The 72089-nt window shown below is 33.2% G+C and overlaps 1 protein-coding gene across 1 annotated transcript; it reads left to right on the top strand.

Moving 5' to 3' along the window:
- The first annotated feature begins 40678 nt into the window (after nucleotides 1-40678).
- Nucleotides 40679-41125, top strand: LOC149549178 (uncharacterized). Its single transcript, XM_089794281.1, has one exon. The coding sequence runs from the start codon at nucleotides 40679-40681 to the stop codon at nucleotides 41123-41125; it is 447 nt and encodes a 148-aa protein (XP_089650407.1).
- The last annotated feature ends 30964 nt before the right edge of the window (nucleotides 41126-72089 follow it).

The raw sequence follows: 72089 nt of genomic DNA, 5'->3' as shown, positions 1-72089 counted from the left end.
TAGATAGTTCAAGAGTTTGTGAATCTTGAGAATTATACCCTTACAACAATCTTGAGACAAATTTTTGGAACAATGAATATAGATCAACATGAGTGGTTCTTTAATAATTTTAAAGATTTAAAATTTGGAAGTTTGGAGATGTGGAATCCAAGAACTTAGAATCCAACTTGGGACCTATCAGCTTTGCGATGGTCACAATGTAGCTTGATGGAAATCCATTTGGTCTGAGAATTGTTTCAAAAGATAAGTTTTTAACCAACATATAGTTCTGATTGGTTCTAGTAAAATAATGAGGAGAATATTGCATTGCTACATTTTAAAATGGTATAGATCTATTCAAGAAGTCCTAGAAGTCCTCTAAATTTGGTCAAAAAGAGTTGAAGAAAAAGCTTACTCCCTTGTTAATATAATAGGATTTAAATTTCTAGACATCCTCTAAATCTTAGAAATAATTAGAAGAAATAAAAAATTCCCTCATTGATAAGATATAAGTTTCCAATTATACACACAAAATCTCTCAATTTTTGAAGACTGAATGCATTGATAATGGATGAACTGGGCAGTCTACCAAGGGCTCAGACATTATCACAGAGTGGGATCGAAACAATTCCCCTCCAAACCACACAACACCCAGATTCCAATCATTGATTTGCATGACTTGAGCTCTCCACATCTTCAACAAGAGACCATTGCAACTATTTTTAGAGCTGAACAAAATTGGGGTTTCTTTCAAATCATCAATCATGAAATCCCACACTCTAACTTCTCAAATGCAAGAAGTGGGCAAATCTTTTTTTTCAATCTTTCCATGGAAGAAAAGGAATTGTATAGAAATGAACAAGCTGGGAGCCCTATTGGCCATGGAAGAAAATTAGGATACACCTAAGATGCTAAATTAGGCTGGGGAGATTATTATTAGAAAGGATTGAAATTGGGTTGATGTTCAAAGTATCTCAGGTGCCCTCACTATTAACAAAGCTTATATTAATTAGTATCATTTATTAAGTTTAAATAGATTCAAAATTTAGACTTCTTAGATAAGAAACTCACAACTTTGTACACAACTTATCATTGTTGAAAGTGTATTTTATAAGCAATTCATAGGATATTGGCTTATGTTGAAGATATTGAATCATACCAATATAGAATGGTTATTTTGGTTGAAAGAACATGTAATAAGCAATGGGATATGTGTAAAAGCTTATACATCACTATAACCTTCAATGACTATTGTTTCAATTCATAATAATCTCACCAAGATAAGTTTATCAATATTGATCTGTTGTGACTAATGTTGTTGAGATATAATTAGTTGAATGGTTGTATAATTATTTTTCTCTGCACTTAAAATGATTTGTGTACTTTTCTAAGTATTGGAATGAATTCAATAAATAAGGTAATGTGAAGCCACATCTCACATAGAGACATGTCTCTACGTCAGACATGCCATTTATGAACTTATCATTTGTTACCACTATTTGATTACCCTTACTCAACGATATCATTATCACAATCATGATTGATTATATATGCTTCAATACACTATAATATATCAATATTAATTATCAATGCACTTGAGCAATAATATGATTATTATTTATTTCAATATAATCATTCATGTATATGTATTTAATAATATGACTGTTATTAAATACATATACACAATTGGTGATTATTAATTCACTGATTACTAATCATATATATCATAGAGATTAATTATAATAAGGTAAAGGATAGATATCAAATGTTCAAGGCCAACATGCCACTTATACATTTGATTGCATTGGTTAGAGTAATCTGACTAAAGCTACAAATCTCTAACATATTTAATAACCCACCTCCTTCTTTAATATCATAATTACCGTGTAATTGAGTCACCTATCTTCACCTGCATCCTCCAGGATCTTAAGTCACCATACACCTTAACATCTCATTATCTAACCTTATACAAGGTTTATTGGCCAACTAACAAGTGTAGCCCTTCCCAATATTCTAAATTCAAAAGTTGCACTAAGAGGCCTAAAAGGGGCTCATTCTTAGTAGCCTTGTTTTTGCCAAATTTACTCTAAAATTCAAAAAATTCCACACAACCACAAAAAATATTTACAAAATCTCTTAGTAGGTGTAAAACCATATCTAAATCTCTAATATTAGTTTAAGATCACAAGTTTTTAGCTTTTTTCTACCGAGCCCTAGTTCCTGTGCCTTTTAGGCTTAAAAATGTTGTTTGGCCTTATAAGCTCATTCCCACGAAACCCATGCAGTAAATTCTTCCACAAAAATCATTGGCATGGTATCTCCATCCTTCCCATTGAAGCTTTTTCCTTCACCAGTCCTAGAACACCTTCTGTGCTGTGATTCTTAGCAATCAACACATTAAACTTGTAGTCATAGTGATGAAATTTAGTGTTGCATCTCCATCTGATGAAAACTCCCAATATCCTCACCTTGCATACTATCTCCACCTTCCAATACAACTATCCACTAGGTACCAAGAAGTTTGTGTTGCAAGAATGAAAGAAAACAAAAATTTACCTTTATACCCTCAATCTAGACTTAGGGTAAACAAAATAAACAAATCTTAAACTAAAAAAGGAATGTTCCTTATTCAAACCAACATCATATTCCCTCTTACAATATATATTTATATATATATAAATATATACTGATTGTGCACAGAGTTGAGCTGTAAAAAACAATCCATTTTCCATTCCCAAATTCATACAAGGTGTCATTAATGTTTTAAGGTGGGAGATAAAAATATATTTAAATGCTTGCCCTCTCTTTTCAACTTTAGTGATCACAAATCTCATCAAATAAAGCTCTGACTATTGAGCTTCCATATTTTGCAAGAAAAGTTGCAAAAAAGTTGCATGACAACTTTTTTTTACAATTTTTGCAAATTTACATTTTTTCCAAAAACATAACACAAGAACTTTACCAAGGTCATCTAACTATACCCAAAATATGAAAAAAAGTTTATGCAACATAAAATTGATGAGTTTTAGTCAACTCCCATGTTTGACAACCTGTTGACCATCCCTTGACTTTGCTATAAACCTTAGAAATCATGCAATCCAGATGTCAAAAATACACAAAAAGAAAATCTAAACTAACTTGTGTCAACATGGACACTTATAGACCTTCACACTCTTCTCCTTAGTGCTTAACTACCTTAATCAAGACCTAGGGCCCCTACAAAATACTCCCCTCATTTGAGAAACTCGAGTCCCTTGAGTTGCTAATTATTGAAAGTTTGTGCCATGCTTGATGATGTCTTCTTCAGTCATCCATGTTGCTTATACCTCAGGCAAACCTTGCCATTTCACCAAATACTCTTTGTATGTCTTGTTCCTAGTCTTCTTTATTGTCTTGGTATCTAAAATGCATTCCAACTTTAATGGTTTGTTCGATGGAGGATCCTTTATCCAATCTACCTTAGTATCTGCCTTGCTGTTGTCACAAGAATCTATGATGTTGTTGTCCGCTTTGTATTATTTCAAATTAGCAACATTTAAAATGGGTGATATGCCAATCCCTTGTGGTGGATCATTAGATAAAGATTAGCAAAGCAACACGTGATGTGTTGTCTTTATTTGAATCACATATTTTCTAAACACAGATCACTTTATACAAACAACTATTGTCTGAGGAATAGAAGGTAAATCACTCTTCTAAGAATTACAACAAGGAAAGAACCCTTTAGGGTAATTAGACCTAACTTCACTTTTGAACCATGTCTTGTTAATATATCAAATTTTGAAACATGTACTGGATTACAAGGAGTTGGGGGAAGATCAACAAAATTAAGATGCTTTTATCAATAAGGATCTCATTATGGACAATTCATATTTCAAACCGGTTGCATTATCTTTTGTATGATTGGAAATCTAGTCTATTTGTTGTTATAAATTTGTGTTGTTCTTGAATAATAGTGGGCAGACAGAGGAAGAATCATAATAATTGTCCATTGGAATTTCTTGCTGAAAACATAGAAAAGGCTAACAATGTAGGTACGACCAATATAAATAGGTGGTGCAAAAGCACCTAGGTAGGCTAGTATGAAACCTAGGGCTTCCTTGTTTTTTGGCTTGTACTGATGATTGGCCTCATCACTAGTCTAATAAGAGGTCCTATTTGGTGATTAGGTGTGTTTATGAGAGTTGGCAAGACCCAAAATGGCCAAGTTGCTAGAAAGTGTAAAATGTTGTCAACTAGGTGACTTAGGTTCTAGAAAGGGTAAAATGGTACTAAGGTTCCCATGGCCTTGGATATGTTATTTGAGGTCATTTAATACATATTATATGCCCACTTGGTCTTTGGAACAAGTTTGGAGGTCTAACTCCAATTTGGGAAAAAGTTGCTAAAATGTTGTCATGTTGTCATGACAACATTTTCTTACCGAGAGTAACTCTTTTGCAAGATTTTGCAAATTCGTGTTTGCAATGCTCTAACTATTTGGAATAGTTATGAAATTGATAGGGGAACCTTTAAAATAATGAGGAAAACCTTTTCAATGGGTTGGAATAATTGGAGAAAGTATTGTACAGACTGTGCACAACGTTTTGGTTGCCAGTCTTGGTTGCTCGAAAAACTTCTTGACCTTTGGGGTGTTCGACAAAATTCTTAGAGAGCATGTTAATTTTAGTAAGTTTGCGAGTTGGCACTTGTCATCATCCTTTTACTTTAATCACATCATGGTGATTAATTTTGGATCTTGAAGGCTCGATGTTGCTTTTTGCAACTCAAATGGAGTATTTAAATTATGCTTAAACTTTCATCTAAGTTGCCAATTTGGGTTCCAGTTTTGGTACATGGATATGGTGGCTCATTGGGGGACAATAGCAATAGTAATAATAACAATAATAGTGCTGGCAATAGTGGCCAAGGGAACCAATTCACTAAATAACAACACTGCAAATCAACATGGTAGAATAACTAATAGTAGACCTCTCATGCCTATATTTCTCCTAGAGTCCAAGCACAAGCTGAAAATGAACCTACATAAAATGGTTTACAAGATCACTTTATGCAAGACTGAAACAAAATAGTCAAGTGTAGGTCCAACCTGAGACATCTTTAAGAGATTATAAGGACATCTGACTTATTTATAGAGTTGAAGACCATATGAAAATGACTTGTAGAAAAAATGTTGGCAAATTGATCCTCTTCTACTATGATGTGTCTAGCAAGATAGTGACAAGAACATGGGTTCTAAAAATATATATGTATTTCTGGTTTATCCCCATGCTAGAAGATGAGGCTAGTTAAATATGTTGCTATTCAGTTGGTTGTTATTGCTCATGATTGGTGGCACCACAAAATGATCATAATGGGACATGATCAGAGTACCTCTTATGAAGAGTTCACTAAGAGGCTTATTGACAAATTTTACCCTAAACACCATTTTAAGAAGTTGGCTTAGTTTGAACAATGTTGTTCAGTGGGCAACTACATTATTGATTTTCAAAGTTATCAATATTGGTCACTGATATAACATAGAGGAGGTTGATGGTGCTATTTATGGACGGATAAAAGCTCTTAGTCCAAGAATAAACTTTAGTCCAAAAGATCTATGTTACAAACTAAATCATGTAGAGGGAAAGGGTTAAATTTTAATGTGAGAACCAATCTATTAAAACATATAATAGAAAGTTTACAATTTATGGACATGTATGAATAAACTAGGACTTTCATTGAACAATTCAACTCTTGATGACACCAAATTTTTCTTTCAAAACTATATGTGTAGATATAAACATTAAGTACAAAATGTCCATTTTTTTTGCAGATATACACATTAGTTACACCAAATTTTTCTTTCAAAACCATGTGCAGATATAAACATTAAGTAGAAAATGTCCAATATTTTTACAGATATACACATTAGTTACATCAAATTTTTCTTTCAAAACCATATGTGCAAATATAAACATTATGTACAACATGTCCAATTTTTTTGTAGATATATTTTCCTGTGAAGAAAGACCATGCTTGACAATATGAACCCATAATAAATAATAAGAAAATGGCTACATTGTGGTCTCAGTTCTGAAGAAAAGTTGATAAATGTAATTGTCCTTGCAAAAAGTGTAAGGGCTTAAAGAATTGAAAAATTCTAATCACAACAACCTAGAGTCATTGTAGGAAACATGGTCATGTTTAAGGGGGCCACAATTTTTGTCCATTGCTGAATGTGGATTTCCTACTAGAGGAATATGGAGGTATGAATATCCAATCTAAGGATAACACTCCCATGGAAGAAGATGATAATGTGCTAAAGAACATGATTGAAGAAGATGGTATTGGAACAGGTAATGAAGATGCTCACAATGATGGTACTAGTGCATCTGATAATGATGATGAAGATGGTCTTGATATACCTTTACTTGAGAAGGCACACGAGCCCCTATATGAAGGCTCCTAAATAACTCTTCTCTTTTCTATAGTGTTGTTGGTGAACTTAAAGGTTATGAATGGTTTATCCAATGTAGCAATGTCACATATGCTAAGGTATGCCATTTTTGTCATCTTCAATGTTAGCATACCATTACTATTCATTATATTAACAATGCATATTTATTTTTGTAGATTGATAAGTGAGTTTTTGTTGCCACCATCAAACATTCTACCTCATTCTTATCGAGAATTATCTACCATTATGAATCAGATTGGAATGCAGTATCAGAAAATACATGCATGTCCCAATGATCACATTCTATATCATAAACAACATGAATTTGCAATAGAATGCCTTGATTGTCATATTACTAGATACTAGTAAGATCAAATAACAAAAAAGGTGCTTTACAAGGTTATTCGATACATTCTTATTATTCCACGTCTTCAATGATTATTTAGGTACACTAGCTTGGCACATTTTATGGATTACCACGCATGCAATAGAAGTCAAGATGACATTATGTGAATGCCTATGGATGGTTCTTCATTTAAAGAGATAGAAGAAACATGGTCACACTTTAAAAAATAACCTCGTAATCTTAAGTTATCATTGGCAGCAGACGGTGTCAATCCATTTGGAGATATGAAATTTGTTTACTTAGTGTGGCCTATTTTTGTTATTAACAATAACATTCCTCCTTGGATGTCCATAAAGAGGGAGCACATAATGTTGTCAATGATTGTGCTAGGTATTTTTTTATTTAATAGTTATTTAAATTAATTTATAAATAGTGCATGAAAATGTTCATAATAAATATGTAATATTTATGTTCATTCAATTACTAGGTAAGTACCAAGTTATGAATGTCTATATTGAGCCCCTAATTGATGAGTTGTTAAAGTTATGGAATGACATCTCTAGACCAATAGGACAAAGACAATTTCAATTCCATGCAATGTTTGTATAGACAATACATGATGCCTCTAGGCTAACTCATTTTTGTGGTATGTTTTATTATTAAGATCACATATTTTTGGTTTGTTATAGTGCTTACACATTATTGTTGTATGCTTAAGTTACACATGATAATTGTACATGATCTTTTAGGTCTTTAAACAAAGGAAAAATTCACATGTCTAGTTTGTGGTTTGAAGATCAAATATCATCATTCAAGAAGTTTAGAAAAGTATGTGTTTGATGAGTTTAAGCACTTTCTCCATAATAATCATAAGTATCGAATTACTGAAAAACATCTTTTTAATGGGAAAGAAGAGACAATATCAAGGTCACAAAGAATGACACCTCATCTATGGAAGTTGGAACACAATCAACTAAATTATCGAGGTAATGTCTAGTTTGTGGTCCAAAGTTTGAAATTTATATTTTTATATTGTATTATATTTACTAATGATATAATTGATGCTCACGAAGGTTGTCAAGGAATCAATGACCAACTTTCTAGAGGAATGAAAAGTTATCCTACTCAATTTAGTAGGTTACCATACTACAAAGATCTCTCAATCATGCATTTGTTTGATGCTATGCATATTGGAAAGAACATAATAGAGACACTATGGAAAATATTAGATGGAAGGCATGATAGAGAAAAAATTGCCAAAATTTGTACTGACATTCATGAATCCAATCATGCACTAAAAGATTTCATCGAATCAAATAGCAATGGAGACTGCATAAATATGAGTGCCCTTCCTTGGTTATTAACGAAGCAACAAAGTGATGCATTAAAAGAAGTCATAAAAAACAAAATTTTCCATAGGATTCGCTGCAAATATAAGCACTCTTGTATCAAAAAAAGTTGATTTTGGGCCAGGGTTGAAAATACATGATTGGCATACCTTCATCAAGGTAAGTTATGTTCTCTATTTACAATATATTTGTAAAATTGAATGTACTACCTATTGCATTATTTAATAATATATTAAAATGATCATTTTTTAATGATTGCAATATGTCCTACCTCTATCCCTCCCACAACGGTTTGACAATAGTATTAAAAAAGTTATATATGATCTTAGAAAATACATGAGGTTAGAAGTGTTTTTTCTTATATTTGTATAATTTTATCTAAAATCTTTTTTATATGTTCTTGCATGCTGAATCTCTTTTAGGTGGTTATCATCTAAAGAAACTGATTAAAAAGATATAAAATATTAGAAGAGAAAAATTCCATAGCTTATGTGTGAAATGCAAAAGTGTCTATTGTCAACCTTTTTCAATGCTCAAAAATACTACCTCATACATCAAGTTGAGGAGATTGAATTGTGTGGATTTGTACAAACTAGGTCAATGTGGATGGTTGAGAGGCACTTGAAATTTATGAAGGTGCTTGGTTTGACAAAGAGAAAGTCCTGAGGGTTCTATAGTAGAGGGATATATGGTGTACCAAACCATGGTGTACACTAGTGAATATCTTCCAAAGTTTGCAACAAATATCCATGTAGATCACATTTGAGATCCCAACTCTATTGACAAATTTGAAGGGGAGTACCTCACTGGGAAAGATAGATTGAGGAGAGTGAGAGGTAATTATAAGTTATTTTTTTTAGTTAATTAATTCTTATCCATCATCAAAATAAGTTATTTCTAACTGGTCTAATTGTTTTCTTTATAGTTGGTCGTGAGTGGTGATGAGCTTATAAAATGTCATATCTATATCCATTTGTTATAACACTTTACCCCATGGTTTTAATATATTTCCAAGCCATTTCCATACATTAACTTGGTTTATGAAGCATTAACTATGATTAATGATTTATTGATTAACAATTGCATGTGTAGCTAGTTGGTGCTAGATTATGATGATTTATTGTGATAAATGGTTAACACTGAATAATAATATTCTTGAGGTGGTTAATATGTTTTTTTTGAGTTATTTGAGTCGTTCATGCAGCTAGAAAGAAGGAGAAGCAAGTTGACACTTGTCAATATTCAGCAAGTGCATGAAATGAAGATAAAGTTAAAAGTCAGTTTCAGAAAAATAATCATATCTCACTCAATTCTTAATGAAATTAAGAATGGCTTATGGTTTTGGAAATCTGAAAACAAGGAGCATAAACCCTTTTGAGTGTTTGAGTTGGTTCGAAATAGTTAATGAGCACCGTAGATTAGAAGTTGGTTGAGGAAAAAGTGGCATGTTTTCAGGCAGCATAAAACCACTTTCAACAAAACAACCATAACTTTCACATTTATTAATGAAATTTAGATTTTCAAAATGATCTAGAAAGGTGAAAAGGATAATAATAACATGGTAGAGTGGTTTGATCTAATTTGAAATAATGAAGGAGAGCCATGCATTTGAGTGGACTACTGAAAATGTGGAACTGAAATTCAGCACACTTTGTCATTACTTTTGTAATAAGATTCTTCCTTGTTTAAAAGAATGATGGAAAACTTGTTAGATTTTTTTTAGGGAATCAGTAATCTTATATATTTTTAATCAAGTATTTGGTAGAGCTAGAGAGGTAGAGAGATGCAGACATACATAGAGACATTGACAGATTAGATAATATATAGTTCCTGCAGCAACTATTGTGCAGTTTCTTGCAGCCATTACTGTGTATTTAGATTTATTTTCAGCATTGTTATTTTGTGACGATAGAATAGCTTAGAGATTTTCATGGTGCATATACTTTGTAGACTTGTTTCAAGTATACGTCCTCGAGTTGACAATTTAAATGAACCTTCTCTATTAGAAATATAACTGCACATTTTGGATGTCTAATCCGTGAGTTGTGTTTGTAAACCAAGTTATTGATCTAATTTGGAGGCTAACATTTTTGGCATTGTTGTCGGGGACAAATCAAGCTATGAGAGTCTCTAAGTTTTTAGCTGCTCATTGTAGTTTTTCTAGAATCTTAGTTTCTTTTCAAAGCACTTAGGATCATAGAAGTTTTCATGTAACACAATATGGATTTTAGATCCATGGAGAATGAAGATCCAATATCATTTTCAGCAAGTTTAAAAATCAATGAAGACGTGTTCTCTAACATAGTAAAGGAATTTTGTTCACATATTGATGAAAAATTGCTGATTTGTGAGGAGGAAAATGAATACAACCTTATTTTTTCAAAATGAAGAAATCACCATACACAAGGTTGTTGTTCAAGATGAATGTGATGTCAAATCAGAACTCCTACTTCAAGAAGAGAGTTGCAATAAAGTGAAAATTAGTCCTCTCATGCATAAAAGTAAATAAGATATTGAAGAAGATCAGTTGTGGGATGATTTAGAGGAGTTTTTCTCAACATTAGATGTTAAACCAACATCTTTTGTAGAGAGAAACTTTGAGCCTTATGAAGATGGTGTTGAAATTTCAGTGCTTTTATCAAATCAGCCACACAAATTGGTTTTTAAAAATCAAGAAGAGGATGGAGAAGTAACTCATCTACACAAATCCAACAAAAAGGGTTCAAAATTTGTTCTTTCACAAGGGTGTCCTATTAGACATCTCATTCATATGGAGGAAAAGATGTTATCAAAAGCTATGGTTGCAGTAAAAGAAGAACTTGCAGTTGAAGACAAAGTGACACATGCAGCTGCACCTAAAGGGGACACATTTCAACTTACTTATATACTTTAGTACAAAAATATATATTGTCAACATGAAGTTATAAGTGATTTTGTTAATGTCTTTTCAAAAGTCTTATTGTTTGTTAAGTTTCTACTAATGCTGCAGCTATTTCTCATTGTGCATAAGCATGTAAAGCATTGGAAGATTTTGAGAAAAGGAAGATACTTCAAAGAACCAGTGAATGGTTTTGTTTGAGTGGGTCATGTAATTTGGTTAGTGTAGGATATGATAGGTTAGGGTAGGTTTCTCAATCAATAAGTGTTCTTACACAGTGTCTTAGAGTTACTAGTTGTCTAGTTTAGTTTGTTTCCTAATTTTTCTTGTCTTAATGACTATTTTGGAGCTCATAGTTGGTTGGTTGCTCATATTTCAAATCATTTTTTCAAGGGTGTGAGTGAGTCAAGTTTCAACTTGTGGAAGAGAGTCTTTGCATATATTTCCAAACATTCCATTAAGTAGTTGAGTCTTCATGATGTCAAGAATGTTTTATTCAATGATGGTGTCTAGTTGGTCTTGTCTATAGGTTTCATGTTGTAAGAGTCAGTCCTGCAGCAACTACTATTTGGTTTTAACAATCAGTCCTATAGCCGCTGCTCTTTGATTCAATAGACACTCATGCAAAAACTACTATGTGATCCAAAAGACAACTTTCAGAAAGTATGAAGACAATACTCATATTAAATATGCAACACTCTTGGAGGGACCTAAATATTCATCAATAAAGGGACCTGTACTTTTAGCTATTTGCAAAGTTTGAAGTTTCTCACAACAACACAAATGGTACTGTGATTTTCATTTATTCATAATAATTATCATTTTTAGTAATTGATTATCTATGCATTGCATTTTGATTTTCAATTATTATTATTGTAATTATATGCTCCATAAGCAATTTGATGTTACCCTCATCCATACATTCTCATTTGAGGACAAACAACCTTTTAGCTAGGGGGAAGCACATGTATACTTGATTTTATTGACATAGACCATAGCAGGATGATCTTTCATGTATATCTTTTATACCACCTTTGAAATTCTTGATGATTGATTAAAGTTGTCACAAGATTCCATGCTGAGAGTTTTCATGACTAACTAATGCCTATCCCTTGCTTGAGGACAAGCAAAATTTCAGCTGGGGGGAAATGATGAGCCTATAAAATGTCATATATATATCCATTTTTTATAAAACTTTACCCCATGGTTTTAATATATTTTCAAGCCATTTTCATACATTAACTTAGTTTATGAAGCATTAACTATGATTAATGATTTATTGATTAACAATTGCATGTGTAGCTAGTTGATGCTAGATTATGATGATTTATTGTGATAAATGGTTAATATTAAATAATAATATTTTTGAGGTGGTTAATATGTTGTTTGTGAGTTATTTGAGTCATTCATGTAGCTAGAAAGAAGGAGAAGCAAGTTGACACTTGTCAATATTCAACAAGTGCAGGAAATGAAGATAAAGTTAAAAGTCAATTTCAGAAAAATAATCATATCTCACTCAATTCTTAATGAAATTAAGAATGGTTTATGGTTTTGGAAAGATGAAAAAAAGGAGAATAAACCCTTTTGAGAATTTGAGTTGGTTCGAAACAGTTAATGAGCACCATCGATCAGAAGTTGGTTGAGGAAAAAGTGGCACATTTTCAGGCAGCATAAAACCACTTTCAGAAAAATGACCATAACTTTCACATTTTTTAATGAAATTTAGATTTTAAAAATGATCAAGAAAGGTGAAAAGGAGGAGCATAACATAGTAACTTGGTTTGATCTAATTTGCAATAATGAAGGAGAGACATGCATTTGAGTGGATTGCTGAAAATGTGGAACTGAAATTCAGCACACTTTGTCATTACTTTTGTAATAAGATTCTTCCTTATTTTAAGAAATGATGGAAAACTTGTTAGATTTTTGTTAGGGAGTCTGTAATCTTATATATTCAAAATTTTAATCAAGTATTTGGTAAAGGTAGAGAGGTAGAGAGATGCAGACATACATAGAGATATAGATAGATTATATAATATATAGTTCGTGCAACAACTACTGTGCAGTTTCTTGTAGCCATTACTGTGTATTTAGATTTATTTCCAACATTGTTATTTTGCAATGATAGAATAGCTTAGAGATTTTTATGGTGCATATACTTTGCAAAATTGTTTCAAGTATACATCCTCGGGTTGACAATTTAAATGAACCTTCTCTATTAGAAAGATAATTGCTCATTTTGGATTTCCAATCCATGAGTTGTGTTTTTAAAACCAAGTTATTGATCTAATTGGGGAGCCAACAAGTGGGATGCACTATATTTGTATATTGCAATCAATCTTGATTGGATGATGGTATGGATTGAATAGTCTTAAGAAAATGGTCGCTCATTAACATGGGATAGTGTTGCATTTTTGGTTAAAGAAGCTCATCGTAATGGAGATCCCAATGTTACACCAATGGTACTTGATCTAGCATTTGGTTTAAGCGATACAAAGATTACTAATCATGAGCCATAATTTTAATATCAACTCATAGATTGATGCAAATAATCTTGACATGTTTAAATAATTGCAGGTCAACCACCACAAAGCTATATACTACCATGGCCATAAATTTCATATAAAAAAGTAAGATGAAATGAAGAAAACTTGTGATTTTGGGATAAGTGCAGTCCTCGTGGTCACCAAAATTTTGTCTAGAACTAACCTAAATCCTCAACAATCTAAAAATTGATACTATGTCATTTTGGATGATATACTTGAGTGCAACTTTAATTCATCCAAATTAGTTCTAATTGTCATAAAAGGGTATAAGCTATGGCTAAATAAAAATGATCTTGATAGGACTATTATTGAACATGATAGTGGATTTACAATAATTAATACAAGGTCATTTGAGCCAGTTGGAGATGAGCCCTATGTTCTTCCAAGCCAATGTGAGCAAGTGTTTTACTTTGGCATTCCACACAAACCAAGTTGGTCATTTGTTGTTAGACATGATCCAAAAGGAAGGCTGATAAAGTATAATGTGATGGAAGAAGAATATATTGAAGAATCAAAAGATGAAGTAAATTATGATCACGAATGAATATTACCCAATGATAAAAGAGAAAAAGATGATGATTCTAGTCATGCTGACGATAATGGTGGTGATGATGATGATGACGATGATCATGATCAAGATGATGAAGACGGTAATGATCATGGTGATGATGGTCATGATGATGATGGTTATGATAATGGTGATGAAGATGATGTTGATGGTGATGAAGATGGTGGTGGTGACAATGATGATCAAAGTGACAAGTGTGATGATGGTGATGATGAAGACATGGATGAAGATGATGATCAATGACATGATTAATGAAATGTCTATCGAGGTACGATCAATGTCAAGTATGATGGGTCATGATTTTTATTTTTAGAAATTTGTTTGATTTTGATGAATGTATCATTTAATTTTTGTCTTCTACATAATTTTTAGTTTATAGAGCATTGTAAGCGAACAACTTTTCATTCATTATAATATGGGTGAATTTGATAAGCAAGGTGACCAACTTTTTCTTTCAAAACCATATGTGCAGATATAAACATTAAGTACAACATGTCCAATATTTTGTTAGATATACACATTAATTAGACCAAATTTTTGGCTAATTTAAGATAAATGATTTACATATGCAGGCTATTCAATGCCTTTGACTAGGATCTTGCACAGTCACATGGATCAACAGGTATATGTCAATAGACCCTATAGATACAATTTTTTATTTGCATATCTTCTCTTTACCATCAACATCAACTTTTGTCCTAGTGTGTCTCTCATTTTATGGATTGCAGGTATCACCAAATAGGTATTTGTCTGATCTGTCTTCCTTGAGTGAGAAAAATGCAGTAATAGAAGACAAAAGTGAGACATCTAGTAGGTCTAAAATAGGGAGATGAACTAGAGGTCAAAATACTAGATGAAAATTCAACAAACGAATGCAATTTTTTCTTGCTAGGGGGGGTGATGTTCTTATGATAATGAGAGCAAAGGCGATAGAGAGGTTCCCTTAAGGTACACACATCTTCAGAAAGAATGGGTACCCAAGGAACTACCTCTAGTTAACACTGATTTTTCTATTAATAAAAGGATATATTGCATAGCTTAATCTTCATTACGTGGTTTTGGCCAAGTTTCCATGGATGGCATAAAGGTTTGTTACAATAAAGTTGTTAAATTGATTGAGTATATATGACCTTGTTACAATTACAATATTTGGATGTCGATTGTCCAATATAAAAAAATTTATGCATATGTATGCATTGTCACCAAATTATATACAATGCAAAGAAAATGATCAAAGTAAAATGTTTGCTATGTATATTGATGGAAGGCCAAAAGCAACAGGGAATATTACAAGATTTATAAATAGTTCTCAACCTATGTCAACTAATATGTTAGTGAATTGTATATTCAAGGCATGCGAGGGAAATCATATTTTTGTATGTGTGATAAAATCAGTAAGTGCAAGAGAAGAGCTTCTGATAGATTACAATTTGAATCGTATAGATACAAAAAAAATTCCCTATCATGAGACTGGTAAGTATAAAATTTAAACCAATTGCATCCAATTAATATTGACTCCAATATACAATCTAATTTTTTATTAATATTTGTTTGGTTAGTCTATTACTTTCATTTTACTGTAGATTGCTAATAATTACTAATCTTTTTCACAAGGCAACATGGATAGACCACCACGCACAGGCGAGGATGCACCATCTCACACACCTTCAACAAAGGTAAACCTGTATTATTGTAATTATTCAAATTATATAGAAACAAATGTTGTATTATCATGTTCTTTTCTCTATGGATTTGGAGTTATTTTGATGGAATTTTACTGATATTGAATTTTGCAGATATACACATTAATTACACCAAATTTTTATTTGAAAATCATATGTGCAGATATAAACATTAAGTACTGCAACATGTCAAATACTTTCATTTCATTGCTGATTGCTAAGAATTACTAATCTTTTTCATAGGGCAACATGAATAGACCACCACGTCACACAGGTGGGGATGCACCATCTCACACACCTTCTCCAGTGGAGGTAAACCTTAATTATTGTAATTGTTCAAATTATATATAAATAAATGTTGTATTATTATGTACTTGTCTTTATGGCTTTGGAGTTATTTTGATGGAATTTTATTGATATTGACTTTTGCAGATATACACATTAGTTACACCAAATTTTACTTTGAAAACCACATGTGTAGATATAAACCTTAAGTAAAACATGTCAAATACTTTCATTTTGCTACTAATCTCTAAGAATTACTAATCTTTTTCATAGGGCGACATGGGTAGACCACCATGCACAAGCAGGGATGCACCATCTCACACACCTTCTTCAATAGAGGAAAACATTAATTATTGTAATTGTTCAAATTATATAGAAACAAATTTTGTATTATTATGTTCTTTTCTTTATGGCTTTGGAGTTATTTTGATGGAAATTTATTGATATTGATGTCACAAATGATAGGAAAAAGCTAGAATGACAATAGATCATGATATCTAAAATACGAGCATCATTTCTACATGACATCGCCCTTAGTGTTGACCCTATGTTCATGGCCCAATAGCTCAAACAAAGATACAGTGATAAAATTATTAACATTATCATTGAGTGTGACACAAGCAAGGAGAAAGAGGCACTAAAAAAAGAATTGGGTTGAAGGGTTGATTCTTTGAAGGTAAGTAGTAATTAATCTAAAGCAATAATAGAAGTTCAATAGATGTTTATATTTTATAGTATCCTATGGATCATGATCTAAAATGCTATGTTCTTCTATAGAAATATGTGACAGCTATGACACTGCGTGGTGAACATGGTGAGGGTTGTAGCGCACAACCTTCGTGTAAGTAACACTTTCTTTTTACAAAATTGCTTATAATTACAATATTATTACACCATTGAGTTTATTTAAGGCAATTACTAAGTGTTGAAATATGACATCTAATGTTGAAAGTGAAACTGGTGCGACATTGTTTGTTTTCATCAACATTATAACACTTAACTTTTATTTTTGGACACTTCTAGCTAGTATCCCATTTGATTTTTATCCATTGCAAATGTCTTTACTAACAATATTGTACTCTTCAGCTCATGATGAAGTGCAGACACATCCTTTGGTTGGTGGTCTGATATTGCCGAGTACATTGTCAACAACAAGGAACATGTAAACACCTTCATCTATGCCAACTACAACTGGTAAAACCTTGTTTTTCTATATTTTGTAATGTGCTAATCATGCATTATTTTTTTTGTTGGGTGGATTTTATACTAATGTACCTATTTTGTGCACTAATAGATAGACCTTTAGCTGATAGAGCAACAAAGACCAGTACTACTGAAGCTAATCCATTCCTAGAGTAGTGCATATGACTAGTACTAGTTCATTTGAAGGGACATTGTTGCTGAACAAGAAAACTATGTTTCCGTTAAAATTACAAAAGCTTCCAGGTGCTTTAAAATTGTTATTATTCAAAGTGTAATTTTAGTTTACTTATACATAACTCATTTTGGACTAATAATCCCTTTATGTTTTTGTAGGAAATAATGTTTTCTTTGATCATCTTTTTGATATGACATTGAGGCTATTTGGACCCACCATACATAAAAGGTACGTAGTTTCGTATCATTTCTACAATATTTTTCTTTTCTTCCATTTATTGTACTATATTAAAGTTATTGATCTAATATTTTTTTTAAAGGTGGAATGGATAGGGTTCTGAATAAAAAAATCAGCTAATTACATATTTTGAGAACCTATTTGGAAAAAAACATTTTTGACACCGCTCTCCTTCTAAAAAGAGAATCAAGGCATATAAAGACTGTGAGAGATCAATATAGAAGGGGTCTAAAGGAGAACCCAAAGTATGATCGTCCTCGTATGATTCCACCGATGGAGTGGAATGAAATAATAGAAGATGCAAAGGAGAAAAGGCTACATGATAATAAAGAAAATGAACTAGCACAGGAAAAAATAAGGTATGTCATGATAGTATTAAGTACAACGTAATCATGTAGTAATTAGTGATCTTTGTAAATATATAATCTAACATGTTTCAAACTATTCATAGACTGCAGGACACATCAATGGCTACAAAAGCGAGACTAGAAAAGGTTGGCCAACACAAACTTGGCTCTAGTGGCTATATGAATCTCCAGTCTCAATTTGTAAATAGTAGCAATGGAATTTCATACAAATTTTTAAATATAATTTTGAAAACAATTTTGTTTAATCAAACCATACATGCAAAACTGACGATATTAAGAAAAAAATACAGGGCATAGAATTCAATGTGAAGCTCACGGATGAAGATAAAAAAATTTCCTTGAAGGAAGGCCATAAAGTCATGGCTGCACACCTACACCAAGAATCTGAAAGCCTTGCCCAAGAGTTTGGTGCACCAAATGAGACACAAGTAAATTGGTTAGATGAAAAGTAAATCAAATTGAATAGTTGAATTTTTAAATTTTTTTTGGTGTTAGTTTTGAACATAAATTGACTGCATTAACAATGCACATAACATTTCATTGCAACCTTCATATCCTATCACAAAACCTACTCATGATGAAGGCCATGATGTGAATTATAGTGGTGGAGGTATTAATTTGCTATTGGAAATTAATTATGCAATTATGAATACAATTTAACATCTTCAATTGCAATTTGATGTGTAACCTTTTTTTGAATATTTTAGAGCATGTTGAACATCATTGTGAAGGGGTGGAGCATGTTCCAAGTGTTCAACATGTTGACATGGTGGTGGATTAAAATGTTAATGTACATGATGTGACATTTTCAGGTAAGAAAAATGCATGTTATGCTGTACTACTTAATTAAATACTTGTAACAGTTAAAAAAAGAAAAAGAGCATGTCAATTTAACCCATTTACTTGTTCTTGCAATAGAGCCCCCTTTAGTGCAGTAGCCTCTTGCTCCTCCAAACAGGAGGAGGCATCATAATTTGAAATTACATGTGCCACAAGAGGAGGAGGATGAGGAAGATATTGATGCTCCTATCAGCCTTTTTCTTAACAAAGCTAAGAAAAACAAAAAGAAGAAATGATTTAAAAAAAATGGTTTTTGATAAACCTTGTTTGGTAAAATTTGTTGGATAATGAAAGAACTTTGTTTTGAATGTGATTATCTATGAATGTTGCGTATTAATATTAATTTTTATTTCATCTTAATGAATATTGTTATGTGTTAATGAAGTCTTGATTATTATTGTGTATTAATGAATTTTATATCATATTAATGAATGTTATGTGATTGTATTGATTGAATGTTATAGTTCATAAATGGATGAATAAATGAATAAAGTGTGTAATTAGATGATAATGGGTAATTTAGATTTATTTTAGGGGGAGTGGGGTGAGGCTAGATGAGCTTCCACCTTCACATGGTTAGCCTTGTTAAGTAGAGAATATTAAAGTATTCTTGAAACCAAGTGAACCTTAAACTAACATACCAAGGAATCTTAAACCCAATCTAGCTACCTCTCATCTTCTCATCCCAATAAGTCATCTTTTCTGCCACTTTTTGCATATTTAATATTCTATTATTCACAGTCTTGGTAATGGTAGCCTCCATCTTGTCGGTAAGTTGTTCCAATACCATCCTTTTATTTTTAAAAATGTGTCTATTTTTCTCCTACCATAACTCCCATATGACAATAGATGGTGTTGCAGTCTACAAGCCACCATACAAATAGTCCTTATTTTGAATAGGCCAAGCTTGAAGCATGCTTAAGATTGATCTTGGTATGCTGAATTCCATCCAAGTTTTTTTATGTAACTAGCTCCAACATTGGTGAGAGTTTTTGCAAGTTCATAATATGCACCTTCTTGGACCTAAACATCATTTTTCTCTGAATGTATTAGCTATAAGGATTTTATTTTGTAGTGCTAGCCATGAGAACAATCCTGCCTTAGGTAAGCACTTTTTATCCCAATACAATCATAATTAGATGTTTGTCTTTGGTCTTAGCTATTTTCTAATTAGGTAATTATAGCTCTCCTTAGTGTTCTAGTTTCTAGTAGTCATTTGATAGTTTCTCTGAACACCTCACATCCTCCATCGATGCCATTTACCTCAAACCTAATAGAAATCCACAAACCATAATCAATGAGGACTATTGGAGCAACCTTCATTACTACATCCAAACTAAGGTAACCCATTTACTTTGTTTTTGTGTACCATAGAAAGACTTGTAAACTTATGTTCATATTCCAACTTTATTAAACTAATTTCTCCTCTTTCTCTTTTGGTGCTTAGAATTGCTATTGCTATTCAAATATGGTAGTAGAGAAAGCAACGTGTGAGTATGCAATGTTTAAAGGTAGCCTTCATTTGATAACATTTTAAGTTTCTTTTAATTTGAACAATGAACATATTAACCCATAATTGGGTGACAATTTTTTTACTAATGTTGTTCTTAAAACTATATTTATATGAGGCCATAATACTTCATCAAATCTTCAATTGAACTAATGAAACTGAACTTTCAGTCTGAATAATTTTTAGGAGTTGAGTGAAGAATTGATTGGTGGGAATAATATTATAGGAATGTACTTTTAGGAGCTTATTCAGGTTATCAATCAAGATGTATTTTAGGAATAATACTAGTGTCAATATTTGTAAACTAAAAGACTAGATATGATTCTATTCTTTCCTCTATCACAAAAAAATCACTCAATTCCAATAGAGTTCACATGTTAACAATTAAAAATATCAAACTATCAAAAACTCCATCCTAGCTAACAAGGACAATATTCCTAATTTACTAAAGTCAACCAAGTTCAAGATCATTCCTTTTCAAGTCACTACCATACTACAATCCTCATTGAAATTAATATGAATAAATATGCATTCATGTTTCATTGTGTCTAACATGGAAATGAATTAGTGTAGTAGTGGAGTTGCATCTCTGCTTCCACCACCTATTCAATGTTCACTGACTGAAGTGGGATTGTCAAGCCTATTAAGTTAGGAAAATTCAGCATATAAAATATTTCTTTCATTGCATTGTGTCAGTCTGTCCATAATTGGAACATAATCCTAAAGTAGATCTAAGTCTGCTGATGTACTTGGTTCACATAAAGGATTTTCCTTCAATAAACTATTGTTATAAAATGTGATAAGAAAAGCATTCTTGGGTGCATTAGCATCACAACCATTTGGTACATCTAGATCTCAGATTACATTTTTGGTGGTTGCACTCTTGAAGTAACTTTTATATGGTTCTCATGGAAGCTTATTAGAGAAATGTCTAAGCAGTTGTTCATGAGATAAAAATGTCTACATTAGTCAAAAAAATAAATTGTCATACAAATAATTATAGTTTGAAATGTCATTGTTACATATCCTTAATGAGCATTTAGCACTCACTCTCCAAATTAAATCATGAACAATTAGCAAAGCATCTTACTTGTGAATGTGGATCACAAGTATTGATGCACTCAACTATAGTTTGACTGGAAATCTATGCATGCAAAGTGTGTAAGTTAAAATATATGACAATCATTGAAACTTGACTATTGACAACAGGTAGTGAAAGATAACTCCAACAAAAGATTAACAAATTCACCCATGGTGGATCTGTGATATTTTAATTGAATGCAATGCATATAAACATAAGCCCTACTACTAGAAAAATTGGCATCTTTAAAGTGTATTCACATGAATTAAATAGTTTAGGTAGAAAAAACCATTCAGGTGTAGCTTATCTTTTAGCATGCAATGTGCCCTATCAACTACTTAAAAAGAAGTCATGAAAATAAAATTTAACTTTAGAATTATCTAACCCAATGAAAAGATAGGATACAAATACATAAAGACTGGCATGAATCAAAACACATATAACTTAAACCCCAAACAAAAACCATAGTGCTTTTCAACTATTGCATTCCATTTAGATTATGATCCCCTCTATGGAAAAGGTGTCTACTTCAACTCTTTATTTTTACAATATAGTTCTAAAAACTAGAAAGGATTTTGAGGTTACAAATGTTCTTTATTCTTCCATTTGATTTCCAATTGAGAAATAAGTTTGAACTTTTATTAATAAAAGAATATTAGAACAAAGAATGATCCTATGTTTTGGGAAGCTGATACTTAGAAACTAGATTCATTATTTGCATTAGTACAAAATTCTCCATATCATGAGTTATATGAGGGATTCCCAATTTTTGATTTGATTTGTTCCCATCAAAACAATGAAAATAATGTTGAAATAGAGGATATTGGTATGCTTGACAAGATTCTACAAGTTAAGATCAATAATGTTCAAGGTGGTACTAATGTGATCCAAGAGATCTCAGAGATTTAGGATGAGATATGTTGTGTGATATATTATTCATAAATCCTTCTAATCTCACATATGGTAGTTTAGTTAGTCTACTGAGTTTGCAGGTGCTACACAAATACATCACTTTTTTGCAAAGGTGCCCATTTCTCTTAGCCTGTTGATGGATTTTTATGATAATTTTGTAGCAGCCTAAGGTACATATACTTACCATGTGCATATTTGAGGTAGAATTTTTTGCTCTTTGTTTGCTTGGATTTTGCATTTCATTTTTTGGCTTGTCTGTATTTTCTCCAATCAATCTATTTTGTTGATTCACTTTGCATTTCTTGCCCAATAGGTAAGGTACTAATCTTTATAGAGATTCTAAATCTTTGTAATAATAATTGATCCATTCAAAGAAGAACATGCAATGTTAATAAACCAATTACTACATATCTTAAGTAGGGTAAAGTGATGTTTTGAAAGACATGAATAAAGGATTTAGAACCCAATGCATGGTATTAATGTAAGAAGTGATCGATTGTACACTTATCCAAAATTGAAATAGAAAGTATTCTACATGTCCCTTTTATTTGGAAATGGTGCAGTTAGCTTTGGCAACATTTAATAATTTTGATCTTAATTTTGAGGCCAGATATCAATCTGTATATCCTTGAAATGAACCCAATAATTCAATTCCTATAGTCTCTTTCCTCTTTCTTCATTCTTTTTTAGCCTTCATGACTTCTATCACATTTAATTTGAATACTTTCCTTCTTTACCTTAACAACCTTGCATGTTGGGGTTCCTATCATAAAAAATATTCTATGTATTTTCTAGTAGTTGATCCCTTGTAACAACACTGGCACTCACCTGAAGAACAACTTGAGCACCATCATTTCCCCGAGGTGTGTCGCTAACCTTGGAATTTTGGTTCAAACTAGAATTAGATGTCTTAAAGAGAACACATAGCTATTCATCCAATTAGGAACTCCTTTCACTTTTTCAATCTCCTTGATTTCATGCCTTGGTGGATAAATCAGTCCCACAATTAGGACATCATGATCTTATTTTCTTCTAATCTGACATAGTGATATAGATCATATGTGTCCCACCAATTGGCTCTTTTGTTACACTCAAATTCATCGTTCCACCATTAAAACAAGAGAGTTTTCAAATTTCATTTAACGAGTAAATCTTAGTAAGGTTTTCAATACCTATTTGTAGAATGCAATAAGTGCCAGAGTAATATTTTTCTTCCAACTTACTTAACTGATCCCTTAAGAACTTTCAATCCAATAAAATAGGTCATATTTGGTGATTAACGAGCATGAACTATAATTTTTGATTAAGAGGAGAATTTGTGGCCACCACAACTATACCAGTAGTAACTGTGACTTCATTCCTTATTTTAACATGGTTTTTCTCAACCTCAAACACATGGTAGCCTTTATATGGTAGTAATTGTTAGTATTGAATAACCTCGACTGCACCTGTGGATTCAAGACTTACAAAATGCAACTGATATTATGAAAAGAAAACATAGGTGGAAGCTTTTTGGAATTAGCATTAATGATTAGTTAAACCATTCCCACTGATCCTTTATCAAGAGCTTATACTTCTCTACATTGAAAATATAAAGCATACATTGATTGCAAATAATAAAGTTTTGTGACAAGGAAGGATTATTTTGCTCTCAAGATTAAATTAAATTTTTAATGATAATTATGTTTTAAGTCTAAAGTGTTTTTGCACTATTTATAGATTGTTGTTGATGGAGAATGGAGAGCTTGACTTGAAAATGGTTGTCCAATCTAGTTTCCTGGCTTTAATGGCATTATCAATTATATTATATCTTAGATTTTATCTCATGGTTTGTATTGATGGAAAGTGTGATTGTTTTCTTGGATACAAAGGTGATGACTGTGCCACACATAAGTAACCATGCTCTTTTATGTTTTTTACAAGAAAGGGTCTTTCATCCATTCTAGACTTAAACCTATAAGGCTATCACATAAATTTCCCTCATTAATGTCTTTGTTTTGTATAATCTTGTCTAATATAAAGCAGACTTGCTTCAAGAACTTGTCCTACTGGTTGTAGTGGTCATGGTCATGCAAGTGATATGGGTTTTGGATATCTCTTGTTTCCTGTACTGGTGGAATGATAAACTGGACGTATTGGTGTTCTTTCATGTGGATGCTCTCATTTACATTTTCTTAGTGTGATCTATCATATGTGTCCAACTATGACAATCACTACAACTAATTCTGACCAGTCACCATAACATCACTAATTTGGTAAATCATTTTCCTTCCATCCTTTGGAACAATCTTAAGGCTTCTCCATAGATACTATTAAGATTGCAAAACCTTTACAAAGTATTCCAATAATCAGATCCACATCCTAACTAGTAAGTCATTACCTATCACAATTTGAGATGATATTTCTAAACTTTTCAAATCAGATTTCAAGTGTTTTTTAATAGAAACCAAAAGATGTATTTAATACCTAAGGTAAGGTTACTTTGTATCTTTAATATAAGTTTTCAATGTGATTATCCTAATAGTGATATGACACTTTTTGGTGAATGATGATAGTCCCATGACTAACTATCATAAGTACATGTTTCTAAGTGAAAGGCTGGGGATTCATACCTTGGGGCATATTTTTAGTAGTGTATACTCTAAAATATTAGATATCATTTACACATGAAGAAATGATTTCATTAATTATTTATCCTTTAATTGAACCTGTGCATTTTTTTGTGTTTTGATTATGTTATCACTTGAATCTTCAAAGTATATATATGGATTTCTTACATCAATGAACAAAGCATTTATATTTGGTGTACATACTTTAGGAAAATGATAGGTAGGTAGGTCTAAATGAATCACCAAAATTTTGATCTTTCCACATTGTGCACTCTCCCTATATGAATTCTAGCTTCTACTTGTTCTTGTTGGTATCAAGGTTATCTCATTTTTTCCATCTTTAGGTCTTTTCATATGCAAATTAATTGTAGGTGTAACTAAAATAGAGTTTCTAGTCCTCACCTGAAATCTTCAAGTAGGTCAATGGGTCTGTATGGCTCAATATGTCTTAGTAGAACTCCATCAAAAAAATTTGGAAGAGGCAACCATTGATGAATACTATTAAACTATCTACAACATTAATCTTATTTTCTTAGCAGCATAGAGACCGTGCAGGCTTTTACCATCTTGCAAATGACTAGTCATGTAAAAATAAAGCTATTGTTGTTGATTGGTAAAGTCAGGTATAGAGTAGCATCAAGTCATTCAACATCACTAGCAAAACTATCTTCAGAAACATGTTCAAGCAATTAGACACAAAGAATAACAAAATTAGATTTCTTAGAATTTAGAGAAGCCAAGATTATCTTACATCTAACTCTACATCTATTAGAAAACATGGATGTATAATGTGGTCATCTTGCATTTACAAAACTAAACTTGTATTATCCAAACTCACAAGGACTTTCTCATTTATTAGCCTTTGAAATAGTGTCCATGGCCCTCAGAAGGTAGCATTAACATTAGGTAGAAAAAAGGGCATTCTCTAATGATCATATATACTCTATTTTGTTGTGCATACTCAATTCACATGAATTTTGTACATGTATGATTTGGGGAATCATGTACATCACAATATTGTTTACTATGAATACGTGGGTGCATCATTCTAACAGGACTTCTTTCCTTCATGGTAAGTTTAAAGTAATTGTATATTATCAACAATTCATACAACTAGCATATTACTCATCACTAGTGTTTTCCTACATTTACCTACTAGGTAAAGTGTCGGCTAAACACGAATTCCCAAGGAGTGAAAAAAAAGAAGGAAGAATGTGGGGCAACATTTGGCAAGTTAAAAGTCATGGTGGATTGTCTGAACTTTTCTTTGACTAAATTCTTTGTGCATATCAAATTGTAATCATGAAAAACTTATTTGATGTTTTTGATTAAGAAAAATAGGTTCTATAGGGATATTGAAACCCAAAAGTTCTTAGATAAAAAAGGGCTGCAAATCAACATAACAAGCCCAACAACAAAACAATAACCAACAGAAAGGCCAGAACAAAAAATAGGCGAAAAGCCAAAATGACAAAGACCTACAGAGACTACAAAAACCAAGGATGGAACTTGAAAATTCTTCATTTATTCCCTTGCCTTCCTTTTGAGGTCCTGGATAATCTCTACCGCTTCATAGGCTATTTGGTTCTCCTTTGCCATTAGCTCCTACCTTTTTCCACAAGTTTGATCCAAGTGGCTTTGGGCTATGTCTGTTATGGTGTCCTCTTCCATCCTATCTTCAACATTATCCTTCTCATCCTTCTCCACAACAAAACCCGTGGCTTTTAGCTTACCACCAAGATTGACAATATTCTCATTGAGAGAATTCATAATAGTGAGCATATGATTAGCCATGTTATGATTGTAATTCTCTAGATTTTGCATCCTTTTTTTCAACCAACCTTATTCGGCCCCCCTGGTCTATCAGGATCCTCCAACTCATGAAAAGCCATTTAATTGATCGAATGTTATCGATCATGCTGTTTTTTGCATTATTGAGAAAATTCATGTCCACTTCCCTTGCATTGTCTATGATGGCCACCAATGCTGGTTCTATTAGTTCCTGCAATTGGATATTGCCCTCTTTTTCTTCAAGGATTTGAGGATTCATAATTTATCTCACAATCCCCATTTTTGAAGTTCTGGCATTGAAATTTCTCCAAGCCATATGCCTATCTTTTATAACAACCTCACTACTTCCCTCCTCCATATTCTCCTTTTCCTACTCCTATGGGGGAATGGGAAGAGGAGGGGGTATAGAGATGTTCGGAGCCATTTCATTTTTCCCCTCCAGAGGCATGTCCTCCTCTTTATTCCTCTTCTACTTCTTTTTAGGGTTAGCAGTCGACTCCTCTATAATCCCTACATCCTCCCCCTTTTTCTCATCCTTTATGTCCATATCTTCTCCTTCCTCATTGTACTCTTCTTCCCCCTAACCAACAATTTTGGAAACGTCCCCTAGGGATTTTCCTACAGGGAACTTTACTTGGAGTAGGAGTATCCTTGTCTCTTCCCCTAGTTTTCTTCCCTGATGAATGATATTCTTCCTCCTCCTCCGAGCTTAAGATTTGGATTTCCTCTATATCTAAGGAGAAGTTAGAGCTCCTCGTCTCCTTCAAAGCAACCATAGCTTGAGTCAAAGATTTTCTCCTAGATTGAGTTTTGAAATATTCATAGAGAAAAATAAGTAAAACCTCATGTAGGGCAGGGTTAGCACTAGGTTTTTTCTTATACCTTGAAATATTCTTGTTCATGTAAGAATACAGATAAAAAGGAAAAGAAATCTTATCCCCATAACATAAATGATTGAGCAAAAAAAAATGATACATTCTAACCCTATCAAACCTTGTGTCCAAAGAAATAAACTTGATAATAGCCCTCAACACATACCTCTAGAGCTTCTTGATCGAGTCCATCTCATAATAAGTCTCACTCTTCACCAGCTCCTTCTCATCTGTGTTCTTGGCAAAATCCTTCACTGAATTCACAATTTTTTTTTTGTCTCTGTAAAACTTTAAACTCTCATCAAGTATTTCTGTGACATGGGCAATGACCTCTACATTTACATGATGTGACACCCCATCAATCTTAACTCTACCATCCTTCTAAGAATCTACCATGAGATTGGTAATCACTGAATCATACCCATGAAGCTTGGTGATGTAATTTGCATGCCACCCTTTTCAAGTTCTCCAAAACCTTGGTTCTTTGTTTCCATTTGTCCACCTCTCCCACCGATTCTCTTCTACTCCATTCTCCCACCATCTTGATAAACTGAGTGATACCCTTTGACAAAAACACAGTCCTCTCCTCTCCTTCCTTTGTCCTCTATTTGCTCAATTGAATACCACCTTTTCTTTCAATTCTAGTGAAATGGTAAAGAAAATAAAAAACCCATGAAGCATGGTGATTAGACACTGAATGTGTCATCCACGAACTCCTCTCAAATTTTCCATAAATGCATTAGCTTTCTCACATATTTGCATTGATTCCCATAATTAACTGGGGATTTCACCCATACCTCCCTAGATTCCCTCCTGATCGATTAGGCCTTTTATAACTGGCATAATATTCCCTCTGGTGTTCCATATCATCATCGTTTCTTTCTTAACTACCTCATTGGCAAACCAATCAACCACTGAGTTAAACTTCTTGTACTTGTGGCTGAGATGGATACTCTCAAAATTTTCAAATGTTATATGGATTTCTTCCACTACATTTGCAATGGTCTAGGTAGGTTGGAGAACTCCTTTAATGCATATGATAATATTGTATCAGTCCCCCACCAGCCATAGGTTTTTGACTCCCACCTCCAAAGCTAGTTTAACAATGTGGAGAGTAGCATTGGCTTCCACATAGTGGTTTGTCTGAATTCCCAAGGGATAGGATAGAGCCACAACACCCACACCATGGCTATTTCTAATGATGTCCCTACATCTCGAAGGACCAGGGTTATGTTTAGCTACTCCATCAAAATTTTCTTTATGCCATCCTTCAGGGGGAAGTTTCCACTTCACCTTCTATTTTTTCAATATCCTGTCCTTTTCCCTTTCCTTACTCTTACCTCCTTCATCAATATCTACACCCTTCCTTATAATTTTTTTTTCTCTCATAGTGCTATTGATTTTATCCACAAGCACATAAGTAGGAGCCTCCCTATATTTAAAAATTTGATTGTTTCTCTCCTTCCAAATTCCCCAGCAGAAGTGGAGCAAATTCCATAAGCTAATGCTATGTGATTTTGTGCCTTTGTACATGCTATCCCACTAACAAAAGAAGTCCAAAAAATTTCTTGGCTTGCACCAGCTTGCCCCATAGTTCTCAATGAGATTTTCCCAAACTTCCATTAAATAAGGGCAATAGATGAAAATGTGATTATTAGTATCCAAATGGTGCTTGCAAAGAATACATTTGTTAGGGATATACTAGCCTCTTTTTTCCAAATTATCTAGAGTGAGAATTTTATCTTGAAGCATCAGCCAAAATAAAATGTTAATTTTAGGGGTAACGCCAGGCAACCAGGCCTTAGCCCAAATAGGTTTCTCCTTTAGGCTCCAAAGGGAGTTTTACCATGAGGCCACAGAGTATGAACCACTAGGATTACCCTCCCATATTAGTTTATCCTTATTATTATTCAAAAACAAAGAATTCAACATCACCATTATTGGCTTAAGTCCATTCTATAGTCTCTTACTTTCATTCCAAACAACCTTATACAAGTATTGGCCCAATTATCATATGTAGGGCTATTAATGAGAGGACCCTGAATCAACCAATTATCATGCCAGAAGTGGATGTTTTCTCCATTTCCCACTTTCCATTTGGCCTTAGAGTTAGCTAAATATCTTTTCTTTAAGATTCTATTTCAAATAATTGAACCATTCAGGATGTCAGGGTCATTGAGCAAAAACCTTAGAGACTGCCTCCTAATATACTTCACCAAAATGTCCCTCCATTCCCCAGTACAGTTAAATATTCACCATACCTGCTTAGCTAGAAGTGCATTATTGAGATGCCTAAGATTTTTGATTCCCAACCCTCCATAGCACTTGTGGAGACAAACATTATCCCAAGCCACTAGAGGGTATCTTTTATGTTCCTCCAGGCTAGACCACAAAAAATATCTTTGGATCTTTTCCATTTTATCAACTTATTTTACCAAGATCCCAAAGAGGCTCAAGGCATACATTGGAAGATTTTGAAGAGTGGATTTGACCAGAAGACATTTTCCAGCTTGGCTGAGAGTGGTACTTTTCCAACCTACCAGCTTCTTACTAAACCTATCAATAATCCCATTCCAAAAAGAGTCTAATGGCTTTGCCCCCAATGGAAGTCTAAGATAGCTTGAAGGCAGGTTTCCCACCCCACACCCAAGAATACTAGTAATCTTCCTTTGTCTATCAACAAGGGTGTGTATAAAGAAAACTAAGATTTTTGCCCAATTAATTAGCTGGCCAGTTCCCCTAGAATGCACATCTAGTAATCTCTTCATTGATTTGGCCTCCTGAATTGAAGCTTCTCCTCCCATAATAATATCATCCAAAAACTATTGGTGAGTGAAAGAAACATGCCTTGAAGAGGGCTTTATTCCTTTCAAGATCCCTTCCTATCTTTTTCTTTGAATCAATCTCCCTATACACTCGGCCAAGATAATGAAAAGGATGGGAGACAAGGGATCTCCCTGCCCTAAGCCTCTTGATGGTTTGAAGAAATCTGATGGAGCCTCATTAATCATGATAGCAAGCGACAAGGTAGAAAAAATTTTGGAGATGAGTTTAGATACTTGACGATCAAAGCCAAAAGCCTGGAGAACTAAACTAAGGAATGTCCAATCCACACAGTCATAATCTTTGGAGAGATCCAGTTTGAGCAGAAGGCCTTCCCTCTTCCTAGCCTACAAAAAATGAATGACTTCATGAATGATCATAATAGAATCCAGGATCTGTCTGCTAGGGAAAAAGCTCGTTTGTTGCAAGGAAATGATCAAATGAAGAACTTTGAGGATTTTGATCATCAAATTTTTTGAAATGATCTTGTAAAAAGAATTTTAGAGACTAATTGGCCTAAATTGGTCCACAGTATCTAGCCCAGGGATTTTAGGAATAAGGACTAGAAAGGTAGAGTTGAGCTCTTTCAAAAGATTCTTGGCTCCAAAAAATTCCTATACCACCTTGACAACATCCACCTTAACCACCTCCCAATAAACCTAGAAGAAGAAAGTAGGAAAATCATTTGACCCTAGGGCTTTATCAAATAGGAGAGAAAATAGAGCTTGTTTTACTTCGTGATAATCTGATATCACCCTCAACATAGAATTATGATGAAGTTGAATCAATAGGGGAAGAGATGAAACAATTTCCTTCTGGTCCTGCATCGATAACATAGGGTCCAAGGAAAGAAGCAAAGAGAAAAAATTAATAGCCTTAGCAAAAATATCACCAGCATTAGACAAAAGAGATTGGCCCTTCTTGATACTTGTAATCCTGTTGTTTTCTCTATGCTTAAGATTGGAAAGGTGGAAAAACTTGGTATTTTGATCACCCTCTTTAAGCCAGTTAATTTTGGATCTTTTTTTCCAGAAGTTCTCTTCTCTACTAATTATGTTATGGAGATTAGAGAGAATAAAAATTTCTATGTTCCTATTATGGTCATTATATCCTTCCTATTGTATTATATCCTAAAGAGTATGAAGCTGATCAGACTTCTCCTCCTTGGCTTGGAAAATATGACCACAGTCTCTCTTGTTCCAAACTTTGATATTACATTTTACATTTCTCAGCTTCTTGGCAACCCTGAACATTGCTGTCCCTCCCACCTCAATGCTCCACCAAGAGGAGATCCTAGATAACAAGTCTAGGTGGGATATCGACATCTTTTCAAAATGAAAAGGAAAATTTTGCCTAGCTGCAAGAGGGGCTATCGAAAGGGAAATAGGGGAATGATCATACCCAACTCTGGGAAGAAGGGAGAGCTTGCAAAAGAAAGAGTTCAACCAGTCTGATGATATGCGAGCTCTATCAAGGTGGACTTGGATACAATCACCCCCTATTCACCTATTGGAACAAGTGAAAACCCCACCAAAAAGATCAACATCCTAGAGAGCCAAACTATTTATGAAATTAGAGAGATCCAACTTGCTATCCAAGTCCAAGGCCAAAAACCTTGATTTTTCCTCATTACTAAGGGGAGTATTAAAATCACCCATTATTATTCCTTTGTTAAGGTTGAAATTCTAAATTATAGTACAAAGCTTGGTCCAATAATCCTTCCTCTCCTGCTTTGAATTAGGAGCATACACATTTAAAAGAAACCAAGAGTCTTTGCTATTAATATGCATAACTTTACATAACAGAGAATTACCTTCATTATAAATGGTAGTTACTGGGAAATGCTTATTATTGTAGAGTGTGAGCAGTCCTCCAAATGCTCCCTCAGAATTTGTGTCCTCTCCATCCATGCTATTACTAAAGGAAATCTTACCCACCAGATCCTTCTTCATTTTAGTTTCTTGGATCAAAATATAATCAGGTCTATGCTCCCTAATCATCTTCCTTACTACTCCTATTTATGGGCTCCATTTAGCCCCCTTATATTCTAGGATATTATCTTCATTTCTTTTTAATAGAGCAATCCTTGATGGTTCTTTGGCTCCCATCAGCCAAATTCCTTCTAGCCTCCTCTTGAATGGTTTGGTTTAAACTCTTTCTGCCTGGTGTCTTTGGTTTGACTGCCACATCAGCTTTAACTTGACTCCTGGTCGCTGTTGGAGACACCGAGGAACAATCTCTACTTTTCTTTTTCTTAACCTTCCTCCAAATCCCCTTGTTTTCATTTGAGAAAATCTTAAGTCATTCTCCCATTCTTGAAATCTGTCCAGGGGAAGAATTTCTGACCAAATCTAGAATCTTAGTTCCCAAATTAATGGATATTGAATGATCCCCCAGAGGTGATGAGGGAACCTCTAACCTAGAGGATATTTTCACTAAAATTTGAAGTATCTCCAAAACTCCAATAATCAGTACTATGTTGAAGTACTCACAATTTTGACTCCAATGCAACTTGAACAGGCAAAATTGGAGTTTAGATGACAAAGTTACGTACGACCAGTCAGTTTGGTCAAACAGAGGCCAAAGACTGTAAAAAGGTGAAAACAATAATCATCTCAAAAGTTGTCAAAAATCAATTTCAAATGAAAGAGCTTGTCAAAAGCTTTCCAATGGCATTCATTTTGTCAAAAACAGAGATCGAATGTGAAAGTTATGATAGTTTGAAGTTCAAGTAAATGAGTGGATTTTGATGATGTCAACATGACATCATAAAATCTTAAAGAGAGGGGAAAAATTCAAATTCAAATTAAAATGATTATTTAATTCAAATTAAAGGAATTAGATGATGGGAGTTGAAATCCCAACCATTGCCCTCCGAAAAATAAGGCCAACCAATGGGCTATTTATGGTATATTTGATATTAGAGGAAGAGTTGTTATATACCCATAACAAATCCACCCAACCTTATTTAAATAAGGGTATTTATTAAAAACAAACCCTTAATTTTGGTGAGAGATCATAACAAGAAAATGCTAAAGGGGTAAATTCGAATATATGTAATCAAAATGGGGGATTATGTTGGTTAACTATTTTAGCCTATTTTTGGCTAAATTTTATGTATAAAAGGAGGCATCAGTCCTTTGAAAAATCATCCAGGTGATGAGATGGAGATTATGAAAAATTGGGAATTGAGTCATTTGAATTAAGGCATTCTAGAGGGATTATTTTGAAACTAGAAGGATGGCTAAGTGCCGGGGAGGAGCGAGAAAATTTTGGAGGACATTTTTTTTCCAGTCCTGTACATCAGAGAAAAGTAATGCTGTTGTACTTGAAGGGGTTGATATTGTAACACATTGTAATTGATTTTTGGAGTTAATCGGATCGGTCCATCAGCTGGAGTAGGACCTGGAGACGTAGTCTAGATAGGGCAAACTCCAAGATCAAATTGTGTGGTGCCTCTTATCTCTCATTTCTCTTTCTATCAGTTGATTATGTGTTGTTCTTATCTGCATTTCAATTATGTTAATTTTTTTTAGTAAAAACATTAAATTAACTTTATGTAATTGGTTAGAATTCCTCTGTATCAGTCCTAGATTCTTCTTCTTTGTAATTTCAATGGTTTTAAATACATAGCCAGGCATTTACTACTTGGATCAGGAAAGTATATCTGATTGTTGGGATTAAGTCATAAAACTTGTAGATCCTAAATTAGATCAACCTCCTTGGTACCCTAAGGCACTTGAGTTTTTAATACTATCTCCTCTTCATCTCTTGATACTTGCTCCTCCCCCATCCCTCATGGGGAATAAGTTTGATGAATTACTTGGAGGTAAGACTCAATAGGACCCCTCTCCCCTTTAGAGGTTGGTTTGAATTTCTCCTTATTTCCACTAGTTGGTTCTCCCTCCCTCGCTTTGATTTGGGGATCATCCAAATCTGAGATCTTTGCATCTTTTGTAGGGATCTCCACTTCTTTGGTTTGAGAATTAGCCAGATTCAAATCCTTCACATCTTTTTCCACCTCTTTGATCTAGGAACCATCCTGATCAGTGACCTTCACTTCTTTTACAGGGATTTCCACAATCGCCTCCTGATTCTCAAGGCAACTAGTCTTAGGACCCTTGATGGTCTTTTGCTTCCAAACCTTTTTCCTTTCCTTTCTAGATTTGGAAGAAGATTTTTTCTTGTTCTTTTCTTCTTTAGCCTTAGGGCATTGATTGGCCTTATGGCCTATTTTCAAACAATGAAAGCAAGCAAAAGGTACACTCTCATAGTCCAACTTTTGAACATGTATTCCTAGTTTAGAATGGAAGCTCACTACTTCCAACATATCCACCCCCTCCCCAACTCCAATACAAATACGAGCATAGGTTAGCCTTCTTCTAGATGCTATTATTGGGTCTATGGAGAGAAGTTCACCAAAAGAACTAGCCACTCCCACAAACACATCCTCATTCCAAAACTCCAACAGAAGCTCTAAAAGTCTAACCCAAATCGAGGCTTGCACAAAAAAAGAATCATTCAAGTCCAACTTCGATGTCCACTTCTGGAGGACCAAAGTTGAGCATCCTATTACCCAAGGCCCTTCACACAAAATGTTTGAAAGGTCCTAGTTGCAAGAAAATTTGAAAGACAGAAAGCCTTTGGCCATCACAATGACTATGACTTGACCTTTAAGATTCCATTTCTTCTGCGTGAAAGATCTAAAAATGTCTATATTTGGCCTTTTCCCAATGAACTTACCCACTAGGGTAGAAGCCATAGAAGCAATGCTGTGGTCAACAAGCTTATCTAGAATAGTAATTGCACATGTGCCTTTTTTTCCCCTAGGGAGCACTTTAACAGCTAGATAAGAAGACTTACCAGATGGTTTAACTCCAAATAGTGAAGACCATTTTGCGATCTGTGCCCCAAGAAGGCGTGCCTTGGGGACCAAAGGTGACTTGTCCAGAGCCTTTCTAGGGGTACATGGGTCCCCATCTCCATTCTCTATTGATTCTCTAACCTCTAAATTTCCTTGACATTCTCCATCCCCTCCCTACAATCTATGAGTCAAACCAAGATTCTGATCCCAACCAACTAGAGGAATCTCGCTCAAAGCAAGTTTCAAATTTTGAAAAGCCGCACTTCCCCCTTTGCTTCCACTCACCATCTTTTTTTTCTTTTTTTTTTGATGTTGTAATGTTCTGTAATAAAAATTAACAAAAGGCACACAAGGCATACACCTAATAGATTTGAGTTGGATTATGAACTAAACATTTAGCATTGTCTAGCTAATTTTTTTAGGGTTGGCATGATATATGCAAGTTACGACTAAGACATATTGATGGAAAATCATGTCAATAACATTCTAAGAATATGGATCCCACAAATTTGAATTTTTCTCTACTATTGTTGCATATTATTACTATTAGCACACTTTTGCATTTGATAGAGACTAGCTTTAGGGTGGCCCTTGTTCACTTATATTTATGGGTTAGATTATAACATGGATGCAATGAAAAATAGTACTACACAAGTCTCCTTTTGTGTTTATTTTGAAATACAACTATTCCAGAGTTTGAATTTAAGAGAGTTAAATAAGATCTCATACCATTAACCTAATTGTACTGATTGGTGTGTGCAATATGAATTACTTAAGTTGAGAAATGCAACTCATGTTGGGTATTAACACTGCTGCAAGGTTTTTATTTGTATAATAATAAAAACCTTCAGTTTCATGTAATCCAAAGCAATGACCATCATTTCTAATTTTATCAAGAACTTATAATAGTTCTCAGGTTGTGCTCTACTATAAATCTTCTTTCTAGAAATGACACCCAGTTTGTTAGCTTATGCAACTATGATTGTAATAATTTTAAAATATAGATATTAGTCCAAAATGTTTACAGTTGTGAGATTCCTTTTTGGCAATGAGACTTTTGATCCTTCATATTTCTCACATCTACCATCTTGCTACTAGAATCCCTTTTCATTTCTGTTTTGCTAACCCACTTGTCCACCAAAATGATGAGATCCTTGTTGTACTCACTCATTTGTATGCTTTGAGCCAAGACTATTGCACTACATACATATATTTCTGAGGAATGAAGAATTGTGGTACATGCTTCCCTATGCTTTGCCTTTGTATTTTCCATTTGGACCAGCTAAGCTGCATTAATGGCAGCATAATTGACTTTATGTTTCATGTAGTGCCCACCCATAGTTTACTTTTCCATTATATTTACCAAACTCTTTTATGCCTATTTCATGGATGTGTTAGTTTCAAGGATATTATTTCATAACTTGGACTAGAGTTATATCAACGATGATTACTTAGTTGACTATATTTCATGTGTTGTTTAATGATTATGGTTACTAGTGCATTAATGATGCTTAAATGATTCATAGTTAATAAATGTGATTCCTTTCATAACAATGTTAGATGATGCATAAATGATGATTTCTTCATATTCGTAATGATGCATTATTTTATCTATGCATTTGATGTTTGACTTATAATTATTATGGTACTTACCCCATACTTACATGTGTATGGTGTGTGTGTTTTTTAATTTTTCTATCTGATGTGTTTGATGTGTTTAAGGGAGGGAGTTGTAGTCACCTGCTAGTTGGGATCTACATGATGTACCACTCCCTACCATTGCTTGTTTAGTTTAGATATATTTATATACATGTACATGCTCATCTTTTATGCAGAATGTAGTTACCGAGTATAAACTTCCCTGAATTATCAGGATGAGTGTGCCCTATCAAAATAACTCAATGATAAGAATGGAGAGATAATGTTTAGGTCCAATCCTAGCCATAACCTAAATACTTGTCCTACAAGGAGGACTCATAACTGACTTTCCATCCTTTTTAAACCCATGAGTTTATTTTTGTCTGTGTTATTTGATTTTGAACTTTGGTATGTTTTGGTAATGTTGCTTTTATGTGTATTTTGCTATGTGATTTATTTGGTAAATTATTTAATTATAATATTTTGGTTAATCATATAATATTGAGAATTATTAAATATTATTTGATTAGAAAGAAAATATTAATGCATGAGAATATTTAATTAATTAAAAAACTAATTAAATATGTGTTTTAATTTAAAAATCTTAATTTAGAAGTCTAAATTTAGAAAATTGGTTAAAGAGAAATTAGAATATGATGATATTTAATTAATTATTAATTAATTAAATATGTACTTCATTTTAAAATATTTAATTTAAAACTCTAATTTAAGAAGTTGGACAAAAAGAGAACTAAAATATTAAAGATTTAATATTGCTTTATTATAATGATTTATTTAATAATAATTAAGTTAGAGTTGCATTTAAACAATGAGCTTTGATTATTATTAATTTAAATCTTTGATTATTATTATTAATTTAAATAATAAACTATGCTTTAATTAGTGCTTGCACTAATTAATAAACTCGAGGAAAATAAAATATAAAAGAATGAAATTTAAAGATAAAGTTATAGTTCTAATTATAGTGTAGTTATATTTATTTAATTTAATGATAATTATTTAAGAGTTTTATTTTAATAATAAACTCTAAATAATTTAATGAATTAAATTAATAAATATATTATTAAAAATTCTTTGAAAATTAAAAACCCTTAATACACAAAAAAAATGGCTTCACGGGAATGGCGATCACCGAGAAGGGAGACTAGTTACAATGGCTTCTCAACACCATGGCTATGTTGGTTTGGAAGTAGGTCACACAGACCGTTCTAGCAGACAACAAGGCCAAAACATGAAATTTTTTTTGGGGAAAGATCCAATAGATGGAATCAAGGTGCACCGGGAAAGCCTTTCAATATTCCTAGAGAAAAACATTCTACAACAACGATGTATGAGCGAAGGAATGGAAATGATACAAGGCACAACATTTCTCATTCACAGAGGCTTGGGAGAATTTGGAATAAAGCTCCAACATGGAGTAATGGCAACGTTACAAATCTGCAACTTTTTGACTTTAAAAGGATCGAGAGTAAATTCTGGCGACCTAAAAAACCACCTCAGAGGAATTTGGGGGAAACTGGTAAGTGCTCAGAAACCTACCCTAGAAATATTTCTAGGGTTTCTACTCTTCCAGTTCAAAAATTATCTTGGAGTAAATCAATTAAATGACTCCAATGTAGGGTAGTCTTCTTAAAATGGTTAGGGCCGTGGCCTTCAGTTAGGAAAGTTAAGGAATGGCTACATAGAAATTGGGGTGAAAATTTGGTGTTGAAACCCCTAGCCAATGAATTTTTTCTAGTTATATGCCACACACCAGAGGAGAAAAGAAGTATTTTAAACTTTGGTCCCTATATGTTAGATGGGAAAGGTCTTTATGTATGTGATTGGAAGCCAAACTTCAATCCTATGAATGAGAAAGTTAAGGATGTTCTTATCTGGGTTAACTTGAAGAATTTTCCCTGGGAATATATGGATGAGGACACTTTGAAACTGATTGGGGATAGTTTAGGTATTTATATTAAATCTAAAGAAATTTTAGATAAAAATCTTTTATTTCAGTACTCCAGAATATTGGTTAGAATGCAGGAATGCTACACAGTTCTAGAGTTTTTTGCACTTCACACCTCGGAAGGGGAATTCTCTATCAGGGTGGATGCAGATTATGCAAATCATGTTACTCCCCAGGAGGGTAAAGGAAAAGGAAAAGGCTAGGAGGAAAATATTTGCATTGACATAGTTGAACTCATAGAGAAATAGAGAGAAATGATCCCCCCATGGTCTATCTTGTATGAGGAGGAAATGATTTGCAAAGAACAAAAGGTGGATGAGCTTGGCAAGATATTAGGGATTCATACATTCAAAGATAGGTGTGCTTCATAGGGAGGTGTTTGTGGGGAGGGTATAGTTCAGTCTACACAGATGGTGGCCGAAACCCCTTTCTCATAGATGGTCCACAATGATGGATGTGAGAAGGCTCCTAATGCAGACTAGGATTTTCATAACTTGATTAGTGGTGACATTCATATGGGGGAATGCAATATAAATAAGACGAGTGAGTGAACCTTGAAACCTCAAGATGATTCACATGTTTTTCAGGATGTAGCAGCTATTGAGAATTAGGATGCTAATAAGATGTTAGAAGATGACACTTTTAAAGATATTCAGATATCTCCTATTCAGACCTTAGATTCTTTTTTGGATAGTGAAAAAGCAAGAAGAAGAGACTCTATGGCTTTAGATTTAGATTATTCTGGAGATGAGACTTTGGATGGTGATGAGTGCGAGATCCTAGATTCCTTAGTTTTGAAGGCGAAGAGATCAATAAGGATGACTCCCTTGGATATTAGTAAAGCTAAGATTTTTGACAAGAAAAAAAGAGGTCTCAAGTCAGCTAAAGTCAAGCTTGCCATGGCTAGGAATGCAACTGATCAAGAAAAATTGTTGAGATCGGGAAGAGGATATACCTCTTCTCAATAGCAATGAAGCTCCTTTCATGGAATGTTAGGGGCTACAATGCCCTTGACAAGCTATGCTTGATCAAGACAGTCTTGGATCAAGCTAAGGCAAATGTAGTCTTTTTGCAAGAAACTAAATTAAGTGGGACTAGCAAGTTTTTTCTCTCAAAGAAACTCTTTTCATGGAAATGTTTGATGGTGGATGCTAATGGTACTTCTGGGGGGCTGGGGGTCCTTTGGAAAGATTCCTCAATAAATGTTACCTTGGTTGAGTCAAGTACATGCTAGCAGCTGGTGATGATCTCTTCCTTTCAGCTTTAGTTAAGCTGCCTGGCTTTCAATATATATGGGACTTGTCAACAAAACTTAAAAGAACAATTATGGTTTGCTTTAACAGAGAAATAGAAGACATGGAAGGATAGGTTGGTTGTTCTAGGGGGTGACTTTAATGCAATTCTATCCCCCAATGAGAAACTTGGTGGATCGATCAAATTGCATAAAAGTCATCAAGGTTTTTCAAATTTTGTGTTTAGTAACAATTTACATGATTTACCCTTTTTAAATGATGAGTTCACTTGGACTAATCGGAGGAAAGGGCTTACCAACATTGCTAAAAAGATTGATCAATTTCTTTTGGTGGGTGACTTGAGTGATTTAGAGTGGTTATGTCAAGTTGACATATTACCACTAATTGGATTAGATCACTTTCCTATTAGCCTAAACATCAGGAAAGAGTTAGCTCCAGAGAGAGCTCCTTCCAGATTTGAAAAAATGTGGCTGAAGTTTGATGGCTTCCTAGACCTGGTTCAGGGATGGTGGTTAATAGCTCCTAATTTTAAAGGTTCATGTGCCATTAAATTCTTTAAGAAATTGCAGCATTTAAAAGAGCAGTTGAAGGTGTGGAATAGGGAAGCATTTAAGAATATATCTGTAGAAAAATTAAATTTGGAAGATCAGTTAGAAGATGTCAATAAAGTGCTGATGCAAGGCGAGATGGATGAGCACGTGTTTTTGAAGGAGAAACAACTTAAGAAGGATTATGAGGATGTTTTACTCAAAGAGGAAATATACTGGAGGGAAAAATATTGTGAAATATGGCTGAAAGAAGGCGATCACAATACTAAATACTTTCACAACTCAGTTAAAGAACGAAGATCTTCTAATAAAGTCTTTTCTATAAAAAGTGCTGAAGGGGAAACTCTCACAGATCAAACCTAGATAAATGAGGAAGCAGTAAGTTTCTTTCAGAAACTCATAGGATCTACTCATGATATGACTACAGAGGAGGATTATGTAAGATTGCTGAATGGGGTACCTAAGTTAGTCACAGAGGAACAAAACAAGATGCTTGCTTGACCAATTTCTATGGAGGAAGTTAAATCGACTATGTTTGGTTTAGGAAAGGATAAATCTCTAGGTCCGGATGGGTTTCTAGCCTTCTTTTTTCAAGCTTCATGGGACCTCATTGGACAAGAGATTTGGGAGGTGGTTGAAGAATCCAGGAGGATGAAATTTTTTTTCAAAGATCTAAACAATACTTTTTTGGCACTCATCCCTAAGAAAGGGGAAAGAGAGACTTTCAATGATTTTAGGCCTATAGCTTTATGTAATATAGTATATAAAGTGATTGCAAAAGTGATAGCAAATAGGTTGAAGTTGGTGCTCTCAACAATCATTTCCTCAGAACAGAGTGGATTTTCTCTAGGAAAATCTATTTATGAAGGCATCATTATTGCACATGAAGCAATACACACTTTGAAAATGAACAAAGATCAGGGTATGTTGTTAAAATTGGACATTTGCAAAGCTTATGATAATGTGAATATGCTTTTTTTAATATGAGTTTTGGAGAAATTTGGCTTTAGTGATTGTTGGTGCAAATGGATTTTTCTTGCATTGACTCCCCACACATTTCTGTTTTGATTAATGGTAGTCCTCAAGGTTTTTTTTGATATGAAAAGAGGCATTCATCAAGGCGATCTTCTTTCCCCTTTTCTCTTTATTATACTTGCAGAGGTTCTTGGAAGATCAATATCCAAGGCAAGAATTGATGGCAGGTGGAAAGGTCTGAAGGTGGCAAGGGGTGTTGATGCTGTAACACATTTGCAATTTGTTGATGATAATTTTCTAATCGGTGAAGCCAACATAAGGGAGGCTGAAAGTATTAAAGTTGTGCTGGAGGATTACAGTGAAGTGACGAGGCAATGTGTGAATTGGCGTAAATTAGAAATTTTATTCTTCAATTCAACAAGTAAGGTTCAAAATAAGATTTTTCGAGTGCTAGGAATGAGACAAGGTGTGCTACCTAACAAATATTTAGGCATACCCCTATTTTAGGGTAGAAGTAGTGCTACTCTTTGGAAAGAGTTGATTGATAACTGTGTTAAAAGATTGGATGGGTGGAAAGGGCAGTGGTTAACCTTTGCAGGGAGGATTTTGCTCCTTCAAATGGTTATCTCTGCAATCCCAATGTACTCAATGAGTTGCTTGAAAATCTCGATTGAGGTTCTTAAATACATTGAGCAAAGAATGCGGAAGTTCTTATGGAAGGGGGCTTAGGATGAAGAGAAAATTCCACTAGTTGCATGGGACTCTTTGTGTAAGCCAAAGAAACTAAAGGGTGTGGGTCTTAGAAGGTGGAGAGATGTTAATAAGGCTTTGAGAGCTAAACTAATTTGGGAGATATATGACAACCCGAATCAAATGTGGGTCAAAATCTTACAAGACAAGTATTTAGACTCTAGGGATCCCCTGTGTATTTTAACAGTGAGAAACCCCCCCAAAGGCTTGGTTGTTTGGAATTTTATGTTGGAATGCAGGCCAATTATCACTAATCATCTCTCATGGCAGATAGGGAATGGTGAAAGAACATCTTTTTGGCATGATTCATGGAATGGGTTAAGCAAATTGGATAAGTGAGATAGTTTGGCTAATTTGATTTCAATCATGGAGGATTTGTGGGGCACAACTATAGATAATTATGTTGAGGAAAAACATACAGAGCTGGGCTCAAGTTGGATTTGGAGAGATCCTTCAAATTTAGAGATATCAGATGAGATGAAAGCTATATTGAGAGGCATTTTTCAGGAAAGGCAGATCTTTTTAAGCAACAAGGAGGACAGAGTGATTTGGTGTGCCTCAAAAAGTGGACAATATTTTTCAAAATTGGGGTATCAATTGAGTGGAGGGGAGCATAACTTGGAAAGATGGCCTCATCAACTTTGTTGGAATAAATTATGCATGCCAAAGGTAGGGCCTTCACCTAGTTAACCTTGAAAGGTAGAATTTAAACTAATGATAGAAGATATAAATATGGATTGGTTGGTCCATCAAGATGCACCTTATGCATGGATGCGAGGGAATAAGCTAATCATTTATTAACTCAATGCAATTTCGCACAACATTGTTGGGCAAGGTTGAAACAACATTTATGTTGGTTAGCTCCTCTTCCTAGATTGGCTAAAGGTATCTTTTAGTGTTGGCCTGAAAACTTCCAAAAATCCATTTATTTAAATATATGGAAAGTTATCCTAGCTCTGGTTATTTGGGAGATTTGGAAAGAATGGAATAGATGTATTTTTCAAGGGAAGATGGAGAATGTTGACAATATTTGGAATAGAATTCACCACTCTATTGAGGAGTGTATTAATGCAAATGGTGCTCTAAAACATTCAAGGCTGAGTTTTAATTACTGGGATAGCAAGGTTCAGAAGTTCTGGACAGGAATCAAAATCAAATGGAGTAATGATGGAGATTTGGATAGAATTACAAAGGTAGATAGAAAGGAGATCAAATGGTGTAGAACTAAGAAGGATTGGATCAAAATTAATTTCAATGGAGCATCCAAAGGCAATAAAGGGATCTTAGGAGTAGGAGTAATTGCGAAAAATGACAGAGGTGAAATTATTGGTTTTGCAGCAAAGAGATTGGTAGATGGATCTAACAATATGGCCGAAGTGGAAGTAGCAATGCTAGTAGTTTGTTTAGGAAAAAGATTAGATGTCAAATACTTACATTTGGAAGGAGATTCAAAAATAATTTTTGATACAATAGTTAAAGGGACAATAAAATCATGGTTTTTATAGACCAAAGTTCAAATTATCAAAGAGACATTGGGCTCTTTTTTGGACTTCAAGGTAAGCCATACGTATAGGGAGGGAAATAATGATGTAGACATACTGGCTAATTGGGCAACTACCTTCAATTTCATTAATGAAATAGAGGTGGATGATCTACGGATGATGGAAAGTGAGTTTGAGTTGGTGGTGAAAGACAAGTCATATGGTGTGTCAGTTATTATGATTGATACGAGAATGTAAAGGAAAGAGAACGTTGGTGAGTGGTACTTGGCTTTTGCAGGGACCTTTTTCTAATATTATATTATTTCTAGAAGGATCCATAGAGGGATTATGGTGGCAAGCTTTTATTACATAATCGAGAGGCAAGATTTCGCATATGCGAAGAAAGCATTAATACTTGGTTTCGAGGGTGGTCTGTTCAAAGTGGTTTTATTGAAATTAGTGGTTGCCACAAACAAGAAAAATGTTGTGAATATGGAAGCAACCTTCACACTTGATTCTAATAGGGAGATGAAGGCCTTCAAAGGGTTGGTAAGTAAGGAACGTATGAAAGGCCTTCTCAAGGTCAAAACATAAGCTATGGTGGAGGCGGTGCTGCAAGTGGTGGGATCGTAGTTTTAGGAGAGGGAAGTTAAATGTTGCTCCAACCTTGACATAATCGTGATGGTGATTGCATGGGGCTTGGAGTTGAGTAAGCCAATGGATGCAGTGCGGTATGTAGCAAAAATGCTTTTTGCAGAGGACATGTTGGGTAGTTTGGACTACATTTTGGATTGGTCAGTACCTGGCATGGGAGCGGATTTAGTTGAATGTTTCCAATAGGAGGATGAAAACCATCAATTTGGATACATGTCATTTCTTCGATGGCAAGTGAAGGTCGACAAACCTTCATTATATAGAGTAGCAACGGTGGCCTGGGAGAAGATGCTGGAGGAGATCCACAAGAATGAAGGCGAAACGTCATAGTTAGGGAGCGAGTGGGCCACTTTCCCCCATGGAAAACATAGCCCACAAGGCTATTGATCCTCTTGGATATTGGTGGATAATTCCAGAGGCATGAAGGAGAATAGTCTACATATGTTACAATAGAGTGGCGGCATAGTACTAAGTAGCCATTTTGTAAATAATAGTATACTGGTTAATAGGTTTTAGGTGGGTAGAAGTATGATGGTTTTTTGATATGGATAGGTATTTGGTAGGGTGGATAGTATTAAGTATGGTTATTAAAGATGGTTTATGGATAGTTTGTGGTTTGAATATTGATGTACTTAATATATGTAACTTCTTTTTATTAATTTAAATATTATTACCGACCAAAAAAAAAAATGCTTTGAAAATTAATTAAAGAGAGAAAGCTAATTATTTAAATTAAGATATTTTGTAATTAAACATCTAAAAGAGTTGTGCATGAAAAGGTAAAAAGGTAATAAAGTAATAAACAATAATTGATCAATGAGTTCCCTCTCGTGATTGCACAATCAGAGCCCTAATTTAAGGGAGAACTCTTTATCAGAGATCTAGAGCTCATTTTTCAATTACACAAGTTTTGAGGAGTAAAATCTAGAATCAGATCAAAAGAATTGTTGAGAGTCTCAGAGGGTTTGGATTTGCATGCATTCACAAATTGTCTCAGATTTTAGCTATGGTTTTGAGATTTTGGGAGCGAAAATTCAAAATTGGATCAAAAGAATTGTTGAAAGTTTTAGAGGGTTTGAATTTGCATACATTCACAGATTGTCTTAGATTTTAGTTGCAATTTTGAGGTAGGGTTTGAAAACCTATTGTAGAATTTTATTGAAAGATCTATCTACTTCATGTCTTCTTGGGTGTTTGCATATTACTTATTAATTTATTGTATTGATTTTAAATAAAGAATTATTTTGTAGATTTTGAAAAATGAAAACTTATTAATCAAGAAAACTTGATTGAGGAAAAATATAGAAAAATATTATGACTATATTATTTTAAAACCCATTCTAATTTGATTATAGAAAATTGGAAGAAAATAACAAATTGAATAGTTAGGTTTTAACTCTAAATTTGTCATTAGAAGTATGTGATTATCATGAATTTTTCAAATATATATGAATATTTTTCTTACATCTAAAATAATTTAATTGCAATATTTATTTGGAAAACAAAAGATTAATTGAGAGGAACACACGTTGTAACTAAACGTATACATGCATGTGAAAATAAATATGCTAAAAATAGAAAACTAAGTATAGTATGGTTGCATGCATGTGAAGACAAATAAGCTAAAAATAGAAAACTAAATATAGTATGGTTACATGCATGTGAAGACAAATAAGCTAAAAATAGAAAACTAAGTATAGTATGCTTGCATGATTTGAGAGATCAAAGACATGCAAAAATACTAATTGCATGCTTATTTTAATTTTATAAAAATATAATATAATTTTCAAATTTATTTATTTAAAAATAATAAAAATAATAATTTCTAAATGAAATAAATATTATCCATTTAGTTATAAAGTGAATGTTAATATTAGTGATTATTTAAGTTTAATTAAACTCTTAGTTGCATATAAATGATTTTATAATTATTAATGCAAGAGGGAAGTTAATAAATAAATATTTAGAGTTTTATTATATTTTAAGAGAAGTTGTGGCAGAGTTCACTTTGTAATCATTTAGTTAATAACTATTTGACTTTATGAGAGAAATTATAAATAATTAAATTAAAATTTATAATTTTATCTTGAGTTGCATTATGAATTAAAAGAAAAGTAACTATTAATATTAGAGTTAAATAGAAGTCATATTAATATTTTAGAAATTGAAATTAATATCAATATTTAAATATAATAATATATATTTATGTTATTAGTTAAATCATTTATGATTTAAGATTATTTAAATTAATAATATGATAATATTGCATGATATTTTATATGCACAAAAGATTGGATACTTAAATACTTATTGTTTTAAATCTATATTAACATATATATTCTTTCTTTATTTCTAAACACATCCTTATGACCCAAACTAAACAAGAGAAATTGGTGGAATTAAATCATGTGGTTGAAAACAATGTGTTTTCTAATATTCTATTTATAGTCTTGTGATGTTTATTTTCTTGATGGTTTTCTTTGTGGGTTCTTTAGTTGATCAAGTTAGGATGTGCACTAGAGGCATTTTTGAGATTTCTTTTATGATTATTTGACTGGATGTCATAATGAATTTTATGATTTGAATTGAGATTTATGTTTTATGAACTTTATGCTATTAAGCATTTATGAGAACTTGAGTTTCAAGAACCAAAGCTATTTTTTTGGATTACCTATTAAGAAACCAAATTCAATCAATATTACTCTTGTGGTATGGGATACTATTGTGGCTTATGATTTTTGGGAAGGTAGTCTAGGTGCATGTTAATGAGAGTGGCTTGCAATGGGGGATGGGGCTTTAAAGTGGCTACAAGGGTAACTCATTGTAAGTTGGGTAACAAGTGATATTGTAGTAATTAAAATATCTTGCTAAGCCCTTTTCCTTGAGATAAATTAAAAAGATAAGTTAGAGATTTTTCCTTGTCTATGCCTTGAGTGCTTGTATAGACTAAGGATGAGATAGAGATGATACCTTGAGAGGTATGACTAGTTTCCTCATCATCATGAGAGGGTATTCTGGCTCCACATAGAGTCACTGGGGGGCTAGGGTCCTAAAAGACTGCTAGGGTAACCTTAGAGTTGGCTCATGTGATGACACTCTATGGTATGTAACCTGAGTCTCCTTCATATTTTTTTAAAAAAATTGCCTCTAGTTGTGTACTTGTTGGGTATTACTTTTGAAGGTGTATTTATTGTGAGTTGTTACTCATTGATTGGATATCATTTATTGTTGACAATTGACTTTTATTAATGAATGACTAGTTATTCATTAGTGGTGTTTTTATTGTTGGAGTTAGTGATTGGTAGTTTAATTTTATTGATGAAAGTTGTTATCTGTTGGTCATTGTGCTTGTGACACTTGGCATTGATTTCAAGGTGGTTGTATATTTTTGGTCTTAGTATTTGTATGTTGAATTGGTATGAGATGTTAGTATTAGAATGATTTTCCTTTCGATTTTGATTCTCTTCTTCTTGAGTAGTTTGTGTTACCCTTGAGGTAGTTTTGGCTATCAGGATTCCTTGCCTAAGATTATTTTTATGAATTGATTATCTGTGTGTGGATCATACATTATCTCTCCTACATGGTGGGAGTGAGAGCCTGATTAGATGACCACATGGTTGGGAGGTAGTGTATTCTTACCATTTGGGTCCCCCTTAGATTGAATAATGTTGGATGCTCCTTGATATAGTGGCACCATTATCATTCTTTCTCTTATCTTGAAGACTTCTATTCATTTGATGTATCTATGTATCATGTGTTTTGAGATCCTATGAGATATTGTATTGTATATTGATGTACTTGTATCTATTTTCACATACCAAATGACATGTGCAGTGGATGTTATTCTTTAGATGTGCTTTCATATTATTAATTGTACTTATGCATTTATTTATATAACTATATATGTGTTTATTCATTCTACGATTATGTACATTGTAATTGAGACTTAAACTTATTAATAAAACTTTCTTAAATATGACTCAACATGAAGGAACCCTTGAGGAATTGAAACTATATTTGTAATTTGATTATGTGTTTTTGATGTGTATGTATATATTGCTTCTCCATTATTGTTGCTTTGATGTTGTTTAAACTTTGTAACATATTAGGTTTATTTCTTTTGGGTTCCCAAGCAAGGCATTACAACTCAAATGGGTTATCAAAATCTATTAAATAAAATAAAAATTGCTCTTTTAGTTTAATATTCTAACCTCATTTTAATCAATCTTGTAGTTGCTTAAGCTCTTTGGTTAAATCTTTTTAACAGTTCCTCTGTAAGGACTAGTTTGCATCACTTAATGGTTAGTTATGAAAAATTTCTATTTTGATTTGAACAGTTGAAAAGTAGATTAGTTGCCTTGGTGCTTGTGCCTATAAAGTTTCTCAATTCTCCACATTTTTTTCTTGATTTATTTTAATTCAATTCAGAAGCTTTATTGCCATGCTAATTACCACACATTGAAGGTTGAAAAACCTATTCAGAGTCTATCTCACACTCTTCTTGGTATAATATAGGGCAAGTCACCGTTCATTGCCTTGCACCTAAGGTATCTAGAAAAAAATGATTTAAGAGGATATTTCTTTGGTGTGTGTGTGTGTGTGTGTGTGTGTGTGTGTGTGTGTGTGTGTGTGTGTGTGTGTGTGTGTGTGTAAGCTAGTTTGATTTGTTCTCAACTTATTTGGTTTTAGTAGTTATGTATGGTACTTGAAAACCTCACTTTTTAAGGATTATACATTGATTCTAGAGAAGAGAATAATCTTTGTACATGTAAAAATAAATCACAATTTATATTGCATTGTAATCGCACATTCATGGTATTACAAAATTGTGCATGATGAGATCTATAACTTGATAGTAATGAACAAGGCTTTGAAGGTGGTTGTAAGAGAGTTGAATAGAGAATTTCATAAATATTAAGAGTGTCATTAAGTTCTAAAAAATAGGAACACAGAAGGATTAGAGCAATAAGTGAAGGAATAATGAACATTATTTATTATTTTCATTACAAGTATCTTGTTGCTAGTAGCTAGTTAGGAAAATGTCTCTACTTAGTTACACAATTCATTTCTAGAAATGTAAATTTCTTCTTTGAATTAAATATCATGGGTTTTGAAGAGTTTTCCACTTTTATATCATCTTGTTGTTGATAGATAAATTGTAGGTCATCAATCGTTCTTATAAATACTAAATTTTACAAGAAAACAAAGAATCATGAATATAATGATTGCATCAAGAATATTGTGTAGGTCAAAACAATAAATTGATGTATGAGTCTATATCATAATTTTGGTTGAACAATTTGACTTTGGCTAAGGAAGATTAAAATTTACATGTGATGCAAGGGAAAATTTGGTGCAACTCTATTTTTTTATTCTTGTTTGTAGAAGTGAGGAGCATTCAATTATTTCCTTGTAGAAAAGTCTCTATGTTTAAAAGCACCAAGTCAAGCTTCCACAAAAAGATTGATTTGTAGGCATTTTGTTTGAGAAGGCTAGTGGAGGATGCTATTGGATTGTTGTTTTAGGAATTAGCTCATTTACAAATATACCATGATCATGAGAAAGAGATCATGTTGTAAGTGCTGAAGGGAATCATTAAGAGCCATATAGCTTAGAAGATTATCTTTGTTGAAGGGAGGATGTGGCATTTGTTATGAACATTTTTCAATTTTACAGTGATCTTGGTCATTGAAGATGGTGTTGATTTCTTAAGTTTCATTTAGTGATCATTTGTTGTCTTTTGTGCCAGTCTTATTTTCATGTTATAGTGACTTTTGCTAATAAGTATTTTTTTGGTTTTGAATAAGATCTCAGTAACTTCACTCTCATTTGAGTTATATTAGTTTCCATAGTCAATTGCGCTTCATTGGGGTCCTTAACCATTGGATTTAATCAACATGCATATATAAGTTTAAACTTGGTTTTTTAATTTGCATGGTATTTATGCTCCTACTTTGGAGTTTGCAAACATGTGCTTAAATGTTGTGAATCCTTAATATTGTCCTGAGTGTATTGAGAAAACATAATCTTCTGAAAATGGATGTAGTTTGCTATTTATTATCATGTGGTTGTATCTTGCTGTAAAGCTCAAAGATTTTTTGCTTTTGATGTTTGAATTGAAATATTGATCAAGATTATTCTATCCTAATTGAAATATCATTTTACTTCCTCTGAATAGTGAAAGTTTGGAAGTGATCTGCATATTGATTTGGAGGAAAATGAATCCCCATCTGATGGGGAAGTATTGCAGGTTCTCTTTAGCCTACAGGCTGGCAAGATCATGCAGATCGATAATGCTTTCAAGATATGAAGATGGCTTTAAAAATAGTTAAATAGATGAGGGGATGTGATTGCATTCCTACTGTACAAATGTTTAATGTTCTCCTATATGCTTTAGTTCAAAAGAAGTAGGTAAGTTCTCATTCAAATTTGATTATTTGGGACACAATGGTGTTAGAGTGTAATATAGTCAACCCTCAATTTAAGGTTATAGCAAACAAGTACCAAATATTTACATCATTGAGCATTGATATCTTCTCCTATAATGCAAGAGACAAACAATTCATCTTATATTTAGGTTTGCCACAACTTTCCTCTTTTGTTTCAAATAGGAAAGTAATTAAATTGCCTTTGATAGATCATTGAAATTTTATTTCAAAGCAAATGGATAATGCTCTCAAGATTATTAACAACATGTCATTGGCTACGGTATCTCCAAATGAGCATACATACACCATTATAATGCAAGGTTATGCATTTTTTGGTGAGAATGGTAGAGCTTTTGAGTATTTTATAAAGATGAAGAGTGAAGGTTTGGAGCTTGATGAAATATCATATGGAACCTTGCTTAAGGCATGCTGCAAGTCACGAAGGATGCAGAGTGCTCCAGCAATCACAAAGGAAATGAATGTGGTTGGAATAAAGAAAAATGCCTATATTTACAACATTCTAATTGATGGGTACTTAATCTTTATTCCTTGTAGTCCTTATTATTCTAAATTTGATTTTGTTAGGTTACTAGAAAGACAATGACATTTAGTTCACATTGTTCTAGATAGTACTTTATAAAATTCTTATAATATGATTAGACTTTTTTATATATAATTTTGTGAGGAGGGTATTTAATGTCAGCTGGGACTCGTTCTTTTGAAGAATTTTTTCTTGGTGAAAAAGCATTTGGATTGTGGTAGTATGGGAAAATAACAAATGTTGATAGTATCATTATTTTTTTACTATGTTTTTGAATTTCATTGGTAGCATTCAACTGATATTAGTTGGGCATATCTAGTTTAGGAAAGTTTCATTAATCCTCATTCCAAGTTCTATTGATGTGATTCCATATCAGTTGTTACCATGCTTTTCCAGAAGGAAAGAGTTAAGGTTCTTTTAGTGCCATGTGCAATGCCTTAGGAAAATAATTAGGAAGCATCTATAAATAGGAAGAAAATGCTTTATTGTAAATCCTTTTAATGAACTTCTTAAATGTTAGCATGATAAATTATTACCATTGTAATGTACCTTTATCAAAAAGATGAGCTCTTATTGCAATCAAGTGAAAGCCTACAACCTATGAGAACAATAATCCCATGAAGACACATGTCTTGTAGATATGTCAACCCAATGGAAACACCTGACTTATGGATGCAATGATCCAATGAGAGTTTGAATTTTTGTGATTGTCACAATAATGATTCCATTTATGTTGAAACCTTGTTGTCATGGAAGATCTTCATGTCCATCCTTGTGGTGGTTGATTCTTTGAAGGGCCTCCCTAAGAATATCAAACTTGATGCCCCTAATGGTTTATGGATTTAGACTCTGCTCTTAATGATTCATCTATGATTGGTGATGGTGCCAATAGCTTTACTCGATTTGACCAAGCTTGCACAATAGAAGATCCCCTACTCACTTGCATAAACATCCCAAGTGCTAGATGCAAGCTCCACCCTTAGCATTTCTTTCCAGATCACCACAATGACACACTGGAACATCGCTATCAAACCACACTCCCAAATTTGTGCCAATGGAGTGAGAAAGAAAAGCATCTTTAGGGAGTTGCACTTAGCAAATGGGTTGCTGCTTCATTTCACTCTTATAGATCCGATGTCATTGATTTTATTTGGAATTTGGTACTACATTCATCCTTTGCTTATTCTTGGAAATGGCTCCATTCGATGGCCATGGGGAACTTATAATAACAAAATCTCCCTCATCACTCATGATATGCAACCCAACTAATAGACGATGGCTTACCCTTCTCACTTTTTAGGTAACCACAATGACACATTGGAATGACAATTGCTATCAAACTATTCCACAAATTGTGCCAATGAAGTTGCATAGAGATGACTTTAGGGAGCCCTCACATACAAATTAGGATGCTTCATGGCCCTCCAATAGAAAGGATGCTAATGTCAATATTCAAAATTTAGAAAGTGTGTCTTTCTTGAACATGAACACTAATTATATTAGAGGGTCATTAGGAGCTTTCATTATCAAATCTCCCATTAGCCATGATAGGTTCATAAAAAATTGCTAGAGCACCAAGAAGCCACCTAATGCTAGATGAGAGTTCACCATTAGATCAACTTCAAAATCACTAAACAAATGTGCTATAAAATGGTAACCACTACCAAGCCTCTTCCGATATTGCATTGGTCAAATGATTGAAGAAGATGATCTAAGAGAGAGTCCATGGGTAGGCATTCATTGGGGGATTCTCACACATAGAAAATTTCTATAGTAGCTTTGTAGCATATTGATTGTAACCAATATCACTGCAACCCGTTGTATTTTTTTTAAAACTAATTAGTTTGGTTAAAATTTTGACCAACTCTTCAAGATTTTCCATGAAGGATTGCTCAAAATTTTGACCAATCCTTTAGTCGTGACCATGGCATCTTGGTCATGGGATGGCCTAGAATTGGTCAAAGTTTTAACCAATTCTTAATGATTTCCACTAGGAATTGGTCAAAATTTCAACCAATCCTTTGGTCGTGACCATGGCATCCTAGTTGTGGGATGGCCTAGAATTGGTCAAAATTTTGACCAATTCTCAAAAAATTTCCACCAAGATTTGTTCAAAATTTTGGCCAATCCTTTGGTCATGACCATGGCATCCTGGTCATGGGATGGCCTAGAATTGGTCAAATTTTTGACTAATTCTTGGAAATTTTCCACCAAGATTTGGTCGAAATCTTGATGAATAATGACAAGTTAAGCTCAAAAGGAATAAATTTTTTTTGACCAAAGCATTGGTCAAAATTTTGAACAACTGGAATGTTGGTCAAAATTTTGACAAGAAAAATTGAGACGAATTGCTTCAAGAAAATGGGATTTGAAGGCCCATCAAGATGCATTCTCTGCAAAGAAGAATAAAAAATTGTAGAGCATCTGCTATACCAATGCAAATTTGCTAAGGAATGCTAGGAATGGCTCAAATTCAAACTGAATTGGACAGCTCCCCTCTTGAAAAAATGGCAAGATCACATAGTTGGGCAGCCAAAAAAATCAAATAATAAAGTATATGGAAAAATTTGGAATATCACTCCACCAATCCTAGCATGAGAGATATGGAAGGAAAGAAATAGATGGATATTCAATAATGAAGAACTCAATCTAACATCTCTCCTCAACAAGATTGAAGTTAGTATTATAGAAGTCATAAACTACAACATCAGGAAAATGTCAAAAGAAGAAGGTTTCTTCTCAAATTGGGATGTCGAAATAAAAAAGAATTAGAAAAATCTAATTAAACTACCCCTCACTTACAAAATTAAAAATAGCACCACTAGAAAAGAATGCAAATGGGAACCCCCACCAAAAGGTTGGAAGAAACTCAACTTCGATGGAGCCTCTAGAGGTAATCTGGGAGTAGCGGGAATAGGGTGTATAATTAGGGAGGAATATGGAAATTGGCTCATGAAATGAGCTAAGCCCTTGGGAATAGTCTCTAACAATATGGCATAATTAGAAGCAATACATGAAGGTCTAAAATAGACCATAAGCTTGAAAATCAATAAAATTATAATCGAAGGAGACTCATAGATCATCCTTAATGTGCTTAGAAAAGGAAGGACTCTTAATTCGATACTAAATTCTAGACTAGAAAAAACTATCAGACTTTTGGATAAATTTGAAGAAATGAGGTTTATACATATATTTAGAGAAGGTAACATAGAAGTAGACCTTTTAGCAAATAAAGGAATAGATGGATAAAACATTCAATTGATTAATCATATTTAGTTAGTCATTGTAATCATGACTTTTAGATCTCTATTGAAATCCCCCTTGGCACTAGGTCCCATGATTATCCCAATTGGTGCAAATTTGGCTCACTTTTTCGGCGTATGTGGGTGCATCATCATGAGATCTCATGATCTTTGGCATTTCTTTAATTATGATTTTGAGTTGTATGAATAATCACCCAGTTTTATTATGATTGCATCATCGCCCAAATTTTTCTAGATCCTTCCCTACTTTGCTATTGTTCTATACATGTGAGCTAGGTCCCCTCCTCTTTGCATTTTTCCTCATTGCATCTAAATTTGTCTAGGGTGGGTTTCTTCATGGATCTAGCATCTATCTGTGTCATGCCTCTGAAGTTTGAACTATGGCTTTTCTAGGAATATTAAAACCTAAGAGATGGAATCTCTTACTCAGACCCATAGATGACATGAGTAGCATTTTTGTTAGTAGGGTTTTGGGTGAAGACATCTTCAATTATGATTTTTCATGGTGTACCAATAGTGAAATTCTTGGTACCTAGATTGGATGCCTAGCAAGGGAAAAAGTAGAGAAATGGGACATAATAAGGCTCTATTATAACTTATTTGGCCCTATTTGGTTGGTAGGTATTGAACAAGTGGTCTTTAGTATTGGTGAGAAAGTTAAAATCCCCTTGCTAGAAGCCTACATGACACGTCATTTGGGAAGCTTCAAGCTTGCAATTGTACCTAGGTGCCCTACTCTGGTTATTTAGGATAATATCCCCTTCTTTGGAGAGTGACCTAGAATGGAAGCCAACATGCAATTTCTATTGTGATGGAGAGGCATTATAGAGGACCCTGTGACAAAGTGGCTATTGAATTACCTGAAGGCCTTTGATGTATATATTCACTTGGGCATGAACTTTTCAGACTTGGTAGTCATGGAATTTTGCCTTCCTAATTTTTATAAGTCTAGAAGAACCAAAAATGCTTATGAGTTTCCTCCTAGGCCATAGACCAAAAACATTAAGGAAACATCTAAAATCATCATAGTCTTTGGTAAGGAGGATACTAGAGTGTAATCGAGTTCTAGGGCCTAGTTGTGGTGCATTTTGATGAATCTTTTTCTCTAATTAGGCATGGTGGTTCTTTTTCCCTCTCTTGGTTGGGCTTTTTGGGTGTTTCCCTATATGTTTGCTTGGCAGGTTATATACTAGTTTGGCCTTTTGATTGGCCATTGGTGGCCTTACTTTGTATCTTCTCGGTTGCTTGGTTTGCTGCATTTTCCCTAAGCAACATTTATATTATTTCTTCTATTAGGGTGTCTTCTGAGCTTGACGGGTTATTGCTAGCTCACTATTGTATATATATCTTACATTTTCTCTGCTCTAATTTTTCTTTATTCATTCTATGAGTGCTTTCAGGCTTGGCCCCTTTGGGTGGTGTATCCATTTGCTGCAGTTTATGGGTATCTATATTGGGCCAACAATTATAATAGGATTAAATGCTCAATCTATTTTTCTTCAAGGAATATGTTGGCTAAGCTAGCTTAAACTTGGATTTCCAGGTCTCATTTCATCAAAGTAGGTAGCAGATTATTAGTCTTAAAATTATTCTGATATATCTTTTATGAATAGGATGAAAAAGAAAAAGCTCTATTCACTAATCATCCTGCAATCATTAATCTTAATTGTTAAAAGAAGCATAGAAATTCTAAGGATCACAAGGGTTATCATATTCTAGATACTCAAAACATAATGTCTAATAATAGTTAAAAGTTAATCATCAAATTTATCAAATATACCGTAATAATCAGTAAAGAAAACAATATGGTAACAATATAAAAAAGAAAATTCAAAACAAGAATATATTTAAAAATAAGCTTACACATATGATAGATATACCAGTATAAAGAAGAACTTTATTATTATCTCTTTGGATTAATTTTTTTTACATCATTAACTAATAATTAAGATTAAGATGGAGCATCGTTATATGATAGACCAATACATGAAGGAAATGACAACTGTCATTAAGGGCTCTGTTCTGAGCTCATCAAAGTAAATTGACTATTTTCGTTTACTTCTTCCTTGATTTTATCTCATTAACTCTTGCTACTTATCCCCTTTGGAAGTTTGACATTTTTGATGCAAGTTAGATCTCTTCCTATGGCTGGTCATTCATTTATTTCAGTTGTTTTATCATCTTTTCTCGAGCTCATTGTCTCCCCTCTTGGATGATACTCTCTCCTTTGTTGATTCATCAAATGTGTATTATTTTGTAAACTAGAACTTGAATTCACACTGGGGTGTGCCCCTTTTAAATTCTATATAATATAGGACTTCGGTCCCAGGTAAGACTGGAGGTTTTCTTACTCTATTCTTTCCTACCAATGCCTATTTGAATGAAGAACTCTATATTCTCTTTTATTTACCTAATATAAAATAAGGCTTTGGCCATTTATCGATAAAAATAAATAAAAATTATGTAATATTTATTAATATCATTTAGTATTAAAAAATTTAATTAATAATAACAAACTATATACAAATAAATAAATAAATTATTAAACACAATAATAATAATCAACCCAAATGTTTAAGGCTCGTTGGCCATTGCTAAGCAGTAGCTATGACTGTTGCTGGTAGCCTTGGTTGCCAGTGTAGGAGAGGGGACGGGGAGGTCATGACCCTGATTCCCTTTTTAATTCTTTTAAAATTTATTATTTAAAAAAAAAACATCGCAGTCTCCATTCAATGACAACAAATACAGTAAAATGTCAAAATAGAATTACCATAGTAAATTTTAATTACTGTGGTAATTAGTGTATATATATATATATATATATATATATAAAGTTTTCTCACTCACAGATATGATAGGAAAACAATAGAAAATTCCAAATTGTAACATTTAATTTTTGGTATTCCTTTTTCAAACCCCAATCCAAATCCAAACAAACAAAATACAAATCCCCAAAATTCATCAAATAAGGGTTTCAATTCTCAAATTCTTTCAAAAATATTTTCAAAGAACAATAATTTTAACACAAGGGTTTCAAATCGAATTAAATTAAGAGAATAATTCAATATAAACACGAACAAGACAAAAAATTTCAAAGAGGAAATTACTGCAAACTCACAAGATCCTACCTTGATCTGATGCTAATTGATCAGATGCTCAGAACTTGTGAGAAAATTCTCTTCCTTTCAAAATTTTGGAAATATTTTTAGAATAATTGAGAGGGGGAGTGAATTAGTTACTCAAGGTCTAGATGTACAAATAAAACCTTTTTCACAATTTAGTGAACCCATAAAACATTCATACCCATGCATGCATTCATTGTGCATCTACTTATCAACTTGCAAAAATATAAAGCTTGAAACACAACACATTCATCAACACATTTGACACAATGATTTAACATGGAAACCCAATTTGGGAAAAATGACTAGTAACATGCTACTCCTTTTTCACTCTTTTGAAGTGATGCCCTGTGAAAGGCCAACCCTGTTAAAGGTTACAATACACATTGTTAAATGTGACCCAGTTACGGGGTTTCAATCACCTTGTTAAAAGTGAGCCTTATTAGAGGGCTTTAGGCCATTCACTTGGAATGCCACCCTGTTAAAGGATTTTCCAATGACTGTTAAGTCAACCTTACTCCAAAGGATTTACCCTAGATTGATACAATTGTTAGAGAGTAACAATAGAGCTTTGATCTGATACAACTTACAACTTCACTTGTAGATTTATAGATCTCTATTCAATCCTCAATTCTGCTTGGCTTTCATACTTTGTAGCTCTGAGAACTTGTTCACCCTTCAAGCATTCATCTCCTTAAGCCTTCTTGCTTAGTACGCTATTGCAGACACTTCTCTTGGGTCACTTGATGAAGCAAAACCCTTAAGTCCTTCTCCTCCTTAGGTTCTCGCACATTACACCAATCTCTCTAACTCTTTTGCTTCATGACTAGACATTCCTATATAAAGAAAATTAAAATATTTTCCCACTCATTATCCATCATCTAAATTAGGGTTTTGGATGGATCAAGTAGGATACAATGTATCTACCCCATATCTTGTCTTCTCTAGAAATTTCTCTTAGAATCCATTTGAATTCACCTCCAAAATGGTTTACATAAAATTTTGTGCCACCAGCTCATTAATCTTATCTTCCTCCTGGTTCAGAAGTTTCAAGAAAATAAACTTGTTGACTTTTATTTGGTGAATCTTCGATCTTTGTTATAATGTAGCAACTTAGCATTATCAACCTTCTGATGCTTGGCACATACTGCATCACTCAACATCGACTAGATTTTACTGGTGCTTGACATCAACTAAAATTTACTCGACATCTACTATCTTACTCAACATCCACTAGAATTTACTTTCACTTGGCTCCAACTAAATTTTTGCTCGACTTCTACTAACTTTGCTCGACACCTACTATCCACTCAATCAAGCTTGGCAGACAAACTTTATTTAACTTGTTCTTCTAAACTTTCTAAGTGTAGCTAGCCATTTTGTAACCTTAAGTAGATCATCAATACATCATGTCATCATTGTCTTGATTGATCCTTGTACTTCATTACATAATCATAACTCAACCTTTCCTCTAGGTGCTTTTGTTACATCTTGTTGATCAAATCCTCCTCGTGATAGTACTTGAAACATATAAGCAATTGCCTTACCAACAAATAGCAGGTTTGACATCAGTGACAAAACAATGATTGAAACATATAACAATCTCCCTTATAACAATATTTCTAATCAATGATCTTTTCAATCTGATTTCAAGATGAAACCCCTCTTTCTTGGAAATTGGCTCCTCCAAACCTATGTGTGGAGAAATGAGCTCTGATTTCTTAATAAAGAGCTTTCTCCCTTTAGGGTTTTCGGTTTTGCAATCATGCAAAACCTTTTTGTTTATTATTTTATTTTATTTTAATTTCATGTGCAAACTTTTTGCATTTTAATTAAAATAAACTTTATTAAATTTATTCTCTCTCTTTTATTAAATCACAAGATGTCTTTAATAGAATATTTTTTAATTTAACTAATAATAATATTTAGAGTTTATTATAAAAATGAAACTCCTAAATAAATTATTATTAAATTAAATAAATATAATTACTCCAAAATTAGAACTTTAATTAAATATTTAAATTTAATTCTTTTATTTAATTAATTTCTTAATTAATTAAATATAATTAAATATTAATTTTTCTTTATAAATTTTCATTAAATTAAATCATTTAATAATATTTTATTTGATTTAATTATAACTAAAATCACAATAGACTCACAAATCTAAAATAAGAAGACCCATCATAAAGACAAAGCACTAAATCAAACTCAAGGGTCAAAATCATGAATTCACATCACTTGACAAATTCAAAAGGGTAAATAACTCAGATACTTGTCCTACTTTCTAGGAAAATTAGCTTAGGGTTAGGATTTGAACTCAAAAATTATCTCCCCTCTTTTACCATTGAGATATTGTGAAAGCACATGCTCATCCTGGCAATTTAGGGAAGTCGATGTCTAGTATTTGCAATCTGCATAAAATCCAAGCATGTACATATACATATAATTCTAAACTAAATAGGCAATGTCAAGAAGTGTTGCATCATATAGATCTTGACTAGCAGGTGACTATGACTCCCTCCCTCAACCACATTAGAAATGTCAAACATAAAGTAAAATATATAAGTACACCATACACATGCAAGTATGGGGTAAGTAACCATAGAAACTACATATAAATTATCCATCTAACTATCATCATGAAGTAACTGATATCACAAACTGAACATACACATATCATCATCGAAAGAGTAATCATGAATACATGAAACAACATAGTATCAAGTAGCTCATCAAATATATCAACTGCGTATGAAATAATATCTAAATCAAATTGGGTAACCAAGTACTACAATGATAAAACATAACCTTAAAACTAGCCTAAAATATTTTGGCAATACAACATGAAAAGTGAACTAGGGGTAGGCATTACATGGGTTATCAGAGTATAGATTCCTCAAATTTGATAAACGCATGCCCATTTCAACTATTACAACTAGATCTTTCTCCTTTGCATCTTGATAACAAAAAATGGAGAGGTACAACTCTCAACATGGAGTCAAACATACAAAACCATGATAATAATGTTCCTAGTGAAAATGTTCCTTCATTCCTAAACAAACTTGCTACCAATCCTCACAACATGGACATGTATGGTGTCAACCACAACATATTTGACTTCTTCAATTTCTATATGACATTAGAATATACATGCCCTAAATGTCATGGTCCAAGTGATAATAATTTCATTGAGATTCACCATGGAATTGATGATTCAAATAGCATAGATATTGAGCATTTTCAACATTATTCTTATTGTTTGAAAAAAAAGAGTCAACATGTCCTATTTGGTGTGGTGATGTGAAGAGGTAAGGTGAAAAAAGTTGCATAAAGATAACATGGAGACATGACCAAAGAAGAAGAGTAGCAATTTTTGTAGTCACTACTTGTGTTTTTTATTAGCATTATTCTTTGTTAAATATTTCATCGAATGACTATTTAATATTGAGATAGTTCTATGTTATATATGGCAATACATTTCTATGGAAAAAATTGTTAGGTCATATTATGTTTAAGTTATGATCATGTTCCTTTGAATGTCATGTATCCTATGCAATTCTAATGATGTGATATGTTATGTGTTTTTCAGTCTAGTATCTTAATCCATCTTATTCTAATCTACGATAGTAGAAGAGACAAGATCAATACCAAATTTTGTAATGCCTACTTGTGTTCTAGATTAGCATTTTTCTTTATGAAATATTTTATTAAGTATTATTTAATGACATGATAGTTCTATGTTGTCTAAAATGATCTCTTTATGAAAAAATCTACGTGGAAGCACATTTTTCTTGTCACAGTGATGTTACTAAAAATCTATTGTGTTCTATAAAATGTGAATTGTGTCATATTGCAATGTATAGTGTAATTTATTATGGCATATGTAAATTTCAAGTTTTTTTGAGTAGTATAACAAATGAGACAAAAAAAAATGTAGATAAACCAAGACAACTAAAAATAGTATAATGAAAATATGCATCATGTCATGCACGAAAGAAGTATCCACAAATAGGAAAGAAACACTGCACAAGTATAAAAGTGACAAGAAGAATAAGGTGGTACTAGTCCTTCCTAAAATAAAAAATTACATGAACTGAAATAGAAATCATAGACCTAGAGCATTGCAAGTCAATAGGTCAAGATATAGAACTTACAATATTGACCTCACACTAGAGAATAAATGACTATGCAAAGTACCAACATTCAAGTACAACATAGGAGACCTCTTATTTAATTCCATAGAATTCCTACTAAATTATAGATATACATCACTTGAGCTAAGAAATGGGACCATTGATTACTTCTTACAATGCAAAGAAGAAGGTGATTTAGAAGCACTACATTCATATAGTACATAACTTCATCCACAAATTCTATATGAATCGCACCAAGTACATGAACTAGAAACATATTTAGTTAGAATGTGACTATCTAAAAAGAAAAATGTATGCAATAGAGAAGTTAGACTAAAGGGAGATACATTTTGCATTCATATATTAGTTATCCAAGAGGCTAAATATACAAATATGCCTTTGGGAAAATACAATAGGAAAAAAGTACCTAAACTTCAATGAATCGATACATGAAGAGGTATACTCAATCCTATTCCATGATACAAACCCTATTGGTGGTCACTTTGAACCACTACAGAGATTATAGCTGAAAAAAATCATTTTTTGAGCACATATGAGATACAATAAACTCAAAAGATTTATAAGAAAGCATAAGGCACACCACATTGTAAACATTACGAACAAAAACAATGTAGGACATGACAAGGTGAACATTAAAAATATCAAACAAGAAAACCATAATAGCAAGCATGGACTTCAACTATGTCACCTCAAGAAATTTATCAGATATTTCCCAATAAATACAAGCACAAATAGTGCACATGCACTTTGACTATGTCATCTTAATAAATTTATTAGAGATGAACCAAATAATACAATGAAAAATGCAAATGGGAGCAAAAATGCTCAAAATGAGTCACATACACATGTGGCATCCAAGGAGAAAAAAGAGATAGGAGAACATTGCTTGCTAAAAAAACAACAATTACATTGTCGCCAATATAGATATTTTAAACAATAATTCAAGATACGCCAAAACACACATGCTCTATTTGTTAAGTATTGTGTTTCAAGAAAGACATTATACCAATGAAAGAAAAGAAAAAGAACATCTACTACTCTAAACTAATTGGACTATGAACCACTGAATAATTTCATTTGTCGAGCATGTTTGTTTGCATTAAAAAAATTCAAGCTCCCAACATATAGTACACTAGAAAACATTAGAACTAATGAACCAATACAACATGTGAAAATTGTATCACAACTAGAAGAATGACTTGTTCCACTCATAATTGCATTTTCTCAAATATGGGAACTAGGATACAAAATATCGCAAGTGGGACTAACGAGCTCTATTATCAACATTCATGTAAACATGAACATCATACAAAATGCACTGACACACACAACCACTAGCACAAAAATAATTATTATTGCTCTAAAAAGTTTCCTAGAATACAAAAATGTATTTCAAATAGGAATGGTGCGACCAAATGTAGTGATGCAAGCCCTCTCAAAACTCACAAGTACACCACTATACATAATGGAAAATGTTAAAATAAAAGATGATTGAAAAGAAGCTCTTGAAATTAATGGTGACAATGAAACGACATATACAATTTGTGAAGAGGAAACATCCTTTCTAATCAATGAAAATGCAACAGATTTAGATGATAATGGAAAACATAATGAGGATTCAAAAACTTTGGTACATGGATTTGCTGAATCTAGATCCATACATAAAATGTAAGACAAGATAATTGGCATGACACCTATACAAGAGCACCACCCAATTAGAATCTTCAAAGACAAATATGCTAAGTAAATTATTTTTCCCACATTATTCACTAGAAAACCATGTGATGAAGACATTGTTCAAATATTTTATTACCAAAATATTGCACGATGGGGAACTCTTACAATCAAAAGGTACTTTGCATACCACACAACAAATATCTTCTTCAAGACCATCAAGATATTGGTACACTAGGTAGTTTCCACAATGTGAATAAGAATACAAAAGGGACAATTAAAAGGAAAAAAATTGCAAGAAAAAGATGTTAAGCAAAAACCCAACTTGGAAAGAATTCTTAGATTAGACATTGGATACATTAACTTCAAAAGAATAAGAATATCTCTAGACTACATACAACAACTTAAGAAGACTGTTTTTGCAATGATACAAAAGCTAGGTCCAACTCCAACTTTCTTTGTTACTTTTACTAGTGCCAAAAAAAGATGGGATCCACTAACAAGTGCACTTGAACAATTGCATGGTGTGAATTAGTCAAAAATTCAACAAGAACAATATGAGTACAGAAAAAAAGGTTGACGAATTCAATCTGATAAAGAAAGACCCAATGACTTGTGTAGGATAGTATAGACGCAAAATAGATGCAATGAAGAAATTAATTTTAAATGTCAATTCGTTCTTCAAAAATGTTGTAGATTACTTCTCAATAACTAAATTCTAGAATTGAGAAAATGAACATGATGATTTCCTACTCTAGGCAAAAAAATGCACCAATCTATGGAAGGGACAGCAATACATCCATCGTTGACTTTATCAACATGTACATTACTTGTACAACTGAACATCTAGAGCCCAATCTTCATAAAACTCACAAGAACCACCACACAAAGTGATGATATAGATAAAATTTCCCTTTTTCCACCCCTCTAAAGGACAACAATACTTGAAATGTTGTTAGAGAAAAATGAAGCAATAAGTTCAAAGGCAACAAGTGTCTTTGTAAAACTAGAAAAGACAAACTATGATATGTCATACACCTTTCAAATGTTCTTAGAAGAAGTTGGAACCAGTGAAGATGAATATATCTTGGCTCTAAGATCAACTATATAGTAATTGACACTCTTCCTATGATAGAAGCCATCACAAGTTTGGATTAATGGATTTACAAAGAAAATTCCACAACTATAGAAAGCCAATACTGATGCACAATTTGTACTGAATGCATATGCTACAACAATGTATTGTAGCCCATACATTAAAAAAGGGGACAAAATAATGACATATACATTCAAAATTATATGCAAAGACCACCAACAAGATAGTATTGATGCAATACAAATGATTAAAAAGATAGGAAATGCACTACTCAACTTATAACAAATCTCGTCCCAACAAGTAACACACATAGTTCTATCACTACCACTAAATCACATCCTGAGAAAGTGCACATTTAAAGCAACAAGAGTTGATCATAATCACACATTTATGCTCAAACACAATAAGGAGTTACTTAAAGAACCCAATGAGTCAAAAAATATCCTCTCCAAATCTTTAGTGGACTACTACTTAACTCGACCTCCAAGCCTTCAAAGCATATGCCTCATAGAATTTGTCTTTGAGTATAGCGAAAAGGGTAGAAAATACATACCAAAATTAAAATTGAGTATAATATGATTTATCAACTACATCAAACACATGGACCTAGAAAGTTATTGCAGAGAACAACTCCTACTCTATGTGCCATTTACAATCAATGAGAGCACATTGAATCAATGTTTTGCATAATGGGAACAAGCACATTTCTATTGTGAACAAACATTTAGTTGGAAATATAAGAGGAGTAACTAAGAGGGGAGGGATGAATCAGTTACTACTAAAATAAATCTCAAATCCCTTAGATGTCATTACATGATAACATAAACTTCATTGAAATTACTAATGCTTGGTAAACACATAGGCACTTGGTTTACACTAGTAAATAATGTAACTCGGTAAGCACTAAAATAGCAACTGTAACTCAGAAAATGCTTAACATGAAAATCTTAAGATATTATCTGTGATTAACCTTACTTAACTTAGTTGCATACACATAAAGAAATAGCACAAACACAAGTGACACCAAGATTTAACATGGAAACCCAATTTGTGAAAAACCACCAATTGCAACTAGTTACTAATTTTCACTCTTTTAACATGAGCCCTAGTAGGAGCCAACCTTATTAAAGGTTACAAAACACAATGTTAGGTGTGACCCTATTAGAGGATTTAATCACCTTGTTAGGAGTGGCCTTGTTAGAGGTCTTTAGACACTTCAATCTAGAAATGCCACCTTGTTGGAGGATTTACAAATAGTTGTTAAGCCAACTTTGTTAAGAGATTTAGATCACTACTACAATGGTTAGAAAGTAACAATGAGATGACCTAATTTTTGATGCAATTGAATTGCTGATTATAGATCTCAATTCTGGTTTATATACTTAATCCTTTTGGATCGAATGGATCTTTGTAGCTCCACAAGGATATTCTACTTATCTTAATTCACTTCCTTTAAGCATCTTCAAATCTTCTATTCACGTGCACAAATTCAATCCTAAAATTTACCTTATATTTATATCATACACATTGTCAAGTCAACTTGAATACAACTTAGAATACTTAATATTCATCTCCTTAGTCAGCTAGAACCAACAAACAAATCTATTGAACTCAATATGCCAAACAAGAAAATCCTTCATTATTTGACCCTGCTCGGTAAACACTAAATCAAAAATGATTTTCCTTTGTTAACCAAGTAAACTTGGTTCAAACTTCATTTTCACAAAGTTCCTTTGGTAACCAAGTGAGCTTGGTTAACACTAGTTCCATCCAACTTTTCTTTCATTAATCGAGTGAGCTCGGTTAACACTCAACTTCTGTGAACTTCTCTTTATTGCTCGAGTGAAGTCGGTAGATACTATCTTCTGAACTTGGCAAACTCTAGAATGCTCGACAGACATAGGAAACTGTCTTCAATTCTCAAGTGAGCTTGGCATACACTAACTAGTAAAGATATGACATTTTGTGTAGCATCAAAGATAATACACAATTAACCAATTATTTTCAACAATCCCCCTCTTTGGCATTGATGGCAACACAATATGTCATAATACAATGAAATTTTAGAGAAAGAAGAAAGTAAGGAACATATCCTTAGTTTCATTCTGATTCTATCCATGAGAACTCCCTCTATTAGTGTGAACTCCCTCTAACTTCAATTTCTCCCTCTATGAACAAACTCTGCCTTCAACATCTTCTTCTAATAGTAGACTATCCTTCTTTGATATCAAGCCAAGTTCATCTTCTTTCTCTAACAACTTCAAATAAAATTTCTATGAAATGTATACTCTCTTTCTTTAGAAAATTTCTATGATATGACAAAAAACTCTCCCTCTTTAACATCTCATGCCAAAGACAATATTCAGTGAATATCAATATACCTCATATACTGATTCATAAGCAATATGGCCTTTTCAATATTGCATCAATTGATTGATCTTCAACATTCTCTAGTTGATGCATCACTAAACTTCATGTAGTGAGCTTTAGATAGGAGAATGACACCTAACTTACCTCTTAGATACAAAAATGCATCATTAGGTAATGATTTAGTGAATATGTCTACAATTTGTTCTTTAGCATTCACATATTCCAATCTTACATCTTTACCTTGCACCAGTTCTCTTAGAAAATGATATTTTATAGAAATGTGCTTGGTTTTGGTATACATCATAGGATTATTTGATATATTAATTGCACTAGTGTTATCACAGAAGATAACCACTGGATCCTTGATCTCTACCTTCATACCTATCAATAGTTGTTTGAACCAAACAACATTGGAGCAATTAAATGTTGCTGCCACATACTCTACCTCTATTGTAGACTGAGAAATGCAATTCTACTTCTTACTTGTCCAAGACACTAGCATTTTACCAAGAAAGAATGCTCCACCACTGATGCTCTTCCTGTCATCAACACTTCTTGCCCAATCAACATCTGTGAATGCTTTCAAATCCAAATTGCCTCCCTTTTTTTACCACAATCCATAGTCTTTAATACCTTTCAGATATCTCATAATTCTCCTAATTTCCATCATATGGTTTTCTTTAGGATTTTCTAAGAATCTTGCTACCATACCAACTTCTAATGCATATCAGTCCTTGTATGCACTACATATTATAGTTTTCCAATCATTGATCTATATGTGGTCTGGTCTACCTCCTTGGAATCATCATTTTTGGAAAGCTTATATCTAGTAGACATAGGTGTTCCAACTAGTCTTGAATCCTCCATTCTAAATTTCTTTAGTATCTCCTTGATATATTTGGATTGAGTAATGTAAATACCATCTTTCCTCTATTGAATTTGTAATCCAACAAAGAATTTTATCTCTCCAAATATGGACATCTCAAATTCTTTACTCATCTCTTCTGAAAAAGCTTTTTATACTTCATCGTTTCCAATAAATAATGTTTCATCGATAAAGATTTATGCCAACACAATCCTTTTTTCTAGTCCTTCTTTGATATATAGGCTACTATTATCATTTATTCTTTGAAAAAAAATCTTTATCAAGTAGTTATGAAATCTTTCATACCAAGCTCTGGAAGCTTTCTTGAGACCATACAATGCTTTCTACAATTTATAGACCATATCCCCTTTGCTAGGATCCACAAAACCTTTAGGTTGTTCTATGTAAACATCCTCTTCAAGAATTCCATTCAAGAATGTAGATTTCACATCCATTTGATAAAATTTAAATCCTCTATGTGTAGCATAAGCAAGTAAAGTTCTAACATCTTCTAATCTTGCAATAGGAGAAAAAGTTTCACTATAGTCAATGCCTTCTTCTTAAGAATAACCTTTGCATACTAACCTTGCTTTGTTTATGGAAATTTCTCCATCTTCATTTAGCTTATTTCTTAAAACCCACTTTGTGCCAATTATATTTTTATCCTTGGGTCTAGGAACAAGAGTCTAAGTCTTATTCCTTGCTATTTGTTCTATCTCTTCATTCACATCTTCAATCCAACTTTCATTATCCAAAGCATCTTTCATTGATCTCGGTTCAAATTCAGTAAGCAAGCATGTACCTTTCAATCTTTTTCTTGTCATTGTTCCATCTAGCTTGTCTCCAACAATTTGATCAGGTGCGTTGTGCCTTTTGACATATCTTGCTAACATGGGTACTTTGGATTTAGAACTTGTTCTACTAGCCTCTCCATGATCTTCTATATCAAGCTCAGGTCCCACTGTCTATGACTCAAGTCTATCAAACTTAGTTTGCTCTGGCAATAGCTCAGTAGCTTCTAACTATGACTTGGGTCCTTCAGATTGTGACTTAGGTTGCACTGTTTACAACTTGGTAGCTTTTGGAGATTTTGGGGACTCAAGAGGTGAAGTCTATTGACTTCTAATTGGATTTAGCAATGTATCAAGTTCATAGTAGACAAACTTTCTATAATCCTTAGGTTATTTGTTTCTCTCTTCTTCACTCTTTTATGTAGACTCATCAATTCTTACATGTGCACTTGCTATGATCTTATAAGTTGATGATTTCAAACATTTATATGCTTTACTTATGCAGGAGTATCCTAGGAATATGCCTTCATCACCTTTGAAATCAAATTTACCTTTCCTAGACTCTTTCAGAGTATAACATTTGCTAACAAATACTTTGAAGTAACTTACACTAGGTTTGTAGCCATACCATAGTTCATAAGGAGTTTGATTTGGGTCTTTCTTCAGCTATACTATGTTTAAGGTATGCACTGCAGTACTGATTACTTCCTTCCATTATTTGATTGCAACACTCTTTTCTATCATCAATGTTCTTGCACAATCCATGATGGATATGTTCCTTCTTTCAACTATACCATTCTACTGTAGTGTACCAGGGGCTGATACTTATCTCTTAATTCCTCTTTCAATGCAAAATTCATTGAATTCATTGGAAATGAATTCACCACCTCTGTATGACCTCAAACACTTTAGCTTCTTTCCAGTTTCTTTCTCTACTCTTGGACAATACCACTTAAACTTTTGATTTGCTTCATACTTATCTTTCAGATACATTACAATCATCATTCTAGAATAATCATCAACAAAAAGAATAAAATATTTATTTCCCCTGTAACTCTCTATTCCAATAGGATCCACATAAGTCTATATGAATCAGCTCCAAGCCTTCTTCAAAATGATAGTCCTTTCTTTTGAAACTTGTCTTGCCCATCTTACCAATTTGATAATTTTTGCATAGGCCCATATTAGGTTTCCTCAGACTAGGAATACCTCTCACTCTTTTGTTCTTGCTTATCTTGATCAGATTATCAAAGTTCACATGACATAGCCTTTTATGCCATAACCAACTTTTTTCTACTTGAGAAATAAAACATGAACTTTTACTAAGATCTAGGTAGAATAGGTTACCTTTTGTTTGTTTACCAAACCCAACGGGATTTCCTTTTCCATCCAGCAACTTGGCCTTCCCATTCATGAATTCTAACTTTAATCCAATGTTATTCAATTGTGCCATACTTAGTAGATTTTGCTTTAGACCTTTAGCTCAATAAGAATTATCACATCTAAGTTCATTGGTTAGTAAGATACAACCTTTTTCCCTTTATGCAACATGGTTCACTGTTTCCAAATCTCACACTTCCACCATCATAATGTTCCATATGTTTGGCCCACCTTACAATAGGTGTATAATAATCATGCCAAAGGCCATACTTAGGAATAGTTTATTCAATCTAAGGACTATTTTTCCCCACCATGAGGTGCATTTAATTTTGTCAACCTAGGGACGTATACTTGAAATGGTCGGCATGGTATGTGCACTAGGTTTCTTAATGAGTCATTATGCTTATGTGGCAGGAAAGTAAAATGCAAGGAAAGAACCTACACTAGTGCCACAGGAAATTAACACACTTAACTCTTTACTAAAACAAATAATGCAAATGCAATTATATACTAATATATATTCCAACTTAGTTCATCTACTATAACTATTCTTAGAGATGCTATAGGAACACTCACAAAGTATGATGCTACAAGAAGGAACTTACAACTTCTACCTACAATACTAAAGATACTTGAAAAAAAATCTATACTACTCTAATTGGCCCCCTTGGTTGGCTTCTACTAATCTACTAACACCGAATGTAAACCAAGAGCTATTTCATTATGTTCTAGAAATTCATTACATGAGAACAATACATAAAACTATAAAAACAACTCACTTTAAGAGTCAATATTTTCTTGTCATAAAATTTATTTTAACCTCTAACACTATTGGTTTGATCTCTATAAATAGAAGATTGACACTTATTCTAAAATAGAAAAGAAAAACAAACTGACTACAGATCTGCCAGAGAAAGAGAAGGAAAGATAACAACTCACGAAATAAGTAATAAAGTTTGGACAACCGCTTTGACATAGTAATGAATGCAGAGAAAATATAACAATTCTTCATAGCTCTTCCATATTAGTGGCCATGTCCCTTGGTACCATTATGACTCTTTCCACCACGACTAACCTTAACGTCTTTTCTCCTTGAATGTTGTTGGCTATCTTCAACATTTCTCTTGGAATACTCTCAACCATCTTTAGCTTCCTTTGTTAATAGGTTAGTTATTATTCAGAGATATTTGCAAATAAGCATTATCAAATTAAATTCAAATATTAGAACACACATTTTGATGGTTATATGAAATACTGCATTATATACATAATATTGGCAAAATATGGCATACTATCTACCCATAGGTTAATCATTAGTTCAAGTAAACATAAGTTCACAAATGTCTTGGTGGAAGTAAAACAAAGTGTTTAAAATTATCATAAAATAGAGGCAATAATTAGCCTCATCATCTGCCCCTTGGTAAACTGATGCTTGTCCTCAAGCATTGCATTTTCTTGTCGGTGATCTGAATTCTCCAACTTCAGTCCTTCCTCTCTTCCTAATTTTGAAGGTGTAGTAGAATGCTTGTGCTCTCTCCCAAACTTCCCTTCTATTGTCCTCCTATAGCTTGTCAAGTTTGTTAGCATTAATATCATATAGGGGCCACATGAGCATTGGAGGTTGCATAGTGAGTGGGCGCCATAGTTCTGGCCTAGCTTGTTTCCCTAACTCTATATACTTTGGAACTCAGTGAAGGATGACCTCTAAATTGATAAGATTGTATGGCTCTGATCTTTTAAGTGTCTTAGGTAACCTAGCCCACCTACTTTTAGCACCAAC

Source organism: Cupressus sempervirens, chromosome 7, assembly GCF_028749045.1.
Source record: "Cupressus sempervirens isolate cs-2001-9-10 chromosome 7, ASM2874904v1, whole genome shotgun sequence".
Classification (NCBI taxonomy): domain Eukaryota; kingdom Viridiplantae; phylum Streptophyta; class Pinopsida; order Cupressales; family Cupressaceae; genus Cupressus; species Cupressus sempervirens.
This window is presented reverse-complemented; position numbering and strand designations above follow the sequence as displayed.

Bases quoted from the DNA above. Each gene is read 5' to 3' on its own strand.
- LOC149549178 (XM_089794281.1), top strand. From the start codon at position 40,679: ATGTGGCTGAAGTTTGATGGCTTCCTAGACCTGGTTCAGGGATGGTGG.